Source organism: Schistocerca cancellata, chromosome 4 (assembly GCF_023864275.1).
Source record: "Schistocerca cancellata isolate TAMUIC-IGC-003103 chromosome 4, iqSchCanc2.1, whole genome shotgun sequence".
In the NCBI taxonomy this organism is placed as follows: Eukaryota; Metazoa; Arthropoda; class Insecta; order Orthoptera; family Acrididae; genus Schistocerca; species Schistocerca cancellata.
Genome location: NC_064629.1, coordinates 19,564,537 through 19,636,625, shown reverse-complemented (window position 1 = coordinate 19,636,625; position 72,089 = coordinate 19,564,537). Strand labels below are relative to the sequence as shown.

The following is a 72,089-nucleotide window of genomic DNA, read 5'->3' as shown; positions in this document are numbered from 1 at the left end:
TGTTTTTGTTGTATGATAATGAGAGAAGGGAGAGGGTGAAACGCAGTGGAAACACATAGTCTACAATTCTGTAATAACACCAATGGGCCTCCGGGCTTAACGTCCACGTCCGACGATAGGATCACCATCAAGAGAATAACATGCATTGCGGAGAGGTTTGGAAGTTAATCCAGGACATTGACGCAAAGTCTGCAGCTTCACGCTATCGCCCATTTTCCTGTTTCTGGCCAAATAAAGATGATGAAAATATCTTTCATCACCACGATTCGATTCGGCTACCTCAGACTCGAACGCCACTGCACACACATGCGTTGGCGACCTCAGCTTCGAAGGCAGGCGAAGATTAAAAAAAAGTTTTCCCCCCTTCTAACCAACCTCCAGTTGGCACAGAAATGCTGTTAAAGCTGCACGAGACTGTCGGCGAGGGCTTCTTTTGGAATCGGTCAAAGTACTGAGGTGTGACATATTTGAACATCAGTCAAAACGTGTTGCAGACGCCTATTCAGCGGCTCTGACGATTTACGACGGTACTCTGAATCCAACTGGTAGTAACAGTCAGATTACATGTACCCATACTTTGCAGAAAACGGGCTTCTCGGCCACACGATTTTTCTATTCCTGTTGCCTTTCTAATCGTCAGTCAATTTCTGCGGCACAAATTGTAAACAGTCTTCCCACTTATCGACTTTTTGGTGAATGGCGATTTTAACATGCCCTTGCCAATCCGTAATTATACAGATATCAATCTCAGGAACAGTTTCCCATTTTACGCCAGCATCTATCAAACTTGCTTGATGATCTCTATAGTTATATTTTTTGACGGCCAGTCCAGACGCTTCGATAGTGACGACGCTGGTCTTTGGTTTTTGGATGTAAGACCGGTGGGAGTCAAGTGCTAGTAAATTATTTTCGTTAAAAGCATCCTTTGCAGTCGTGTCATTTGGTCCCTTTCTCTGGATTCCCATGTGACCCGGTACTTAGAGGAATAACAGTTTCTTCCTTTGGTGCGGATGATGTTTTGTATGTTCTGTGCCATTTTGCCTGCTGCGCAGATCAGACGAATGTTAGACGGGCTCTTAGGGAACCACAGCAATTTTATAATTTTCCGTGGAACACATCTTCTCTTGGCGCATCGTCGTTTTCTTTTACTTTCCGTACTTACAGCTCACAACTTATCTACTCACAGCTTCTGCTTCACAAAATTGTACCAACATCTCAGGTGTATCTGTAGCCACTTTGCACAGTTTGCTACCAAATTTGATATTTCTGCACTGCGCCAACTGACTATAACATGAGTCTTCACTCGCAGTACGTTCGACTGCCGGCAACAACAAATTATGCTTCATCATATGCAGGGGCCGCACGAGTGGAATGTTTCCGCGACGGAAGAAATACTGCGGTGAGACGCAGAGACCTGTAGCCATTTGGCCAGCTACGGAACAGAATCCGGGGAGGCAAATATCCAGTTATCTGCTATGTATCTTTAAAGAAAAAAATATGCAAATGAAGTACTTCTACATCCATTTCTTGTAGTTAATTTCTCAAAACTTTTACTTTTCATGTAAGAAACTAAATACCACTCGTTTGAAATTCGTGGATGTTCTCTGTTTTTCTCATTCGATATCCAGGACGCTGGCCAGTAAAAAAAATTGATATTTTTGCACCTTACAGTCTCGCATCACGGAAATGAAAAAACAGTCGATGCAGGAAACTTATTTCTTTCTTCGAAATTATGTAACCCACTGCATAGATTTCAAAATATTTACACTTAAAAAAGAAGTTGATGCCCAGTTTACGATTGATACATTTTAGGTCATATACTGCTGTGTAGGAAATATAGTTAAAGTATAGAAATTGTAGAGCTGAAGGGAGATCTATACTTCCTTCCAGTCTCCAGTAAATGGGTGATATACGTTGACAGCATAATAAGAAATACAAGCAATGGCGACCTTGTAACAATTTACCTTGTGACTAAATGACAACAGAAATTGCAAGAAAAGTGAGATATTTACGCTGTACTGTTGAGAAGTGACGAAACATTTGGGCTCACAGAACACATACTACGACCTGGAGATAAAACGTTGTCACATGACAACAGCATTTTCAACTACCATATACAGTATCTAGGAGTTGTAGGTACGTTGAATGTTCCAAACGTATATTGTCGAACAAATGGGATTTGTTCCGGCTAGCAATGAATTTGAAATCGGATTTTGTTGTTGATACAGCTAAAGTATGCTGTGGTCAGCATAATTACGTATGGGAGATGAAGGAAGATTAGGGTTTACCGTCACGTCGACATCGAGGTCTCATTATAAACGGTGCACGCAAGAGGAATGGTCAACAACTGGAAACATATTTACTGTGAATGGATATGAGTTTGGCACAAACCTGGATGAAAAAAAAACAGAAAAGTGTCAGTAATAAATGACAAAGATGGGACTGCTAACTATTTTATAAGTGGTGCTAGTAGTAAAGTGTCTTGCCAGCACAGAAAAATCTGAGCTGTTACATACGGCAGAATATGAGCTGCCATGAGCATTTCCCTTTAAATGTACAGTTTCCTTAATCTGAATGTTCTATCTTGTTGAAAGAAATAAGTTTCCTGCATTGGCTACTTTTTATTTTCATTTAAATTTTATTTTTATTTTGTGTACTAAGACGCTTCAGCTGTGTCGTCATTCTCAAGCAAATGTTTAACTTGTAAATTTCGCATATTTTGGGTTATAATCATACAATTTCACACAGTTCGTGGTTGGCCAAGCTTGGGAGCTGCATGCCTTTGAATGCTTCCACACGATAGTAAATGGCTTTACTGAGTGCTTCTGTTCATGCTGAACGGAATATCATGGCTACAGCTCTAAAAGCCTGGCCAACCACAGACTGATCATAAAATTATAAGACTGTAACCCAGAGCATACATAGTTAATACGTTAAAGTCACACTTGAGAATGGCTAAATAGCCGAAACCTTGTAGTACACAAAACAAAAATAAAATGGAAATGAAAATGAAAAACACCTGATGCTGGAAACTTATTTCTTTCACGACGTAATCATGAATGGCTGAGAGACCTGTTGCAACTAAAGTGTTGTAGCTTGATTATTATTTTCTGTAGTTTTACCTGTAAATTCGTCTGAAACATAATAGAACAAAAGTAATCCGCTACTGCAGACTCTTTCTCACACTATCCACTAATCAGGTTTAGAACAGCGCTTCCTGAACGTCATATTTTTATTGATATATATATCAGACTTTTCAGTAATATAACGAAGACTTCTTAAGTAATAAAACGCAGAATGTCGTTCATCAGAGACAAGGAAGTGTGATCGGATCGCTGTTATTTACTACATACATAAATAATATAAGGGACACAGTGGGCAGCAACCTGCGACTGTTTGCTGATGATGATGTGGTGTACGGGAAGGTGTCGAAGTCGAGTGACTGTCCGAAGATACAAGATGACTTGGACAAAATTTCTAGTTGGTGTCATTAATGGCAGCTAGCTCTAAATGAAGAAAAATATAAGTTAATGAGGATGAATAGGAAAAACAAACCCGTAATATGCGGACACAGCATTAGTAGTGACCTGCTTGACACATTAACGTCATTTACCTATCTGGGCGTAACGTTTCAAAGCGATATGAAATGGAACGAGGATGTTGGGACCGTGGTAGTGAAGGCGAATGCCCCACTTCGGTTTATTGTGAGATTTCTGGGAAAGTGTGCTTCACGTAAAAAGGAGACCGCATATAGAACACTAATGTGACCCATTCTCGAGTACTGCTCGAGTGTATGGGACCCAGACCAGGTCGTAATGTAGGAAGCCATCGAAGCAATACAGAATTGGGCTGCTAGACTTCTTATCGGCAGGTTCGAACAACACGCATGTGTTACGGAGATGCTTCGGGAACTCAAATGCGACTCCCTGGAAGGAAGACGAAGTTCTTTTCGAGGAACACTATTGAGGTAGAGATCGGCATCTGAAGCTGACTCCAGAACGTTTCTATTGCGCCAAACACATTTCGTGTAAGGATCACGAATATAAGATACTAGAAATTAGGGCTCATACAGAGACGTATTTATGGTGTACATCAAATGAATAGTGACAACCATCTGCTGTAGAATGGAATGACGACAAATGAAAATTTGTGCCGGACCGGGACTCGAACCCAGTTTTCCCGAAGCACTTCGTGTTAGCGCACGACGATCTCTGTCAATTAGATTTGACTTGCGCCCACTATTATGTTTACACGATGATGTCTTTCCATGATTTGTGTAGGCTGTCACGACTGTTGCTCTTGAAACATTCAATATGTTGGCTGTCTTGGTTAGTCCGCAGCTCGTGGTCGTGCGGTAGCGTTCTCGCTTCCCGCGCCCGGGTTCCCGGGTTCGATTCCCGGTGGGGTCACGGATTTTCTCTGCCTCGTGATGACTGGGTGTTGTGTGATGTCCTTAGGTTAGTTAGGTTTAAGTAGTTCTAAGTTCTAGGGGACTGATGACCACAGATGTTAAGTCCCATAGTGCTCAGAGTCAGCCAGTTGCCTTGGCTAATGATGCTCCAGTTAATCGGGCCCCCTGAATCTGCCCTCTTTGGAACTCTGTTATGTCTTTCATTGCACTCAGCCTCTGAATGCAAATACGAAGTGTGCACTACTCGTAAACAACCCGCACTGACGCCTAATCCGTACTGAACACGCACAGTCCAGTGCGACACATGCCTTACCTGCATTGTTGACTGTCAAACACAACCATCCCATTACTGCCACGGCTCACATTATTTTGCCTATCCCCTGTATACACAAATGGACTTCAATTGTGAGTCAAAATGATGTCTCAATATTCTGTACTGAAGAGAGCTGGCATAAATAGCGTTCTTCCATCACATTGGTCTGCGTTCAAACGCACGTTCGGAATATCTTAAACGCCAGATATTGCCCTGCACGTTCGGAACGACTCCCAACGTACTTTTTTCACGCTATGACGTCAGAAACGCGGAACGCTCAATGCTCGAAAGCTCGGTCCGTGTGCCGACGGCTGAAGTGTAGTCAACGGTAAGTTGCGTTCCTCGAAATATCATTCACTGCGTAAGCACCCATTTAAAGGACACCTTCCGCTTTAGATTCGACCCATTTATCGAGGTTTTAAATACCGATTGTAAAACAATGCTGAGTTTTGACGAAGACTAGTCCAGTTTGAAAAGCACGTACAGTGCCCACGGCAGCTATTTGCACTCTGTTTGACTATGGCGAAAGTGGAAACGTGTAACTTCCTTCCCGCTCTTCTTGTCGCCCAGTAACGAAAGAAAAGTTCGCTATCGCCACCCAGACACACTTAACATATTGTGACGCGTGCGGGTTCTTTGCGGTCGCTGTAGATCATTAACCGGAGGACCAGGACCAACATCCTACACTCGCATCCTTGTGAAATAGTTTTGGTAAGGGTGTCCAGTCTCACTTAAAGCCGCAATGCAAAGAGAAGTGTTACCACTCTTAAAACATTGATAATACGCTGGTGCGACAAAAGTCATGGGATAGCAATATGCACAGATACAGGCAGCGGGAGCATTACACACAAAAGGTATAAAAGGGCAGTGCATTAGCGGAGCTGTCATTTATACTCAGATGATACGAGTGAAAAGGCTTTGATTGCGGCCGCACGACGGGAATCAGTACATTCTGAACACGAAATGCTAATTGGAGCTAGACGCGTTGGACGTTCCATTTCGGATATCGTTTGTGAATTCAATATTCTGAGATCCACAGTGTCACGGGTGCGTCGACAATAAAGAATTTCAGGCATTACCTCTCACCACGGACAGCGCTGTGGCCGATGGCCTTCACTTAATGACCAAGAGCAGCGGCGTTTGCGCAGAGTTATCAGTGCTAACAGACAAGCAACACTGCCTGAAATAACAGGAAAAATCAACGTGGGACGTACAAAAAACGTATCCTTTAGGATAGCGCGGCGAAATTTGGCGTTAATAGGCTACGGTAGCAGACGACCGACGAAAGTGCCTTTGCTAACAGCACGACATCGCTGCAGCGCTTCTCCTGGGCTCGTGACCATATCGGTCGGACCCTAGACGAATGGAAAACCGTGATCCGGTCAGATGAGTCCCGATTTCAGTTGGTAAGAGCTGATGGTAGGGTTCGAGTGTGGCGTAAACTCCACGAAGCCGTGGACCCAACTTGTCAACAAGGCAATGTGCAAGCTGTTGGTGGCTCCATAATTGTGTGGGCTATATTTACAAGGAATGGACTGGTTCCTCTGCTCCAACCGAATCAGACATTGACTGGAAATGGTTATGTTCGGCTACCTGGAGACCATTCGCAACAACTCGTGGTTTTCATTTTCCCAAACAACGATGTCATGTCACCTGGTCACAATTGTTCGTGCTTTGTTTGAAGAACATTCTGGACAGTTCGAGCGAATGATTTGGCCATCCAGATCGCCCGACATGAATCCCCTCGAACATTTATGGGTCGGGTCGTGCACAAAATCCTGCGCCGGCAACACTTTCGCACTTACGGACAGTGCAGCATGGCTGAATATTTCTGCAGGCGTCTTTCAACGACTTGTTAAGTCCATGCCACGTCGGGTTACTGCACTACGCCGGGTAAAATGAGGTCTGAAACGTTATTGGGAGGACTTTTCTCACCTCAGTCTATAACAATGCCGACCGCTTAAGAAGAAGCGGTATAAGGCAAAGGAAGACGAAGTTTTTTCATGGACATAAAGTGCGGTGCGAGATAATGCAGCTCGGGATGTGACCTTGGTTTTCATTGAAACGAAAGCGTATTTTCTGTAAATTTTCTCGAGCACGTACTGGTATGTTCCATTTTATTGGTATATAACTTTGCGGCGGCTGGACTTTCGTAACGTGATGATAGGTGGCTTTCGAGAAGTTTCGCAATGCACGCTGAATGCTGTTACCGGTGCTAGTGGACAGGGAAAAGTGTCGTGCCAGGGAAGTATCTTATGCTCCGATTAATGGTTCAAATGGCTCTGAACACTACGGGACTTAACTTCTGAGGTCATCAGTCCCCTAGAACTTAGAACTACTTAAACCTAACTAACCTAAGGACATCACACACATCCATGCCCGAGGCAGTATTCAAACCTGCGACCGTATCGATCGCGCGGCTCCAGACTGTAGCGGCTAGAACCGCTCGGTCACTCCGGCCGGCTGCTTCGATTAAACTAGCTTTGTGGCTGACTTGTCAGGGAGTCGCAGTTCTTCCTCGAGCTGTCCGTGCCCGCCGTGTTGCTTGCTGCAGACAAGCGACACCACCCTCCCGCCACTGCCGTCTCAAGTCACGTCGGACCTCGTTAAACTGACGGTGAGTATAAATGATGCAAGAGGTCCTGTCACGATAAAGAGGGTTACATTCGTGTGCAAGTAGCGCTGCATGGAGCATAGTAAATGGGAATGGTTGTGGTTGAAGCAAATGCACTCTGGCTGGTTAAAAGGTCAGAAGTTATCATGAGCTACTTGCAATTCGAAAAACGGTTTTTGAAAGTAACATAGTTGATCTTGTGCACCGTTCCTTGTGACTGTGTCGACGAGACGTTGACCCCTAATCTTCCATTTTTAGAAAAATCGGAATCGGTCACAGACGCTCGAAAAGTGCAAACGCCAGGTTCTGGGGTCCTAAGGGATGCTAATAGTAATTTTCAGTAATTTATCAGTTCAAGAGACGAGAAATCTGATGTGTTGAGGTCGGAAGAGTAACGTATTACGTTCTGGAGATCAGCGTCAAATTGCGGTTACATTCAATTTTGCAGACCCGAAGTTTTATCGGTAATTCAGATATTCCACAGCGACTGTTATAATTCTGTGTAGGAGCTCGTGAATATTGGGCGGCAGCCTTGTGCTAGATTGTGGGGTTAATAGGTACCAGTGTTTCTCGTGTATCTGAGTTCTTATGACGGGAATTTACTTTCCAAAGACATCTAGATCGTTGCAAGGAGCCAATATGCACGTGAAATTGAGATAGTCCGTGGTGTATCGTTTCCAGTCTAATAATTTCAATTAGTAATTTAAATGCAATCAGGCTGCTGCAGGAGTATACTGAGTTGACAAAAGCCATGGGATACCTCCTTTTACCTGTCGTAGTGCAGTAACCCGACATGGCATAGACTCGACAAGTCGTTGAATGTCGCCTGGAGAAATATTCAGCCTTGCTGCCTCTATAGCCGTCCATAAGTGCGAAAGTGAAGCAGATTCAGGAGTTGGTGCACGAACTGACCTCACGATTATGTCCCATAAATGTTCGATGGGATTCAAGTCGGCCTATCTGGGTGGCCAAAGCATTCGCTCTAAATGTTCAGAATGTTCTTCAACCCAATCGCAAACAATATTAGACCGGTGTCGTCCATAAAAATTCCATCGTTGTTTGGGAACATGAAGTCCACAAATGGCTGCAGATTGTCTCCATGTAGCCGAACATAACCACTTCCAGCCAACGATTGGCTCAGTCGCATCTAGCTCCAACTACCATTCTGCGTTCAAAGTCTGTTAATTCGCGTCGTGCTGCCATGATCACGCTGGAAGCCTTTTCACATGAACCACGTGAGTACATATGACTCCTCCCCCAGTGCGCTGCCCTTTTACACGTTGTTTATGCGATATTACCGCCATCTGTATTGTGCATATCGCTATCCCATGACTATTGTCACCAGGCTGTATGAGTTGACGCAATATTAGTTGCAGCTGGTAGCCAGACGCCTTTCCTGATGACACCATTCTCCGCGTGACGGTATCTGTGCACGACATCTGTCTACGTATAGAGTAAATCTATGTCCAGGTGTGAGAAAGTTCTATGTGAATGTTTGCGTAGGGCGTATCTGAGGAGAGATATTGGTACCAACGAGGTATTTACGTAGTTGGGTGTGGGAAACCCAGAAGTGGCTCTTTAACGTGCTCGGCTATGCGGGCGAGCGTTCGTGAAGTAAATGTCTGAATTGAAGTATGGACTGTATAAGCTGTTGCCACGACGGCCCGTGCGGTGTGTTAGCAAACTAACGTGTTACGCCAACAAAATCAGAAATCAGCCTCGAACGTTGTAAAAATTGGGGCACGGGGAGGACACAAAAATATTACGAGAATTGCCACTGAATTGTAGAGAAGCACGGATTTACTAAGCATTGCTCGTGCGAGACCCAGCTTGCCCTTTTGTCGCACGATATTCTGCGATCGGCGATGAAGGGCAACAGACAAATTCATATTACTCAATGTACAGAAAGCGTCTGGCACAGTTCCCCACTGTACGCTGTAAACGAAGGCTCAAGTATAAAAATGGCTCTGAGCACTATGGGATTTAACATCTGAGGTCATCAGTCCCCTAGAACTTAGAGCTACTTAAACCTAACTAACCTAAGGACATCACACACATCCATGCCCGAGGCAGGATTCGAACCTGCGACCGTAGCGGTCGCGCGGTTCCAGACTGACGCACCTAGAACCGCTCGGCCACATCGGCCGGCGCTCAAGTGTACGGAGTATGTTCCCAGATATGAGGGTGGCTGAAAGAGTTATTATGTAACAGAAGGCAGTATGTTATCGTGGACGGCCAGTGTTCATCAAAGAGAGGCGTTTCGTCGGGAGTGTCCCGGGGAAATGTGACAGGACCGCTTATATTCTCAAAATACAGAAACAATCCGACGGACCTAATACAGATGAGCAGGAAAATCAATCCTGTAATTTTCAAATACAGTATTACTGGTATGCTGTGTGATAGTCACGTCGATTAAATAACTACGCGTATCGTTGAAAAGCAATATGAAATGGAACGGGCACTTACGGTCGGTAGTAAAGAAGGCGAATATTCGATTTCGGTTTACTGAGCGAATTCTAGGAAACTGTAGCTCATATATAAAGAAGCTTACTTTATAAAACACTAGAGCGACTCATTTTTTATTTCTGTTGGATGTTTGGGATCCCCATTAGGTCCGATGAAAGGAAGGAAGGAAGAAAAGTAAGATAGGAATTTAACGTCTTGTCGACGGATCCTGAGTTCGGATTACGAAAGGATTGGAAGGAAATCAGTCGAGCCCTTTTCAAACAGACGGTCCCGCGAGAAACCTAGATCTGGATGGTCGGACGGGGATTTAAACTATCGTCCTCCAGAATGCGAATCCAGTGTGCGTCGAGTAAGGAGGACACTGAAGCAACTGAGAGATGTTCTTCTAGGTTTGTTGTCGGCAGGGTCGATCAGCTCGCAAGTACTTGGAAATGCTCCGTGAACTCAAACTGCAATCTTTGGTTGGAGGAGGACGTTCTTTTCGCGAAACGCTGTTGAGAAAACTTACAGAACTCACATCTCTATTTGACTGGAGAACGATTCTGCTACCGCCGACGTATATTTCGCACAAGGACCGCAAAGACAAGATATGAGATTAGAGCTCGTATAGAAGCATACAGACAGTCGTTTCTCCGTCGCTTCACTTGCGAGTCTAACGGGAAAGAGAATGACTTGTAGTGGTTCAAGGTACCCTCCACTTTCGGAGTATATATGTAGATGTAGACTTAATTGAGTGCAAATAGGAACAGCCTCGGTAAGTGGTGTCCAGCCCACGAAGCGGCGACTCCGCGGCAGCCTGTGATTCGGCCGGCGTCCCGTTAGAGCGTCGTCGCAAAAAGAGCAAGACGCTGACCCGGTTCTAGCGCTGGCGGCTGGACAAAGTGGCGCCGCGTGTGTATTCATCGCTCATCAACCGGTCTCCCTGCTCCTGCCGTAACAGCACTCGCGGGGGACATAACTGCGCGGGGACTGGCATCGCGCAACGGCTCTCTTCATAATTAAAGGGTCTCCTATTAGCATGCCCTTACCAGAGACTAATAGCCATCCCTGTGGGGAAGGACGGCGATTCAACTCCCCTTGCGACTACCCAGACTTAGGTTTCGGTGGTTTTCCTGAAAACGCCGCGATGGTTCCTTCCCTAATCCGACCCCGTGTTCCGTCTCTAATGACCTCGGCGTCGACAGGGCGTTAAACACAAATCTTCCTTTCAGTAGGAAAAGATCCGTCGATATTCATTTGCGCCACCAACTTCCGCCCGTATGATTATAAGCTGGGAAGTTAGAAGGGTCGCATCTGATCCCTACGTCGCCAATGGAGTTAATGGCTGCAGTTACGCTGCATCTTCAGTGAGTACTGTCTGTTCTGGAGAGAACGCTCTCGTGTTCTCTTGGCTACATATCTAAGCCTAGCTCGCACTACGACACGATAGACAAACTATCTCTACTGTGCAATAATTTTGCGAAAAATACAAAAGCAGCAACCTAAATCTGCACTTGGGAAAACTCGGTTTCGCACTAGATAGCCCAGCCTACGAGCTTCGGCAACAAGATATGCCTCCGCGGCACGAATTACAGTTATTTAAAGACGGCTACGGCTGGTTTCCGGTATAGAGTGGCTAAAAGGCTCTATCCAGCCTGGAGATGACGGGACGGACTTTCCATAATCGTAGTGATCAGGGTCTACTAGGGCGCCTAAAGGACTAGTGACTTTTGGATGATGCCAGATTCTTTCCAGATACTGCTGTGGACGCCAGACTTGATTTCCGGTATCCAGTGGCTGTGGGCCTTTGTCCAGATTGGATGCACGTTCCATAATCGTATGTGATTCTGGCCTACTAGGCTGCTTTAACGACTAGTGACTTTTGCACGGAGGCAGACGCTTTTCAGCACAAGTTGGAAAGAAACGTTTGAAAAGTAACAGCAGAAAGCAGCATTTTGCAGAAGAACGCTATCAGTCGGAGCAGGAAATGGGCAACATTCTGCTCCAGAGGCTGACTATCTGTAAGATCTGGATGATGGAGAAATTGCGTGTAGTGCTCTGAAGCGTGTGTCAGCTGTGAGTCTGGTGGCAGTCGCCGGAGGGGTAGGAGGCGCGTGGAGGGCCCAGTGGGGGAGGATGTGATGTTTTGACAGTACTGTGTACATCACGTCGTGAGTGAGTGATCCTTCATGATCCGTAGTTATATTTTCAATACGGCCAGCTCAAAAGAGTTCACAAGTGCATTCCCGTGTGAGGAGTAGAGCCCTGATTGATAATTTTCTGGTTAAGTAGTTGAGTGTGCACCGCCTTCACGTAAAATCACGGTACCAATAACTAACTAGCGGTTGTGTTTGATCATCAAGGTGGATTTCATGAGGTCCAAGTGAAGACAATAAATCACATATGTTGCTGTGGACAAAAACCGTAATGTTTTTGTAAGACTTTTTTCCTACTGACTTTGAACTGCTTTGTGTGAAGACTATCGGAGGAAGTTGCCATAGTTAAGTCGCATATTAAAAAAAAAAAAAAAAATTGGCATACGCCAGCTAGAGGTGGTGTATCAACTGTCAGCAGTGTAAATTTTCCAGTCTAGCAGCTTCATCTCGGAATCTTGCTGCAAATATATAGATGCAGGGCTTTAATTGTTGCCTCTAGAGCAGTGATCAGTTTAACCCCGTTTCGCGAGTCAAATTGAGGCTGGCGACCCTTATTTACATTGGTTTTAATATCGCAGCGGTGCGGAGAGCTAATCCAGACCCGCTAATAAACGTTGCCGACTAGACCTGCGGAGCAGTACGTCACGTAATTTGTCCCTGCGCGCTCATCGCCGAGGGTAAGTGGATTCTGGATGTCGCACTACGACATGGCAGCTCTGCGGATGTAATAATCCAGTAGCACGTGTAGAGAAACGTCTCAAAAATAACACTCCGTCTTGCTAGATGAGACTGGTACGTTGCTATGGTCATGTCAGCGGGCTTGGTAAGTAGCGAAAATAAACGTCCGGGCGCAACACTGTATGGAAGCGGTCGTACGTATCTCTGGTCCCAATACAACGCAGAGAATTTGTGTGTTTTATTAGTCTTGTGGTTATAAGATCAAGCGAATCCGTTAATTAAAATCGTACATCAACGAAGCTGTGCTATACAGTACACATTTAAACATGTTTAATGTGTTATTATTTGAATCGCGAAGGCGGTTACCAATCAGTGTCGCCGTAAATCGCCTTCTCGCCACATGTGGATAACTATAGTGCCATATTTAGAAGCTTTGTATGGATGTCCGATGCATGAAACTTTGTAAATATGCAATAAGCTGCTAACTGCATCACACATTTAGCGGTGTTGATTGTAATTAACAATAGTCACATTCCTAGTGGTTTACCTGCAACGTATAGCTTACATTAATGAGTCTACAGTTTCACAGCTGGTATAGAACACTGTTCCAGTAATTACGTCACTAAGTATTTTCTATTGATAAGTGTATCCATCTGATGTGGCTAAGAGGCAATGAACGCTTTGGAAAATACTGTTCCACATGAGGCGAGCACCGTACATTCCATATATTTAATTTTTTCAATCATTTTAACTTAGAATATGTTCTATATTTAATTTTCTTTTATTTCTATGCCACTGGTGCTCTTAATCAGATTAACTTCCATTCTACAGCTGATGGTTGTCCATATTCACAGTTGCGAATATATTTAATGTACAGGGTGTATCACTAAAGAATCATCCAGTTTGGCACGTATATATTTCTGAAACTAATAAATATATTCATTGAATTTTGTTTTTTTGATGAAGGGAACTGAAAAAGTTTTTTCATATCTTTTCAGAATAGGTGTTCAATATACCCCTCTTGACAAATACGCCGGCCGAAGTGGCCGTGCGGTTAAAGGCGCTGCAGTCTGGAACCGCAAGACCGCTACGGTCGCAGGTTCGAATCCTGCCTCGGGCATGGATGTTTGTGATGTCCTTAGGTTAGTTAGGTTTAACTAGTTCTAAGTTCTAGGGGACTAATGACCTCAGCAGTTGAGTCCCATAGTGCTCAGAGCCATTTGAACCATTTTTTTGACAAATACGGAATATGTCGATGCAGTATTCAAATTGTTCCCACACTGCAGCGAGCATGTCTTGAGTTACAGCTTCCACAGTTGCTGTTACGCGATGTCTTAGTTCATTCATTGTTGTTGGTAACGCAGGCACATAAAAAGAGTTTTTTATAAACTCACTTAAGAAATAATCACATACAGTCAGATCCGGTGACCTTGGAGACCAGTAATATAAAAATGAATCATTTCGACCAGTGCGACCGATCCACTGCTCAGTAGTTCTTTAAAAATTCCGGCCCTTACAGATGCCAGTGTGGTGGTGCCCCATCCTATTGGTAAAAGAACTCGCTCGAATCAGTTTACAACTGTGGGAAAAGAAAGTTCTCGAGCACATGGAGATATGTGCTTCCTGTAACAGTGTTCTCGGCAAAGAAAAATTGACCACCTTTTCCCGTGAAACTGCACAAAACGCATTAAATTTTGGAGAGTCCCTCTCATGTTGTACAACTTTATGTGGTTGTTCCGTATCCCATATTCTCGCATTATGACGGTTCACCTTTCCACTTAAATGGAATGTTGCCTCGTCACTAAACGGCTAATCACGGAAGAAAACTGTGATCCTCCACCTTGCCAAGAACGAAATTACAGAACTCCATTCGTTGTTGTTTGTCACCCTCACGAAGAGCTTGCAGTAGCTGAATTTTGTATGGTTCCATGTGTAAAAGTTGACGCAATACACGCCAGACGGAAATCGGGGGCATGTTGAGCAGTCGAGCTGCACGGCGAACGGATTTCTGCAGACTATTTGTGAAAATATGGCGGATGCGTTCGACGTCTATGTCAAGACACTCGGGGACGGCCCGGCGATTTTCCTTTGCACAAACAACCTGTTTCTCAAAATTATTCATGTCATCGTCCAATGATCTGTGCTGTAGCCATCCACACCATACCTAGTACGAAAGTCACGCTGAACAGTTATTACTGACCTGCACTGCGCAAAACGTAGAACACTAAACGCTTTCTGTTGTCTCGACACCATTTTCACCACTGCAACTGAAGTGGACGCACACTGCTGCTATCTAGCGGGAACCATGTATAACTCGAGAGTTTGCTCTTTCCAACAGTACGTTGATTACGCACATAACACAAGTAACATAATAGTCATGATTTTTTAATCGGATACAGTATGTATTTCATGAAGACTGTAGTCACCGCTGTGCCTGTTCCTCTGGACATGCGCGCATGTCCAAAGGAACTTAGCATCGTTAATTCGGAATAACACAGCACAGCAATATCGTAAGAAACTTACCATTATATGGTTCTACAGATTCCGATTACATTTATAAATTTTGTCTATGAGGAAATGTATAACCAAATCATAATATTACTCAAAATTAAAAATGTTATACAGTATTTTAAGCAGCACAAGTGGACTATCTCCAACATACATTAACTCATTAAAAGTACGTGGACACCTATCAGTAGACATTATTAAGGGATACGTCCACCCTTCGCCTTTATGACGACTTCAACTCTTCTGGAAACACTTTCAATGAGATGTCTGAATACTTACGAAGAAGTGGCAGCTCATTCTTCCTTAAGAACCGAAATCAGAGAGGGTCGTGATGTCAAACTCGTCCAAAAGGTCTTCCATTGTGTTTATATCGGCATTCCTGGCAAGGTAGTCCATTTCAGCAATGATATTTTCCACAAGCTATTGCTTCACAGATGTTCTTTATGGAAGAGTGTATTTTCAAGTTAATACGAACAATCATCGTCTCCAAACCGTGTTTTCCTAAGTGCAATATGGGGCCACATCCTAAAAACGGAAGACATCCATATGCCGAACAGCATCTCTTCTGTGCATCACGGTTACCACTAAACTAAGGTTCTGCAGGCATTCCCCAAACCCAAACCCTTCCACTGGATTGTCACAGGGTGTCGCGTGAATCATCACTCGTTTCCATTTATCATTCATGCGATGTTTCAGAACAACACTCCTCAACGCTCGACGGTCCCTGTCGATCAGTATATGAGGTCGGGCTGGTCTCGGTTTAGCTGTGCTTGTTCCTTCACAGTCACGTCTTACGCAGCTTTATGATGGTTGAAATGCCCGTGATGGGTTTGTGACAGTGTCTAGTCCACGTTCGAAACTCACTGACCTCTCCTGACTGACACATTCTGCCGTTACTGCTCCTCTGCTTATCTCTCGTGAAATCTCGTGCTCAGTCCGCATTACCTACAATTTAACACTGACTCCTAACCACGCCGCAACAACACGTATTTTTTTCAATCAGCTAATACTCCAGCCTTTCTTTTAAAAACTAAAATTATTTCGAAACTTCCTGGCAGTTTACGTGTAGGACGAGGACTCTAGGCAGGAGCCTTGCTTTTCGCAGGCAATGTTATCCATTGAGGTCCCTAGTGGTGACGGATGACCAGCCTTCGCCATTTTGTTTCTGCCAGCCAGCCAAGTTCGCTCTCCTACTTTGCAACTCTACAGCAGTTTTCCTGCGCGACCTTTTTGAACTAGTAGTCCTGTAGGCTACGATATCAGGAATAATGCCTTTCCCGTAGCCTAGTGGTTGTTTCCAGAATTAATTTTTACTCTATATAGAGGTCTTCCCGGTTTTCTCGCTAAAGGCAAGGGTCTGTGATCGACTACTCTCCCGACACCCTGTTTTGTTCTTCCAAGAAGTTTCAGAACGGCGTACTCCCTGCTGCAGCGTAAAGGAATGGATCTAAAACTAATTTCGTTCGGCTGGACGAATGATACGCGTCAGTCAGCCAACTGCGACTCAGTCTCAATATTTAGCGACTGCAGTCTCAGTGGGTGTTAACCGTTCGTGAACGTCATGTCGCTTGCGACTTTCCGCAGAAAATACAGTAGGCAGCTCGGAAGAATGCCTGCGGACGGAAAGGCGGGGAACGGCAAACAGGTCTCCTCGCTGCCTTCCGCCCACGGTCTGTCTTATTGTCAGTCCAAAAAATATTGCCATATTGCCTTACCATTCGGCTTTATTGTTAGCATTGTTCTGTTTCGTTGTTCGCCGTTTATGGTTTTCCATTTCTTTTATTTACCAGGTATAAAAGTATGAAACCGGAATTTTTGTTGCAATAATTACACGTCTGTTGTTAGAAGCACATAAATAATATTTTATTCAAAATAATCTCCATTGCTATTTATACATTTCTCCCACCTCTCCGGCAGGTTGTGAATGCCACGACAAAAAAAAAAAAAAAAAAAAAAAAAAAACTGTTCTTCTTTTGAAGTGAACCAGTCAGCAAGCCATTTTCGTACGTTTTTCAGCAAGAGCATGTCCCAGTTTTGCAAACAGACAATAATCGGACGGAGCCAAGTCTGGAGAATAAGCCGCATGCCCTAGTATTTTCCAACTGAACACCTCGATCGTTTCCCTGACCCGTTTTGCTGTGTGTAATGGGGCATTACCATGGAGCAATATGACTGTGTTGCCTTTTTCCATATTCCGGTCGTTTTTCACGTAATGATAGATTTAAATCGATCATTTGCTATTGGTAGCGATCAGTGTTAACGGTTTCACCATGTTTTAGCTGCTCATAGTAGATGACACCCTTCTGATCCCACCGAACACTTTCTTTCCAAAGCGATTTGGTCTTGCAATGAACGTCGATAGTTTGGCTGGATTCACCCACGATTTACGACGTTAGGGGTTCTCAAAATACATCCATTTTTCATCACCTGTCACTATTCGATGGAGAAACGACTTTCTTTTGTATCTGGCGAGCAGAATTTCACAAGAAGTCTTTCGATTTGCTTTCTGTCTGTCATTCTGTTCATGCGGAACCCATTTTACCACCTTCTGCACCTTTCCCATAGCTTTCAACCGAAGAGAAACGGCTTTCCACGTCACATTCAATTGTTTCACGACTTCCTATTGAGTTTGAGTATCATATTCATCCAATAAAGCCTGCAATTCGTTGTCTTCGAACTTTTTCGGTGGTTCCTCTAATCGTTGTTTCTCACGTCAAAATCACCACTTTTTAATTTTTTGAACCATTCGAAACACTGTGATTTCCCAAGAGCATGTCCGCCGAAAGCTTCGACAAGCATTCTACGCGATTCTGCAGCTATTTTCTTCAAATGATAACAGAAAACCAATGCTGCCCGCAAATCGTAGTTCGTAGGCACATGTTTACGGGTTTGAAACAGACAGCCGGCCGGAGTGGCCGAACGGTTCTAGGCGCTACAGTCTGGAACCGCGCGACCGCTACGGTCGCAGGTTCGAATCCTGCCTCGGGCATGGATGTGTGTGATGTCCTTAGGTTAGTTAGGTTTAAGTAGTTCTACGTTCTAGGGGACTGATGACCTCAGAAGTTAAGTCCCATAGTGCTCAGAGCCCTTTGAACCACTTTGAAACAGATACCGATGTATGGAACGTGGGTTAGTGTGTGTTGACATTCGTCGTCAGCCGTTACAGGAAGCAGAAGGCTCTGCAGACGCGGTCTCACGGGCTAGCACAATCTATAGGGAAATTCTGGTTTAATACATCTACACCTCGTATTTCACATAGCACCAATGCCAAAGTGAAAGATTATAGTGAAACTTGTATGCATACAACACATCCAATTCTAAGAAAGATGTTTTAATAAAAGAAGACGAAACGTGTGCTGTGACGAAAAAACAAAATGCCAGTAGTTCCTGCTGATACCGAGTATACACAGGGCAAGAATTTGGCCGACGTAATTCCATTCATTAAGATACTTCTAGAATGTTGTGTATTACTCTGGTACGTCACAATACATACCGGACACGCTGCCACATTCCTGTCGTGCGCATTCTTTCCAACGGGCAATACATGGTTTTTGTTTGGTTAGGCAATTTGCTGGTCCTTGTGGATATAATAATCTTGTGGTGCGGGACGTGCATTACCAGTCACCCTGTGCCTACTCCTTGTTGCCTGATATTTTCAGTACATACCATATCTATTTGGCACGTATAAAATATGGGTTCGATTCCCGGTGTTCCTTAAAAAGCTCCCTTGCTGAGAAGGATTGAACAGAGTCATCTTAACCTCCTGGGTGTATATGAAGAATTACAGGACAGGTAAGTAAAAACTCAGATTTCGAAGGCCATGTTTAATAGGTGGGAGAGCAATGCGCTGACAACATGCAGGTCGTAGTCGGCTTGGGCAGAGGACAAAACGGCGGTCGATTGAGTATCATGTACGACCAGAGCGCCACGGTGTTTGCGGTAGTTCTGTGTGGTTAATGTTAACAGACCGCAACGATTTACCAATCGTTCTAAAGCTTTTTGAAGCAAACAGTCTCCCGTACCGATCATTTGGAAAAATTGGAAATTTGTGGTAAGTTCTGTGGGACCAAACTGCTGAGGTCATCGGTCCCTAGTTTACACACTAATTAATCTAACTTAAACTAACTTACGCTAAGGACAACACACACACCCGCGCCCAAGGAAGGACTCGAGCCTCAGAGGGGGCGAGCCGCGCGAACCGTGGCAAAGCGTCTGAGACCGGACGGTTAACCCGCGCGGCGCGTACCGGTCATTCGGCAACAACTTCGGTTATGAAGCCACCAACCATCGGCATGTGCTGGACTCAATCAAGATTTAACTATTAAAAAAAATTAAAAATACGCGTACGCTATACTGGTTTACATCTTCAAGTTAGCAGGAGCAAACCGTTGCCGAAAGCTGCACCAGTGATGCCATAATCGACCTGTCTTTCCATTGCAACGGCATTTCTGCATTTGGTTCCATGGAACAGAACTAATGAAACATTACTTTGACCAATTTCATACCGGACACATTACTAAGGATGAAGAAGTTTCCCAGTCTCCACGTCTTTCGACGTACCACTACGAAGAGCAGATAACAGTTATGTCATTCGTTACGCTGTAGGCTTGTGTCCCAATACATGTCTGTTTTGTTTAAGGTATTCAGTTTCCTATCAAACGGCGACGCAAGCTACATACACAGAGCCGTGGTAAGGCACTAGACTTCTTATTTAGAGGACGACGGAGCAAATTCTCTTCCAGACATCCAGATTTATATTTTCCGTGATTTCACTAAATTGCTTAAAGCGAATTCCACGATGGTTGCTTCCAAAGGTCACAGCGCTCTTTCTTCCCCGACCTTTCGCAATGTGAGCTAGTTTCCCGTCTCTAATAAACTCTTCGTTGATAGGCCTTTAAAACCTAATCTTCTTCCGTTCTAGCTAAACACAACTGTGCGAATAACTGAAGCTCTATCTTTCCAATCCGTGCAGTCGTAGAGTTGTTTCTTTCTTCAGAAGGCCTCTGTCTAGCTTAATAAACGGAACTCGAAGTCTGTGTTTGAGTGACGACAGATTCAAGCTGCACTGCACACAACAGCAGGAGCCTAAGACATCAGTTAACAAGTTTCCTTCCCAGTCATCGTGTCTCTTTCCATTTCCGGTAATTTCCTGTAGCGAGCGATAACAGCCAAATGAGTGCTGCATGTGTCCCATAGGAGAGAGATGTACTGATTAAGGCATAAGTTTAGTATTCCGTAGAAGTGGTATTCAAATTTCAAGTCAGCAATACTAATTTAAAGTTTTCTGTAGCTTTCCTTTTCCATTTCAGGTTGTAATGTCGCGTCCCGTTCCTTCTCCTATACGCTTCCAATTGAGCAAATGCCTCGCACCTAATGAACTCGCGTACACATTATACTCACGAACTGCGTTCCGAGTAAGCTACTCAAGTGTTCCGCGGAGATGGAATAATCTTCACCCTAAATAAAAATCTTGCCACTGACATCGCTGGTATTCTCTGCCAAGAGAAAAAGGTGCTCCAAGGCGCAGAACGGTGCTTGCCAAACAAGGAATAGCAAGCTGCGTGCTTCTGCCTATCTGTTAGCCACACGTCTGGAATTCTTTGATTTGCTTAACAAATTAGAATGCCAATTGTGTGTGCCACTTGCAGAAAATGCTCTCTCGACGAATGATCACAGAGATCACGAAGGCCAGATTTGGTAGCTCCGCACGCAGAGGAATGTCATCGTCGCTCATCTTGCAGCTCAGGTACGCAGTTGGAAGCGCTTCGTTTCTACATCTAGACTATGCGACTCACTGAAATGCGTCGCAGAGAGAACTTTTTATTATACCGTATATTCACGATCCTTCCCGTTCTATTTACCGATGGAGAATGAGAAGACTGATTGCTTGTAAGCCTGCGTGTGAGTTATTAATTGCATAAATGAGTCTCCACGATACAATATGGGATTTTCCAGTCTGCCTTGATCCGACAACTTAATTACCCCACAGTAGTTTCAGAGATAACTCGCCATCAGCACTAGGTTTTTAATTCTTTACTTTCAACATTCTTTACATGTCGCTTCTTTGATAACCTGTTGTGCCTTCCTCAAACAGCATTTAATGTATTGGCTTCGATTAACTGGACCTGCCTCGAGAACACAAAATGTCAGCGACCTTCTCAGGGACAGAAAGCCGACCAAAAGACATGGTGGCCAAGCTAAGTGTTACCATAACTCACAACTACAGATGACTGTTTATCTGCATTTATATGCATAAACATGTTTTCACAGCAGGAATCTAGTAAATCAAGACCAATATATGACTTTTGTACGAGGAATCCACGACAGGTTATGAAAGTAGCAACGTGTAAGGAACGTAAGAAGGTAAATAATAAAAGCCCATGATGATGGTGCGTTATCGCCGAAACTTGTTTCGGGTGAGTGAACGAAGTATTTGCCTCGAGGCAGACGCACAAACACTATAGTGTTTTTCTGCAGACACACATCAAGGAGAAGTGTACAACTATTACCTAAGGGATACATTCGTGTGCAACTGAAAAATATTCATGGTTTCTGCCACGAAATATGGTTCTACAAGTTCTTAAACAGGTTCTCGCGAGATGAACGGCGTATTTCTTCCATTATTTGATACTCAATGTTTTTAACATTTCTGCCCCATAACCAGTTTATTGTAGATATTTCCCTATTATGCTTACCTTTTGGTTGCTACGGAAACTTGTAAATAAGAAGGGAGGTGCGTAAAGCAGCGTCGCCAGCCAGTGTGCTCTGTCTCACGCCACACGCTTCAGGCATTTCCTACCTTGCTGCCTGCCCATGCTGGCGTACGCGCCACGTTGGGTCACGGTTTCTGCTTCTGAACGTCTGCAGAACAATTTATATCCTCGGAAAACAATCGCTGTCGCTTCCTAACGTAGTTCTCGTCATGTCTGCGTTGATGAACACTATAGTGGTTAAATCCGTTGACGATGTCTACAGACAGACGGTGCAGGCTGGAGTATCACGTGTTACTCTGAGCAGTGGCCCGCTACCCACCTTCGTATGCAGCAGCGTTATTATACGTCGATATATTTACAATTGAGCATCTACGAGGTCCAACGTGTTGAGAAAGTCATAATACTTGTGCCGAGCGTCAACATGTGTGCTGCTACTGTCACTGCCACGGAAGGGCTCCAGACGCCGAACTTTGTCCGCCACGCTAGCATTAAGACACGCGATCCCCTGCGCGCAGACGTTGCCCCTCAGTCCTAAATTAGCTCCCCGCAGGTGTGACAAGCCTACTCTGGTCACGCAAGGCCGTGTCGTTCACGTCAATGAAGCATTACGTTGTTCAGATGTAAATCGCGTTATACATCTTCGGGACTTGCTCAGCAGTCACGAGAACATCAGTATTCTCCGAACGACGGATTTGAACCGCGTTACGTCGCACCTTCCACTATCTAGGTCGCGGTGTTGTGTTTCAGATCGCATCATTGTATGCGTTCTGCTTCAAGCATATCGACTTAGCGCAGCTCTTATGTTGCAAATGTCGCATCGAAACATAACAGTACTTAGATGCTTCCCTAGACACTAGTACGAAGCTCACTATAATGATACAAGTGGAGGGCATGCGAGTGTTTGATCTTTATCGCACAAAAAAATGGCTCTGAACACTATGGGACTTAACTTATAATGTCACCAGTCCCCTAGAACTTAGAACTACTTAAACCTAACTAACCTAAGGACATCACACACATCCATGCCCGAGGCAGGATTCGAACCTGCGACCGTAGCGGTCGCGCGGTTCCACACTGTAGCGCCTAGAACCGCTCGGCCACCCCGGCTGGCTTATCGCATACGTAATGTTGAATACAAGACGATTGTGTGCAAAATACACACACACAGCTATAAAATATTTTTTTGTTATAGCAACATGTGTATTAAAATAAGGAAATTTCAGTAAACCAACTGTAAAAATAATAAGTCGAATTTGAGTTGGTAGCTGATCACTTACAAATAACTCATGTCCCGTTCAGACCGTCCGTACGTTAACATTGCTTCCCAGTCAATTTCATTACTTACGAAACCAGACAAGCTAAACCATTTGCGCACGGGTTACTTTGTAGCCTAAAGTGTAAGCCAGGTCTCTATCTTCGTCAACGACTGTCCTCCTGTCAGGGTACAAAATAGACGCACTAATACTGGCACGCGAGACGCACCGCAAATTTGTGTGGTCTCCTGACCGAAGAGGTTCTCAGTAATTACACTATTGTTCTGAAGCGTTTCATGCCCTTGATCGCAATGATGTTCTTTTTTAATTTACACATGTTCACGCAGAAATACATATACAGGTATGGAGAGGGGTGGGGAGGTGACTTGCGATAATGCTAGCAGCTATGTGATCTCGGACTGCCTATTACTGCCTCAGAAAGTGCTCTGTGTTAACTGAGGTTTTGCGTTCGCTAGTTCTGCACTGAAAGTATTGCTGCACTTTTTAAATTTTCGTCCTACTGTGCGTGTGTGCATTTACTGCCATGTTGAAAACTCATGACTTAACCCCTAAAAAGAAAAAGTGCATCAAGGTTTTACACAACGAAGACCTAAACAACATTGAAATTGTGAATAGATTAACTCGTTCGAGGCCAGTTGTAAATCGAAATCTGCAGAAGCTGGCGGCTAAAGAAAATATGGAAAATTTACCACAAATAGGGCGTTCACGCACTTTATCGTCCCAGGAGGACAGAATACTTCGTCTACTAAGACGGAAAAACAGGAGTGCTATTTTAGTTTAGCATGGCAAGAGGCAATGGGAGTTGATACCAGCTCTACAATGTTTGGAAAAAGACTGTGTTTAACGGGAATAAAGGCTAGAGTTGCCAAGAGGAAGCCATTTTTAACTGTTGCTACGAGGAAAATGTGTCTGGCATGGGCCACACTACACGTCAAGTGGACAAAAGAGCAGTGGAGAATTGTGGTATCTTTCAGATGAAAGCCGATTTTTCGTGATAAGTGACACACCACAGATCGTCAGGTGTGAAACAAATCACAGTATGGATCCTAACTGCCTTGTGCGAACCATGAAACATACTCCATCGGTAATGGTACGAGGAGCAATGACTTATCAGGATGTTAGAAAGCTGTACTTTGTTCAGTGAACTGTGGCCAGTATCAAGTTGCCATTCGACGTCCTCTGATGTTCAGTGCACATAACTCTTTCCTGGATGTGCAGTGGGTTTTCCGACAGGATCTGGCTCCATGCCACAGATAAAAAGGTGACATTTGTTTTTTTTTAGTTTTTGTAATACAATTTCCGATATTACTACTGTTACACATCATCCAAATCCATCATTTCAATTGTGTATTAGATAACTTCTGTGTCCAGGAAATTCGCCAGACTATAATCCAGTTGAGAAAAAAAAATGGTTCAAATGTCTCTGAGCACTATGGGACTTATCATCTGACGTCATCAGTCCCCTAGAACTTAAAATACTTAAACCTAACTAACCTAAGGACATCACACACATCCAAGCCCGAGGCAGGATTCGAACCTGCGACCGTAGCGGTCGCGCGGTTCCGGACTGAAGCGCCCAGAACCGTTCGGCCACACCGGCCGGCCCCAGTTGAGAATTTGTGGCTACTGGTTGGGAAAGGGGTTCAGAAAAAGAAGTCTCTAACAAAACAGGAGCTGTTGGAGGTGACTGTAAAGCGTGGCACCACGAAATTGACGTCAGTACCATTAGAAAGCCGGCCACGGTGGTCTAGCGGTTCAGGCGCTCAGTCCGGAACCGCGCGACTGCTACGGTCGCAGGTTCGAATCCTGCCTCGGGGATGGATGTGTGTGATGTCCTTAGGTTAGTTAGGTTCAAGTAGTTCTAAGTTCTAGGGGACTGATGACCACAGAAGTTAAGTACCATAGTGCTCAGAGCCATTTGAACCATTTTTGAACCATTAGAAAACGGATCGACTCCATGTCTGACAGAGTGACGGCTGTTGTAATGGCCAAGGGGGGGGGGGGGGGGGCAATAAAATACTTAGATCATTTAAAGTATGACTACTGAATAATTCATTTGTGATACACTGTATTTTACACTATGACCAAATTAAATTGAAATATCATCAAATATTTAATATTTACTTTCAAAATCATCAGTATCGTGGCATGTCATTGTGCAGATATGTACGTATTGTTGACATATTTCCTCGAATTAAAATATTAGAAAAATCTTCCCCTTTATTATAATGTTCCTTATCACTTGTAGAATATCCTTCTTTAATAAATATTTGAAATTTCGAAGACTTTATAGAAGTTCTGTACCAAAAGTCTCAAAATTCTATAGGAATGTTCAGTACCTTAGAACAGTGATGTATATGTCAATTTCTCATCGTGTTGGAGCTTGAGAATCCGACAGTGATTCTGATTCCGCACATATCCGAGTATGGACAGGGAGTACACGTCAGAGATAATGGGGCTCCAGGTGACAGCCGCGGCTTGCGCCCGCGCGAGGTGCAGCAGCCGCGGTAAGCACTAGAGAGCCTGTATAGGGAGAGAGTCGCCACCGGACGATACGGCGGCCATTTTTCTGCCAAACTGCGGGCGGGACTTTAGTGGAGTACACACTCACCGAATCAGAAGCACAAGACAATATGGCGAAATCATTCGTTAAATGCCTTTGTTTATAAGAATAATGTGTTATAATAACTTTCACACAGCCGATTTACAGGTCTGTTTTCAAAATTAACTATGTATATTGCAATTTGTTTTATATGTAGTAAAAAGCAAGAACGACTTACTTCGCATAGATAAGAGTACTTGGTCGGTTTACACAAGGCTCCTGTTTGATTATGTCAGCCCTGTTGACTGCGACTGCCCACTGCTTTCGTCTTTCTTCATTGCGTGAAAACGCCAACATGCGAAATCGACCTTCGCCTCTATTGGGAACAACCAAATGCAGCACAAGCTGGCATCGTTTACTTACGTCTGCAGAACGAATTACAGATGTCAAGAACAATACTTTACAATTACTAACGTGTTTACTTAAAACATGTAGGCCTACCGACTTCATCACAAAACGCTTCATTATTTCAACTCGCAAACGCTAATTACGTATTAAAAACGATATACAACTAAATCGAACATCCATGCACAACGCATAAGTCTCTCAATAATTCAAATACCTTTTAATCGTTTTCAAAAGTCCTCTGAACTTCAACTCAAAAGCACGGCGAACATAGGAAGCGCGAGAGACGTTTGGCGGCATTTTTCTGCCAAAGCTAATCAACCAATCACCGGCATCTTTACCTATGGCCACTCTCTCCCTATACAGGCTCTCTATGTAAGGAAGGGGTGGCGCCGCCCTCTGACGAGTGTTTACCGCTGATTACCAGAGCCCGTCTACTGCTAAACAGTCTCTCGATAGTCGATGAAGCCTTCCATTGTGCGTCATTGTCTAGTAGAGTTTTGACCTTGCCTGATTTACGTTCGTGGTTTGTATTGCTCGCAGAGTTGTTGTATATGTTTACGGGGACTTTGCGGCTCTCTGGACTTTGTTTGATTATTCGTTCACTACGTAACCTCCACTGTCATTTATCTCCAGAACCACCTGCTTCGTACCACCGGTCTCTACGTTGCTACCCGTGCGAGTTATCATAAACTGAGTTCAAGAGGACCCAGCATTTTTTTACGTTTGATTGGCGGTAAGGTCGTTCGCCAAAGTAAAACAGATGGTTAGACCCGCTGTAGTTTGCTATTCTGTACCTCTAGCTGCTCATATATCCATAACACATTACCTTTCTCCCAAATAAAGGGATATAATCGCGCTAAAAGGTGGTGCATGGGTGTACCCGTGTAACTTGTTGATGACCTGTATTGGGTCATGCTACTCCGTTTCCATAGTGTTGGTGTGTTTCATTGGTGACATAAATGTTGAGAACCCTTACGGGAAGACACGATTACACTTATATTTCAGTCTTGGGTGTTCACGATTCCTGTTATCACTGCAGTACTTGCTTTCACTATTTCACAAAAATGCTACATATTTACATTCAGTTATAGCTGATCGTGAAAAACATTTTCTTGGGTTTTCACGAGACACATCGAAATACTGGGGTAGGACCCACTTAATTCCTCGACATTCTGTGTCCAGAGAGTGTTGTAGAAATCCCATCTGAGCTCCCACCACTCGTGAGAGCAGAGTGGTTCAGCTCTCGATGGCGGGTTGGTTTTCCTGAAATAGTGTAAGACAGGCATTTTCAAAATTGAAAACTATAACTGCAGTGATAAGGGTTTAGAGCCATTTTCATTGAATTATCCATGTGCCTGCAACAGAAAGCCGCAAATTGTACAACTCAGCTTGCAGGGGTTTCCACTTTCTCTTCATTTTGGTTCCCTTCATCTTTTGGATCTGCAGCTCCTGTCTTTCTTTCCGTGTTTGCAGTTAAGTTATTGGATATAGGTTCCGCCTTTTATGTAAAAACACTGTTTTTTCTTGTTGCCCAAACGTGTTTCGGAACATCTGTGCCATCATCAGTGGATTTTGTTTATTGATAACTGTAAAAAGTGAACATATTTTAGGTTGTAACTGATCTCACAAAGTGAGGCCTAAAGAAAGTTTTTGTTCGTTTTCTTCTTACCGTGAGTTTACATTATATGGTTTTCCAGGACGATCTGTATGGTGTCCAGTGCTGATAGTTTGCCATCTGAAAGCCAAACGATATAATATGAATGTCATCGGCGAGTTAACACATCCTTTGATTTTTAAAAACCGTGATTTTGGTGTGGAAAAATGTTTTACATATATATTCGTTATTACTCACTTTTTTTGTGACTGATCCTTCTTCTTTTGCGTTCTGAGGGCACTGCACATACATATTTATGTACTTGGTGTAATTTCGTTTTTACTTGAATTTATCTGTGGGTGTCTCATGTGTTCTGAGTTATCACTGTGTTGTGTTGTCTGTCCTGTATCCTATTTAAAATTCCTGTTTCTTCAATATGTTGAGCCGGCCGATGTGGCGAGCGGTTCTAGGCGCTTCAGTCTGGAACCGCGCCACCGCTCCGGTCGCAGGTTCGAATTCTGCCTCGGGCATGGATGTTTGTGATGTCATTAGGTTAGCTAGATTTAAGTAGTTCTAAGTTATATGGGACTGATGACCTCAGATGTTAAGTCCCATACTGCTCAGAGCCATTTGAACTATTTTCAATATGTTGCCTATTCTGTGGACAATTTTGTCATTGTAGCTGAGTATGTACCATTTAGCCCTCAAAGAACATGACTTCCAGAAAACGTTTGACCAGTGGCAGAAGCGCTGGGACCGGTGTGTACGTGCGGATGCGAACTACTTCGTGAGTGATGGCGGCCATTAGTCCAAAAGTAAAGTTTTCAACAGATGGCAGCACCAGTCCCGAAAATTTTGGATAGCACCTCGTATCCTGTTACTTTCGTCTCCTCAGAGTATACGTACAATATGTAAAATTTTGTCTTGCTGGTGTTACAGCTTTAATGGGCAGCACAAAGTTTTAGGAAGGAGGGGGTGGTGTGCAGCGCTGAGCGACAGGAGGCAGGAGGTAGAGACGTAGGTGAGCGGACAGGCTGCGAGATGAGGTCAGTTCATAATGAGCAATATCCCCTGCCTGGCGCGCTGCGGCACACGTCCCACCACCGGTCTTTACTTTCTCACCAGCTCCCGCCGAGCTACTCTAAACGTTTATTTTCGTTTGTCCACATCGTTAGATGAAATTCACGATATTGCTCTCTCTGCGAGAAAAAGGAACTTAGCATATTCGTCTCGGCCGGAGACCTCAAAGCGTCGATCTATGAAACTGACGGCCAACGGTTTTCTCTACAAATTTACCTTTCTGTCTTCAGTTTATGATCGTCGCAAGTCGATTGCTTACCCCTGGCGTCACGTTCGAGGGATATTCTATCAGCTATCAGCTATACTTACTATGAAATGAAACAAACGCAGTACAGAAATATTACTCCTAACAATAGAGGAACCACTTCTCGGTATGACGACGTTACAGTACGTTAGGTGCAGAATAAAGGGGTAGTGCGTTGTAAAGGAAAGGAGGTGGTTGCTGAGCAGCAGGCAGCGAGTTATACAAGACCCGACGGAGGCCGGACAGAGAGGTCATTGCTCTCTCCAGAAGCGCTCATTGTGTGGTCGCTTCCATGGCAATTACGGAAAATTCCTCCTTTTGTGTCAAACGAATGCGATTCTGGCGCGCATCTAAGGAGAGTCTAATGGCTAAACGACAAAATTTGGCAGCGGCGCCACTTGAAAGCGGGGGTAACGAGCCTAGCGTGTGGTAGGCCCTGACATGCCCTATTACGGGAACAGGCGCCACTCGTTACGTGGAACGCCGCCAGCACTAGCGACCCCTACCTCACTGCCACACACATTTTCCACTATTCCTGCGCATACTTCACGACAAATTTCTGTTGTAAATATAAAGAGTGGCGACCGTTCGGCTACAGCGTCATTTATCGTGACTACATCACCTCCCGTACTCATCCACTTCAGGATTCTAACCGATATTCTCATCGCAAAACCTGTTATCTGGATGTTGAAAACTGGAAAACGAGTTGTTGATGACTCTGAGCACTATAGGACTTAACATCTGAGGTCATCAGTTCCCTAGAACTTAGAACTACTTAAACCTAACTAACCTAAGGACATCACACACATCCATGCCCGAGGCAGGATTCGAACCTGCGACCGTAGCGGTCGCGCGGTTCCAGACTGTAGCGCCTAGAACCGCTCGGCCACTCCAGCCGGCAAAACGAGTTATTCGGTAGAATCTTCTGTCGAATATTTCTTTCTATTTACCTACTTAAACTTTATAATAGGATGTATAAGTATTTTGGCCATGATGTTGCTTCTTACACTCGGCTCACACGATCTTCGAAACTTGTCCAAAACTGCTCTTACCGCCGGTACATTAACTAAGTAACTACGCAACTCGCACAAAGCCTGTGGTTCTCTCTTGGCTATTCCTCACAACCCGTCAGTGAGCCATTAATGTACGAGTGTAGCAACGTTGAGCTGAAGAGCACTATTAAACTTTTATTACAAAACTTAAAAAAAGTAAATTGTATCTTAAATATTCTGACAGGAGAATGACAAAGGAGTGTTAAAAGAAAAGAAAGTATATAATAATGAGCTTCAGTTGCAAGTACAGTAATTCAAATATTTCTAACTTATCAAAAACATTTAAACTTTGTACGAAACATACATCAAAAAATGCAATATGTTCATTTCAATACACACAGTTCTACTGTGGATGAACACTTACTTACGCTTTCTTCACAATTTTTAATACGGAACAGTTTTTGGTATGGAACCAGACCTGACACTATTTAGCTGAATGTAAATGTTTTATCAAGTTACTCATAAAAATGTAAATGCTAAGGTGAGCCCGTTCAAAGAAAACAGAAACACTCTCACACACTTGTCATTCATGATAATCTGCATTGTTGGTAACATAGAGACCGACGGAACGAAACAGGCGTTCCTTCACTTTTGCCAATTGCGCAATTCGTGTCCACCCTAATTCAAATACAATCAGCGGCAAATAAACTGATGAGCCAAACAATTATGGCTACCTGCTTAACGATGTATTGGCAAACCTTTGGGGCGCAATACAGTAGTGTTGCTACAAGAGTTCAGGTGGCGTCTGCACCACTGTCACATTTCCCTCTCCCCTCTAGGGTGTTTTGCACTGCTGCTGGTTTCCCCCCTCCTCCCCACATTCCTCTGATATAGGCCAACTGCCCTATGAATAAAATCGCAGGAAATTTGAAATTAGCCTGATTTTCCAATGAAGCCCAGTTCTCCTACATGTAAATTACCAAGAAACTCTAGATGGTGCAATGTCCTATTGGTTGAAGATATTAGATGACTGACCAAGGAATACTGGCACAGCTCTATGACATCAGAATAAAAGATGGCTGAACGGGGAATACTGGCAAAGAATCGAAGAGAGTGACCTGGTGGTACGAGAACAGTCTATATGACATCAAAATCCGAGATGGCGACCTGGAGATATGAGGTTGCCAGGTCACTTAATTCCAAACTGGTGGACCTAGGGAAAAAGAGTACAGCCTGCAGGGTTGTCAGATCACTAATGCTGAGTTTACAATGGTGGGAAATTCAAAAATCATTGGTGTTCCCCCACTCCTATGACGTTACGGTTCACTTGCAATATGTATAAACAATTTCCCCCACTCCTACGATGTCACCGTTTAAATAATTATCACTGAACATTTGACTCACAACAACTGACTTTTCCTAATTTTAAAACTGTATAACACGTATGGTTGTCAAGTACTAGTCACTGTCATGTGTAGAAGGTTAGGACTGAGAAAGATATGCACTTGCATCTTTATTATTTCAACAAACACCATGCCAGGGAGAGCAACCTTCTGTAATCACGAAGTTTTGTCAGCTGTGTAAGGTCACACACCATGCCAGAGTGCTGCGCCATTCATAGCTTGGCAGTATCCCTCTCTCCGCCCGATCGGTTAGCCGTGCGGTCTAACGCACGGCTTTCCAGATTGGGAAGGAGCGCCTGGTCCCCGGCACGAATCCACCCGGCAGACTTGTGTCGAGGTCCGGTGAGCCGCCAAGTCTGTGGATGGTTTTTAGGCGGTTTTCCATCTGCCTCGGCGAATGCGGGCTATTCCCCTTATTCCACCTCAGCTACACTATGTCGGCGATTGCTGCGCAAACAAGTTCTCCACGTACGCTTACACCGCCATTACTCTACCACATAGGGGTTACACTCATCTGGTGTGAGACGTTCCCTGGCGGGGGGCGTCTACCAGAGGCCGAACACCACAATAACCCTGAAAGAGTGGTTCGGTGTGGGGCGGTGGAGGGGTGAAGTGGGCTGCGGTAGTCGTCGTGGGGTTGTGGACCACTGCGGCTGCGGCGGGGATGGAGGCTCTTCGTCGTTTCTGGGCCACCAGTTAACATACAATACAATTCAATACAATCCCTCTCTCCACAGACGAATTGTGTGGTTCAACTATTCACATTCTACACACTTTTTGTCTCTTCTAATAATTAACTATGTCCAACAACAGATGAAAAATGCATCAATTGAACTGTTAAGTTTCATCTCACGTAAAATGTGTGAAGTTCTATCATCATAACAAAAATTTAGACAGAAAAGTTCCACTGTAGGTGTAGTTTTATGCTTTTGCATCTATTATGCAGTGGATGTCTGATATAGGTAGTTCGCAGAGTTTTTTCCATAAAGCCAAAAAAGGTGTTTCATTTTTGACAGTTTCTTATTCATTCGCCTACCCCGAAACAGATGCCCACTTCCTGACTGCTCTTGCCTCCTCCATGTACAATTTGACAACCATACATGTTGCACAGTTGTAAAGTTAGGAAAATCAGCTATTGAGTTTCAAGCTTGTGGTGACAACAGTTTAAAGTGCGACAATGGAGGGGTAGGGATAGGCAGGGCGGAAATTGTTTCAACATAGTACAAGTGACCTTAAGCTTATGGCAAACGAACTGCAACGTCATAGGACGAGGGAACACCAATGATTTTTGAATTTCCCATCACTTTAAACTTATAATAAGTGATCTGACAACCATGCAGGCTCTCCTCATGTACCTACATCCACCATCTTAGGTTTAAGTGACATGGCTACCATGTAGACCGTCCTCATATCTCGAGGTGCCATCTTGGATTGCCCTCCTCGATTCAGACATCATTCAGACTCTCTTCGTGTATACAAGTCGCCATCTTTCATTCTGACTTCAGGGAGCTGCAGAGCCCCAAGTTGAACAATGTTATTTGAATTGTGTGCTCTGAAACACTAGTGCTTCCACCAGCATTGTATTCTACCATCGGATCTGTCACAGAACATCACCAATCCTGTTTTACAGAGACGGCAAGCCTCCAATCTCCACATTCTACGATGAGGCGTTGTTGTCGAACATGCCATCACAATGGCATCAGACAGCATTCAGTCTCACGATGGTCAGTGATAATAACGTTTTGGCTCAGGACTGTATATTCTCAAAGAAGTTTATATACCATTTTTTATGTCTAAAATCGTTGGAAAACTGAGGCAATTACATCTACTTTTCTAAGAACTTCTTACTGCCCAGTATTTGTTAAGATTTATGCAACATTTTCCGAATAAAGTTATCTGGATATTCAGATATGAAAGTAGATTCCTGGTTTGAGTAGTACCATAATAACTGTGAACTTTTAGTCATTATTAAGTTAGTAATAGCGTGAGATGCCGACTGTATTATAAAGCGACAGGATTTCCCTGGACAGTCACTTTGGATCGCCATATTGTATTATGAGACCACAGAATTGTGCCGGTATTTCTGGTCAGCCATCTTGTATTTTCAACCAATGGAATAATACACCATCTTAGGTTCCCTACCAATTTACACTTAGAAGAACTGAGATAGGTGTGCCATCTTGGATTGCATTATTTTATACGCAAGGCGATTGTGCTATTTTTAATTACTAGGAATTTTATTTCTAATTTCTCACCAATTTTTGAATTTTCCATCATTTTATACATAGGGAAATTGGCCTTTGTCATAGGGGTTTGGTGAGGAGGGGCAGAAACTGGCAACAGCACATAATGTCACAGTGGAGACAGGGAGGGGAAAATCTGGCAACAATGCAGGCTTCATTGTAACTCTTCTAGCTACACTACTCAATACAGCAGTAATTCTGCATGGCACGAATTCTACAAATTCTTGGAATATATGTGGTACCAGATGTCTATGCACTGATCATGCAATTTCTGTGAACTTCGGCCGACGGTTAGTGGGCATAGAACTGACACTTCATGGCGTCCCAGATGTTTTCTGTCAGGTTCAGATCAGGTGAATTTGGTGGCTTAGACATCAACATAAGTTCACTATCATGATGGATAAACCTGTGTAACATGATTATGGTCATGCCATCGCCATTGGTTAAGTCAGAGCATAAAAGTATGCAGATGTTCCACAATAATATCATCGTAGACCACAGCTATCTTAGTGCCTTCAAATACTGCGACACGTCCTACGAACGCCCAGTTTAATGTCCTCCATAGTATAACAATGCCCTCAGTAGCATGCCTCTGTGGCTTGGTGCATGTTTTGGGCAGAAGTCTGTGCGGATGATGGCATATCTGCACATATCCATATACCTGTCGTAACAAGAAACGTGTTTCATCTATGACATGACATGTTTCGACTACCCTACGGTTCAATCTCGATGCCCACATCATTGGGAATACATAGGGATCGTCTTCTGCAGAGCCCCAAGTTGAGCAATGTCAGTTGATTGGTGTGCTCCGAAACACTAGTGCTTCAACTGGCAGTGTATTCTCCCGTACGATCTGCCACACAGTGTCACCAATCCTGCTTTATAGAGAGGCCAAGCCTACAACCTCCAGATTCTACGATGACGCGTTGTCACGACTGCACCAGACAGCATTCAGTCTAGGGATGGCCAGTCGTAATAATGTTTGGGCACTGGTTTCACTAGTGCCATACTAACTGAGAACTTTTAATCACTTTCATGTTAGTAATAGCGTGATATGCCGACTCTATTATAAAATGACAACTTAGTGGGTAGCAAGTGTAACGTTCCATGTTACAGATGATGTGGAACTGTTCAGTTTGATATGAAGAGTCTTATAACTTTGAAACATCCTATGTGGTTTTGTGAAGATGTCCTATATAACAGATTTGAACAGTGTGGTGTTTATTATTATTTCACATCTCCGTCTAGTTTTACACACCAAAAACCACAATTCGTGTCCAGTGGGGATTCATAGTAAGTAGTATTAGTCGCCCATCTGTTCTGTTTATGAAAGATGCTATACTGTACAAACGAGACATTTTACGACTTTACTATGGTATTAAAAATCCGATACCACCTTCACTGGCGTCTCACAGTTTGCAGTCTAAATGCACGTTCCGACAGACGCCGATAGGGGCCGTGTGAAATCCTGGTGGATCCAATAGCCTTCAGAGACTCCGACTACGGGCGCCCTCTGTTGCCGCGATGTACACTGATGGAAAAAGTCACAACACGGAGGAGGAGTTGTGAGGCATGAACTAAAGTTGGTAAGTGTGTTTCTACATCTGAAAGATGACGTCTATTCCGCTTCCTCGCCACTTGTAAGAGAGTGGCACTAGTAGCGCCTCTATGAGGATGCAAATCAGATTTGTTTGAAACACACGCCGTAACGGTCGTGAGCGTTAGTTACCTTTGAGACTGAACGTGGTGAGTTGTGGTTAGTCAAGAATGCCTTTACGGTGACTAAGACACCTTTATCAACACCTCGCTGGCTTTGAACGAGGTCGTGTAATAGGTCTACAACAAGCCAGATGTTCCTTCCGCGATACTGCAGAAAGACCAGGTAGGAATGTAGCCACTGTACGTGATTGCTGGCAGCGGTGGCCACGAGAATGTAAAATCGCAAGAAGACTAGGCTCCAGACAGCCACGTGGCACTACCGACAAGGAAGAGCATCCCCTTCGGCGTATGGCTCTGACACATCGTACTGCATCTGCACCGGCAATCTGAGCAGCAGCTGGCACCGCAGTGAGACAAGCAACTGTTACAAATTCGTTACTTCAAGGACAACTCCGGGCCAGACGGCCTGTAGCGTGCATTCCACTGATTCCAAACCACCGCCATTGCGACTTCATTGGTGTCGAGGAAGAGCTCATTGGAGGGCAGGGTGGAGGTGTGTTGTGTTTTCTGGTGAAAGCTGGTTCCGCCTCCGTGGCAGTGATAGCCGTGTGTTGACGTGAAGGAGGCCAGATGCGGGCCTGCAACCAACCTGTCTGCGTGCTAGGCACTCTGGACCAACAACTGGAGTTATGGTCCGGGGTGCGATCTCGTATGACAGCAGGAGCATCACGTGGTTATCCCACGCACCCTGACTGCAAATTTGTACGTCAGTCTCGTGATTCGACCTGTTGTGCAGCCATTTGTGAACAGCATTTCAAGGGTGTTTTCCAACAGGATAACGCTCGCCCACGTACCGCTGTTGTAACCGAACATGCTCTATAGAGTGTCGACATGTTACCCTGACACCCTCGATCACCAGATCTGTCTCCAATAGAACAAATATGGGACATCATCGGACGACAATTCCAGCGTCAGCCACAACCAGCATTAACCGTCCCTGAATTGTCCGACCAAGTGCAACAGGCACGGAACTCCATCACACAAACTGACATCCGGCAGCTGTACAACACAATACACGCACGTTTGCATGCTTGCATTCAACGTTCTGGCTGTTACACCGGTTATTAATGTACCAGCATTTCACATTTGCAATGGCTTATCTCGCGCTTAGGATAACCTGTGATTTAGCAATGTCAACCACTTGAATATGTTACCTAGAAAAATTTATTCTCGAAATTTCGTTACTCTACATCAATTATTTTTTTGGTGTTGCGATTTTTTCCGACAGTGTAGGATGGCCAGCGGCAGCTACACAGCCCAGTCTGAGTCGTTGTCTTCGGACGTAGTCAACCTTCGACAGTTCGCTCGTGCAATAGCTGCGGGAACCTCACACAGCACGACGCTTCTAGTTTTCTTCTTGTAATAATGGACTTTATTGCTGTTTGTTCTTCCGTGAAATTTGTTCGCAACGCTTGGAGAAAGCTATAAGTTAAGTAAAACTTGCGTTTACTGCATTTACGTGTTAGCTTATCATTTCTGCTCCCCTACGACGACAGCTGGTGCACCACTCTGCAGCCCACCTCTCCTTACCGTTGTGTACGATGTAGTACACAACATTTTCTGTCGTGTTTATTAATCGAAATGTATGTGGGAGGTATTAATCTATTTCTCGAGTATTGCTAGAAGATGGTTTTTTAAAAATTTTAAGATCAGTTCTCTTGGTTGTGCACAAATTATATGCTTTTGTCCTCCGCTTCCAATCACTTTGACTTTCCTGAGGATATCTGTGATGCTGTGAGAGTACGGTTTTTAGAAAACACATCAGTGTCCACTTGTGCAATTATTTTGTAAAACTTCTGAGACTAGAGTTTAATTTCTGTCTAAGTAGAGCACATTAGAGATAGAGAGAGAAAAAAAAGCTCGTTTCACAGCTTCCTTTAGATAACCATTCAAAAAATTCACCTTAAGTAACTTGCAGGAAACAATGGAAAATCTTAGTTCGGATGGCTGGACGTGACACTGAACACCTCTCATCTTCTTATACGGACAGTACTAAAAATGAGTGATTAGCTATGAGGAAAGAGTGGAAGCTACCATAATCTACATCCCTATAACCTTCTTCTCCTCTCTGTCCTTACTTCTCGTGTGTAGACAGTCTATAGCGATGTACTGTTACCATATAACCATGCCGAGGTACTCGAATGCGGCCGTATAGACAGCGTAACATACGTCTGTGCTTCAAATACTCTACCTATAGCGTGTAACCACCCACTCTTATTTCTCTTTCATAGGGGCCATGCAGAGAACATACGAAACATTTTGAGTGCTTATTCAAAACATTAAACAGAGCGAGGTGTCGCAGTCGTTAGGACTCTGGACTCTAGAGTAGCGGCATTCAAACCCTTGTCTGGCCATCGGGTTTAAGTTGATCTCAGCTTATCTACAGTGATAAGGGTTAATGTCAAAATGATTTCTCTGTAAAGGACACGGTTGACATCCTCTCCCTGGTCGAGCTTATGCTCCGTCTCTGACGAGCGTGACGTTTCTTCCGTTTGATTTCAAACACAAGTATTCCCTTTCTGGTGTTAACAGGTGTTCCAAACGGATCTGCAGATCAAGATCAGCTTGGGTACCTGGACGTATCCACGATCCTTCGTGGCACCTCATTCGTGTTCTATGCGACCCAGTTTACCTAGGCGGTCCCGACGTGAGATGAGTCTTTCCAGAGCATTTTCGAGCAGCGCGCCATTAATTCGAGGCTGTTACAGCACTAATTAAGCGAATCGTGATGAGAGAGCACCGGTCAGTGGTTTGTTCCCGGCGCGGCCTAAGAGGCGGGATCCAGGTGAAGTCAGCCTTGACTGCGAATTAGAGGCTAGCCCGTCTGCAGTTGTGCACGCCCCACTACCTCACGTAATGGACGCGGCGCTCTCGCCGCCCTATTGTCTCGGGACGCAGCTGCAGGCGGCGAAATTTTGTGCTCCTACAACTTTGGGCTGACACAGGCCGAGCGACTTGCTCTATGAGAACACGATGGCATGTCACACACACAAGCGACAGGACTGTTCAACGATCACAAGTTCTGCTAAATAATTGAAGAAATGTTGGAAAGAGAGAAAATTTTAGTTACTGGGAAATAATCTCGAAGGTAAGCCGGCTGAGTTCAGTTTTGGGTCTACTCCTATTCATTAAATACTGACGAACGAAAGCAAGTTTCGCATAATGTACCACTGCCAAGTAACATAGCTCTATGGAACCTGCACTGTGAATAAAAAAAACTGCTACATTACAGAAGGCTACTGAAAGAAATACGCTATGAGGCGTTCCATTTCTCCAGCAGCGCTGTTTACAATTGGTGGATGGTCGTGCAATACGTCTCCCCAACGGCTTCCACACACGTTCCCTGGAATTCAAGTCGGAGGAACTGTTAAATATCCTCCGTTCCAAGAGCTCCTCCGCCTGCGCTATTCGATGCAGTCGTGCCTTGTCATCGAAGTGGTATCACATTTCCACAGCCTTTGAGACACGGCAGAACTGCAGAAATTAAACAGTAGCAATGTTAGGAATGCTATAGCATATATCCAAACAGTGGCCGAAGTGCTGCAGTGTTCAAGTCTGTAGATCCATATTTGGAAGAAGTGGGGCAAAATACTCATCTGGTCAGTAAGATTCGGTTTTAGATGACATCGCTAAATCAATTCAGGTGACTGCTAATGCGAAGGTATAGAAGAAGTGAAAACTGCAGAGCCAGACAGAAATTACAATATGCTGAACAGGTTCTCGACGATGTTGAACGTAGTAAACGTGAGACTTTTTACAGCTGTACTATTCAGAACGTAAATTTTCACTGACAAATAAATGGGCAACATTTTCATCGTTATCAATTAAATCCTCTAAGGATCACGCAGAGCCGGACTACGCTCGACTTACAATCGCGCAGACAGTAACTAGTGGGTACTAATACTGTGTATCTCGTAAGACTGACCGAGAGATGCCTCTTAGTGGTAAGAACGCTGGGAGGAGCGGGGTTCAACTGACTCCCCTTCTGATTTCGTCTCTGTATGTTCGTAAATTAGGAAACTTGGGGTGACTGTTGAAAGTACAGCTTCGCGCCAGTTGCAAGTTGGCTGCTGATGTGGTCTGTGTCCCTGGAGCAGCTCGCTCCTTCATTAACTGTTCTCAATTCGCGTCGATTCGAGATGGCGATAATACAGCAACAAACGGCGTTTACCTTCTCTGTTTAAACAGGTGCAGTTCAGTTGCCACTTTGTAGCCCGACTACGACACAGCACCTCATATAGCTGCAAACATTTCACGTTGGCACCAGCAAGTTCAGGACACTCGTCGTTTATGTAATGGAAATACCGCCTGCTCGTTCCAGATGCACAACGCATTCAACAGTGTTCTGCGTGCAACCCAGAAAAATCAACTGTTCGTGACAGAGGAGACTTAGCCATTTCTCATGAATCTGTCTGGTGTGTTTTTCGGCAACATTTCTGTTCTAAACCGTACAGGGTGTGCAGAATTCGTTCGCTAAAAGCGCTTCACGATCGTAACAAACAATAGGACGTAGCGTTTCGTGAATTTAATCTGAGACATGGAAGGTAAATATTTACATCCACGTTCAGTGTGTAGATTACGTTCCATTTAATGTGAAAGTGAACCACCATAACGAAGGAATGTGGGGAAAACAAAAATCATCACAGTCGAGCACGAGAGGGACTTTCCAAATTCTAGGATTATTAAAAGATTATTAGAAATTAGGTATTACATATCATTAGATAGCGTAGGTTAAGATTTTCTGTACGTCAGGGAAAGCTCTGTTGGACAATGCGGTTAACTGGAGCAATTCAGCTGTGACTGCTCTGGACGTAACCCTTTGAGTTTGGCGACACCAGGACGCATTACACATAAGAAGTATAATTACAAACTCGACGTAGTTTTAACTTTGTTTCATATAAATAATTTATAATGCTTCTCTTGAAGTAAATCAGTAACAGATTATTCCGGAGTTTATGTAACTACAGGGACGGTATTATATAACTACGGTATACTAGCTGCATTGCCCGGCGTTGGCCGGGATGTGCAATACCTGCCACACAAAGTGATTGGCCCTGTGCCTTGCTGATGCTCATTTCGAATGCATACCACATGGGAAACTGCAATCGCTTTAAATGGAAGGGCATATTTAAATCACTCGGTATTAACGGAATGCGAGGAATGAATGCTTCTTCACCTGCGGCATACCCCTTGATGATGGTGACCTGTGTTACGTTCGGCAACAGGTTGTTCACGGCCAGCCTTTTTCTAATACATATGTAACAACGACAACTAATCAACAAATAAGTGTTTTAAATTACGTTTCTGCCAGATTCTCGAGACTTCAATCGTCTCGCGATTAAGTGACATGTGATGGTACTATCTCCCAAGAGGAGTATTGCCAGTGTAATATATTCTCGCGATAGGAATTACAGTCAGTTTACCACGATATATTTAGTTTGTTAGGCACTTTGCTTTTCATTAATTTTGTTCATTGTTTCATCAGAATGCAGAAATTTGAAGTAAATCGGCCAAGAACTTTAAATCGGTCAAGTACTTTTCGAGAAGTTTGGTAACAACATTTCTCCTTTAGGTATTATATATATATATATATATATATATATATATATATATATATATATGTGTGTGTGTGTGTGTGTGTGTGTCCGCCAAAATGTCCATTAGGGGAACGTGTAGAAATATGAAGTAAATCGGCCAACAACTTTTAGAGATGTTTGTAACAACTTTTCCCCTTTATATATCACATACACATGGAAAAACTGGTAGAAGCCGACCTCGGGGAAGATCAGTTTGGGTTCCGTAGAAATGTTGGAACACGCGAGGCAATACTGATCCTACGACTTACTTAGAAGATAGGTTAAGGAAAGGCAAACCTACGTTTCTAGCATTTGTAGACTTAAAGAAAGCTTTTGACAATGTTGACTGGAATACTCTCTTTCAAATTGTGAAGGTAGTAGGTTTAAAATACAAGGAGCGAAAGATCATTTACAATTTGTACAGAAACCAGATGGCAGTTATAAGAGTCGAGTGGCAAGAAAGGGAAGCAGTGGTTGAGAAGAGAGTGCGACATGGTTGTAGCCCATCCCGTGTTATTCCGTCTTATACTCAGCAAGCAGTAAAAGAAACAAAAGAAAAATTGGAGTAGGAATTAAAATACAGGGACAAGAAATAAAAGCTTGAGGTTTTCCGATGACATTGCAATTCGGTCAGAGACAGCAAAGGACCTGGAAAAGCAGCTGAACGGAATAGACAGTGTCTTGAATGGAGGATATAAGATGAACGTCAACAAAAGCAAAACGAGGATAATGGAATATAGTCGAATTACGTCAGGTAATGCTGAGGGAATTAGATTAGGAAATGAGACACTTAAAGTAGTAAATTAGTTTTACTATTTGGGGACCAAAATAACTGGTGACGGTGGAAGTAGAGAGGATATAAAATGTAGACTGGCTACGGCAAGGAAAGCTTTTCTGAAGAACAGAAATTTGTTAACATTTAAATGTTAGGAAGTCTTTTCTGAAACTATTTGTATGGAGTGTAGCCATGTATGGAAGTGAAACATGGACGATAGACAGAGTAGACAAGAAGAGAGTAGAAGCTTTCGAAATGTGGTGCTACAGAAGAATGCTGAAGATTAGATGGGTAGACCGCGTAACTAATGAGGAGGTACTAAACAGAATTCGGGAGAAGAGGAGTTTGGGGGACAACTTGACTAGAAGAAGGGATCGGTTCGTAGGACACGTTCTGAAGCGTCAAGGGATCACCGATTTAGTATTGGAGGCAAGCGTGGAAGGTAAAAATTGTAGAGGGAGACCAAGAGACGAATACACTAAGCAGATTCACAAGGATGTAGGCTGCAGCAGTTATTCGGAGATGATGACGCTTGCCCAGGGCAGAGTAGGATGGAGAGTTGCATCAAACCAGTTTCTGGACTGAAGACCACAACAACAACAACAATATATCACATTTTTTCAAGTCAGGTTACGAAATTACTTAGAAACTCTATTCGCAACGTTGTATTCCTCCGACATATCGAACAGGGGAGTACTCGACGCGCCACAGTGACCGTGGCTAAAGCCGAAAGCTGCTCCACTTTTCCTTTTACAGTAAGCGTTCAAACGTAATACCGCCAACTTCAATACACTTAGTTATCCGCTTTTCAAATGAATGTATACAGGACAGGCGTTTCTGACGCGGTCGATCGTATATGATATGCCTACAGAAAGAAATCCGGCGACGTCAAATCCAGGGACCTAGCGGGTCAATTAACAGGGCGACCTTGGTCGATCCAGCGACCAGTGTAAACCCGGTCCGCTACCTCCCGTGCTTCAATCGCATAATGCACTGAACAACGGTCATGCTGAAACACATACGTTGTCGAACGTCCAGGGCAACATCCTGCAGTAGTAACGTTAGTTCCTGTTCCAAAAACGTTCGATATTTGCGTCCATTCAACGTGCTATCGATAATATACGGACCAATTAGTTGGTTCCCTATGATGCCACACCCGACGTTAACCAAACGAGGACTTTGATGGTCAACTTGCCGTAACCAGTGGGGAATGTCTACACTCCAGTAATCAGTGCTAACGCTACCTTGGTGTGTGAATGTAGACTCATCGGAAAATAGTACCTCGGCAAAGAACGTGGGGGCCGTTGGCATTTGCTGACGTGCCCATTCACAAAACACTACACGGTTGATGCAGTGACACGCAGTATTGATGATACTTATGACAATAGAGTATTGTGACATTACTACCAACGGACATACCGGAATCGCGGTGTAATTGCCGGTCGCTCATCCGTGGGTTGTGGTACACTGCTGCAACTTAATTTCCTTTTGCTGGTCTGTAGGCTGTCATTTGACATAAAGGCGTTCACAGCCTTGTAAAAGAACGAACGCGAGTTTTCTCTGGAAAACACTCGGCATACAAGGCAACAGCAACCTCAACACTTCTCCTACATTCTCAGTAAATCAGAATCATCTCAATTTTTTCTTCTGTGGTTGCGGCATTCATCGTACACTTGTACGTCTGTTCCTCAATTGGTAGGTAGCTGTGCAGGCAATAAACACAGCGCAAGTATTGTAACGTTTAGAGCCGCTATTAGTTCTACGTCTGCATGATGAGCTCTGGTCACAGTGTACTACCTGCTACGATACGTCGTAGTTCGCTACACGGCCCCGGTGGCGCAATGAATAGTCCCCTGTTCGATATGTCGGAAGAAGAGAAGTTGTAAAATGCTGGCTTGTCCTACCGTCACTGTATGGGAGTGGGGTCCCACGTGCTATTGGATATTCGAGGCCACTGAGAAGCATGTCGTAAATTACTTTTGTGTACCCATTTCTATTCCTCCAATTACAGCGCCGTCTGAGGCGAAACGAAGAAAACGCTTCAGACAAAACGTATATAGATTTTCCCGTAGAATCGTAATCTGCAATAAAAAAAAACTGGCGTTCTAACAGAAGATTTCAAAGTTGTCCCCCGCCAGCCACGGGCGGAGTGGGATGGCGGGTTGAGCGTGGTATTATTGGATATCGCCCTCAGAGACAAACAAATTAGAATTCTTATTTTTGATCCGATTTGTAGTTTTAGAGATAGTTAAAATGAACTCCCTTTACATATACTGTAGCTATAGCACGGTTTAATATCGTCACTACAAGGCTAACGTTAAACAAATAATCTATAACAAATAAATAAATAAAATTCGCGAAAGTTTAATGTGTTTTGTGCCCATTCTCGAGAAGATATTTACGGTCCGTTCTCATTTGCGTAAAAGGAGATTACGTGAATCACATATCTGGAGATTTTGAAGATCTGGCTTCCTTCGCTACTGCGAGCACACGCCGAAAATTTCATTTCTCGATTGGACGGTGCCCAACCGCTATAGCATCTGCATCTTAAACTACGACCTGCCTCACCGATGGATCGGCCGTACAGATCTCGTATTGGATTACTGGCATCCAACGCCGGTTCATATCACGGTATGATGGGGCTTCTGAAAGAAAGATTCCTATGTGCCTCTTTCAATAGACTTTGGGAGGACTAGGACGCCGCATAGCAACAGCAGCAACTCCCCGGACGTGATGTAGAAGTATGGGTGGAGCTCGTTTATCGTCTGCATGTTTGTCGTGCGCCCACTGGAGGATACACTGAATATTTGTGAATGCTATATGAAAACTACGGTTCTAAATGTAAGTATCCCTTGTTGTACGTGCATGAATGTTATAGAGACACCCTTGTAAAATCGTACTGATCTTCTGAAAATGAAAACTTCGTATTCTTATACGTAAGTTAAATTTTAGGCCAGATTTCTATCCTTATTCTTGTAGAGGCTGTAGAATTCGGACGAATCTTGATATAACCCACGTACTGATAACCACGTGCAGTGAAAAGGTTCGGCACACGCTTAGTTATTGAACTCGATGCCGAGATACACGTGTGATATCGGGCACGCAGCAGAGCACGGGATGAGCACGGGGAAAGGCAATGGCCGGCAGCTATTTCTGCACGGCGCCAGCCCCTGCCGCCAACACTCTTCCGCTCCTATTTACCCCTTTCCGCCCCTTCCTCCCTTCGAAATTTGATTATGTCACCCTTAGTTTGTGACGGCGACGTCCGCTAAAAGAGCCAGATGCAGAAGTTCCGGAAGCACGAATTTTAGCTGGAAAGCAGAAGCAGAAATTGATTTACGATGGGGCTCTCGTAAGTCGAGTGTTTCATCAAATTATATCGCTTCGTGGAATTTCGGGTTCATTTTTAAGCTCTTGCGCATTTCGTATATCGTGTCTCTAAATAGAGTAGGAGTATCATACAGAACTTATATTTTCGCCACAGAGGATACAATGTCTAATTCGTCAGCAAAGGCGAAGAATTCTAAATTATTGAAGTACTGGACGCGAAATATTTAACAGTATAACACTAACAAAAAAAGGAAAAAAGCTCCGCTTTGAGCGACTGCCAACGTAGAGGTCATTAGAGACGGGGCATAATCTAGACTAGACAAGAATCGGAAAGAAATTCGGCTGTGTTCGTTTCACAGGAACCACGCCGGCACATTCCGTAGACGATTAATGGAAACAGCAGAGAACTTATACCTCGATGACCGGACAGAATTTTGAACTCCCGTGCTCTCTGCAAGCGGTTTCAGAGTCTTAACATCCGTGCTACGTCGCTCATTAACAGCGAACTTTAATTACAAAGGTTGAACAGCAATTTAGAAAGGTTTTGTTCCAAAAATGTGTCCAACATGCGACTGCTTCGCCATCCGACTATTTTAATGCTTCCGTGCGCGGACTTATAAACGTGTCTACACTTACAGTTCGGCCAAGGGCATGTACCCGGCGATACAGCGAAGCACTGTACGCTCTTGCACTGCGCTCTGTTGATGTGAAAGATTGAAAGCTAGTGGAGAATTCACCAAATATGAAAAATGCAGAAGTCGGAATTGTTGTCCGTCACGGAGAATGAATAAAGTTGTATAAGTAACGTTCTTCGATTGATGACACAGCCCTCGACCTATACCCCACCCCCATATTCCTGCCCATGACTCCTTCCATCCAGTTGTTTATCCAGAGATGATAATTATGCCCCACATAGACCACCTCCAGCAGAGCTACATCATCTCCAACATAAACATCTTCAGTGACTTACAGGGAGGTTATAATTAAAATTTCGCTACTTGGGAGCCTTCATGAAAGACGAGTGATCGTTGGACATTGAAACTTTGGAGAGACATTTCTAAGATCATGCGGAAGAGAAATAATGAATAAACCACTGAAGAAAAGACATTTTAATTTCCACCTAAGAGGGCTACAAACGTTGCTCTGTGTGACAGCCAACTGCATCCACGACAGCATGGAACCTCAATGGACCACTAGTGATCCCACTTCACCATCGTTAGCAGCACTTCTCGAACGGTGGACCATGTAATGTTCAGCTGTCGTGACACAGCACGTGCACTGCTTGAAGAACGCCCATCTCCAGCACTGTACACTATGGCAACAGCAACTTCTTCAACAATTTGTGTCGCAATTGGTCGTCGGCCTCTCGCAAGAGCATTTCCCATTCGCCAGTTAATTCGAATAAATGAATAAATTCACTCAAAAGTAGAATCTCACATGGAATTGATGGAATTTCCAACAGAGTACTAAAAGCTTCTTCTCAACAGACGAGTAAGATTCTCAGCCACATATGTAGTAGCTCACTGAAACAGGGCAGTTTTCCAGATAGACTGAAATATGTTGTTGTTAAACCATTGCATAAAGAAGGGGATAAGTCTGATGCTAGCAACTACCGCTCTCTTCTGACACCTTTATCCAAAATTCTTGAAAAAGTAATCAAGTCAAGAGTAGCATCACATATTTCTAAACATGAAGTACTAACAAAATATCAGTTTGGTTTCCAGAAATGCTTTACAACAGACAATGCTATATATGCTTCCCCTGATCAAATATTAAATGCTATGAATAGGTGAAGATCACCCACTGGGATTCTTTGTGATCTCTCAAAGGTTTCTGAAAGTGTGAATCATGAAATTCTTCTAGATAAGCTTAAGTATTGTAGTATGAGTAGGACAGAGCACAAATGGTTTAATTCATATTTCAGTGGAAGAATGCAGGAAGTTGAAATTAACAGATAGTCTGCAAAAAACAGCAGAGTCCTCCAACTGGAGAGATATTCAGAATGGAGTCCTACAGGGTTCAGTCTTGGGACCCTTATTATTCGTATTATATATTAATGACTCTATAGTCATGAAGATGCATAGGTAGTTCTTTTTGAGCCGGCCGGTGTGGCCAAGCGGTTCTAGGCGCTTGTCTGGAACCGCGCGACCGCTGCGGTCGCAGGTTCGAATCCTGCCTCGGGCATGGATGTGTGTGAGGTCCTTAGGTTTAAGTAGTTCTAAGTTCTCGGGGGCTGATGACCTCAAATGTTGAGTCCCATAGTGCTCTGAGCCATTTGAACCATCTAGTTCTTTTTGCTGATGCTACAAGTAACAAACAAGAATCGGCTAAGGAAATTGTAAATAATGCTTTTCAGAAAATTATTATGTGGTGCTCTGAAAATGGACTATCACTAAATTCTGAGAAAACACAGTATATACAATCCTGTACAGTAAATGGCATAACACCATTGATAAATATAGACTAAATGAAAGTCTGTGGTTAAGGCAGAATATTCAAAATTTCTGGGAGTTTGCACTGATGAGAAATTGAATTGGAAGAGACACATTGATGATCTGCAGAAATGGTTAGGTTCAGTTACTTGTGCTATTAGGGTCATTGTAAATTTTCGTGATAAACATATCAGTATATTGGTCTACTATACCTCTTTTCATTCACTGCTTTCAAATGGCTTCATATTTTGGGTAATTCATCATTAAGAGAAAAAGCATTCATTGCGCAAAAGCGTGTAATCAAGATAACAGCTAGAGCCCACCCACGATCACCCTTGCAGACATTTATTTAAGGAACTCGGGACATTCACAGTACCTTCACAATACATATATTCACTTATGAAATTTATTATTAATAACCAACCCTAATTCAAAAATAATAGTGTAGTGCATAGCTACAACACTAGAAATAAGAATGACCTTCACTATTCTGAGTCAAATCTGACTTTGGCACAGAAAGAGGTGAATCATGCTGCCACAAAAATCTTTACGTCATTTGTCAAATAGCATTAAAAGTCTGACAGATAGCCAAATAACAGTTAAAAAAAATTAAAAGAATTTTTGAATGGCAACTCCTATGCAATATATGAATTTTTAGATTTGAAGTAGTAACTGTAAAAAAAGTTGTTAATTTAAATGTATAAAGAAAACTTATGTTAAACTGACATGTTCCACATCATAACGAAATGTATTCATGACCTAGGCAACAAGTATTAATGTAATGTAATTTAACTACTGCACAATAGTTCTCCATATCAACGGGCCCTGCCATTTTGATTTGGTCCTTCTAGTGGCGCGCTACGGTGTCGCACGGCGGCAGTGTCAACCTGTACGAGAGTTACAGCCACGTACATGCAAGCAAACCGAATGTTAACACATCAACTGTCAGTGCGTGAAATTTTCCGTAGGTCCTCATCCCATCAGTTGATGAAGTACAATTTCTCCAGCGTTTAAATATGAAACCACCCATGTTGAGAGCGCGATATGTTTCCATTGTGTTTCTACAGAAATTTAGTTTGTAGAACAGGTCACGGCTGATCTGTCCGATCAGAGGATTTCCTACGTTGCTTCTGAGCAAGGAATAATTAAATGGAAGAAAGTTGCATTTCGTTGTTTCCTTTTATGTGTCTGGTGAATAAATACATCTCTGCGAGAAAGTATAAAATAAGGAGATAGCAGCGTCTAAATTCACAAGGTATTTGGTGCCGAATTAATAACACGCGGAGACACTCGCAGATCGAGTTCTGCTGGGAGCCAGCTGAGCAGGAAACCATTCCCTGGAAAAATCTCGATAACGTAAAACAAGTATCCAGAAGCTTTCGAAATTATTCTTGGCCAAAGGTAAAAAGAAAACACGAAAAGCTGCAAGAAAAGACACTGAATACCAATGCCACACGTGAAAATCACCATGTGGAAAGAACCGTGTTTCAGAATACGTCAGACAAATAATATACTATGGGTAAATTAATGTGTAATATTTCTAGTTAAAGTTTCAGGATGTTAATTTTCAGTTATTGAAAGTAGAACGGTAGATTGTTAGAACTGCAGTGGTTATCAAAAATGTTTTTGACATTTGCAAACTTTCATAGATTTTGCAAAACCTAAATTCCTTAAAAATATAAGGAAAAAAACTAAACAATCAAAGAAGCTTGTAATATGTAATCCTGGAAAAGACATTTCATGCTCTCACGAAAGGTATCACAGTTAAATGATGGCTACTTTTTACATAAAAAATATTGAAAATCCAAATAAATGTTAGCATTCGAAGATTCAAATGGATCAAATGGCTCTGAGCACTATGGGACTTAACATCTGTGGTCATCAGTCCCCTAGAACTTAGAACTACTTAAACCTAACCAACCTAAGGACATCACACACATCCATGCCCGCAGGATTCGATCCTGCGAACGTAGCAGTCACGCGGTTCCGGACTGAGTGCCTAGAACCGCGAGACCACCGCGGCCGGCAGCATTCAAAGAAAGCGTACGGTTTATACGGCTGGCAGCCAAAGTGTTCATTACGTAACTTCATTTTTACCGAGGTGATGATTAAAGCTTTATAACGAAACTAGCTGTTAGCCACGTCTGCGCTCACATGTCAGTAGTTTTGTTACGGTGAGCAAGTAAGGTGTTGTGCGCGCAATAACGTCAGCTACCGTCACGCGCCTGCCTGTTCCGGTACGCACAGCTAGCGAAGTATGCTCCCCCTCACCATCTCGCCCACCTCTCCCCACCAGTCAGTGAGCACGAGCGCGCCTCTACACATTGTAACTATACGTCATACAACGCGCACATTATGCGACAAATTTAATAATTTTTAACAGAGTTTATGCTTACTGATGTAGAAAATGATGTTCCAACCCCTACTTCACACTCCTAGTCTTTTTTCCTATGTTCTTCTTCAGGGTACAAGCTATTTCCGTAACAAGTTTCAGCGAAATCGGTTCGGCAGTTTAGTAGTGAAAACTTAACAGACGGAGTTATTTTCGCATTTGCGAGGACTATTCGGAAAGTAAGGTCCGATCGTTCGCGAAATGGAAATCACAGTGAAAATCGAAGATGTTTTATTTCCAACAGTTAGCTACACCTTCCTGCTACATCTCTACATAGCCGCCGCGCCGACTGAGGTATTTGTCGTAGCATTGTGCCAACTTTACGTTACCCTGATCTACAGCTTTTTGTTTGTGCCAAGACGTTGTCTTGGTAGAGAACAGAGATGGAAATCAGACAGAGCCGAGTCCGGCCTGTACGGTGAGTGATTAAACACTTCCCATCGAAAACGCTGCAGGAGCGTCCTCATTGCCGCTGTAGCGGGCGACCGAGAATTGTCACGAAGAAGGAAATTCGTGACAGTGTGAGCTGCATGAAATCAGGAGAAGTCTCTGACAGGCACTCGTACTTGGCGGGAGACACTATTCTCTCGGCATCTTTACGTGCTCACTGCGCGCTCAGAACTGATAACAGCGAGGTGATGCGACCGACGGGTATACTACAGACACCGTCCAACACACCTACAGGGTGTTACAAGAAGATACGGCCAAACTTTCAGGAAACATTCCTCACACACAAATAAAGAAAAGACATGTGTCCGGAAACGCTTTATTTCCATGTTAGAGCTCATTTCAGTTTCGTCACCTACGCTTTCACCTACGCTCAATGGAGCACGTTATCATGATTTCATACGGGATACTCTACCTGTGCTGCTAGAACATGTCCCTTTACAAGTACGACACAACATGTGGTTCATGCACGATGTAGCTCCTGCACATGTTAGTCGAAGTGTTCGTACGCATCTCAACAACAGATTCGGTGACCGATGGATTGGTAGAGGCGGACCAATTCCATGGCCTCCACGCTCTCCTGACCTCAACCCTCTTGACTTTCATTTATGGGGGCATTTGAAAGCTCTTGTCTACGCAACCCCGGTACCAAATGTAGAGACTCTTCGTGCTCGTATTGTGGACGGCTGTGATACAATACGCCATTCTCCAGTGCTGCATCAGCGCATCAGGGATTCTAAGCGACGGAGGGTGGATGCATGTATCCTCGATAACGGAGGACATTTTGAACACTTCCTGTACCAAAGTGTTTGAAGTCACGCTGGTACGTTCTGTTGCTGTGTGTTTCCATTCCATGACTAATGTGATTTGAAGAGAAGTAATAAAATGAGCTCTAACATGGAAAGTAAGCGTTTCCGGACACGTGTCCACATAACGTATTTTCTTTCTTTGTGTGTGAGAAATGTTTCCTGAAAGTTTGGCGCCGGCCGCGGTGGTCTAGCGGTTCTGGCGCTGCAGTCCGGAACCGCGGGAGTGCTACGGTCGCAGGTTCGAATCCTGCCTCGGGCATTGGTGTGTGTGGTGTCCTTAGGTTAGTTAGGTTTAAGTAGTTCTAAGTTCTAGGGGACTTATGACCTAAGATGTTGAGTCCCATAGTGCTCAGAGCCATTTTTTTGAAAGTTTGGCCGTACCTTTTTGTAACACCCTGTATACAAAGTTTCATGGGATTTTCACTTTGGTTTCCACTTCGCGACCGATCGGATCTTACTTTCTGAATAGCCCTCGTAATATTAGTATGGGAGCATGAATTATATTGATTGAGGACTCTATGAGCATTGTATTCATTACTTCAAACCTTATTGACTGGAACATATCAATCAATAAAAGCATTTTCACAAATATGATACACTGCAAAACTCCGCCATAGCCGGTCCCAAGCCCGGTTGAAAAAGAAGGAGGGGGAGGAGTAACACCTCGTAAAAAAAACTTTGGTTCACCTGGTCCGGGTGATAGTACCTCGTGATGGCCCCTTGCCAGGGATACGGTGAAGACGCCAACAGCAGTGAAGACGAAGATGAAGATCATCAGTATGGCGGAACTTGCGGAAGAGGCAACCTTGCTATTTGGGATACTATAAAAGCTATCGTCCAAGGTTATTTGGATAAAGGGCACGACGGTTCCACAAGATAGTGGCGGCACCCAAACAGTGTCTGTTCCACATGTTAGTGGCGGCTGATCTATAACACTCAGAAGTGGAACTCTGAGCTCAACCACACTGAAATCTCAGTTTCAGTCACAAACCCAGTCCAAATAAATCAACATGGATACAGCACCTTCAAAGACAAATTACCCCCGTGGGTCAAATCCCACGGTTGAAAAACCGCAAGTGGTCTATTCGGATTCTGGAGAGACCACAGAAGTGTATATGGAGGTAAATCGGAGTGCTTCAAAACCCCGTAGTAACAAAATCAAACCAAAATCGAGAATTCGGCTAAGGACATTTAATGCAAATTCTCTCTTAAAAATGGGAAAACTAAAAAACGTCCTGGACAAATCCAGAGAACGTAAAATCAAAATTATCGCATTTCAGGAATCACGATATACAGATGAAAATCCTTTGGATTCAGAAGGATACAGGATATACAAAGGAAAACCTGGAAAACGAGCAATGGCAAATTGTCCACAATTTGGAACTGGATTTACAGTAAATACATCAATACTTGATTCAGTCACGACTCTCAAATCTTACTCGGGTCGGCTCTCCACGATGACAACAAAATCAGCTAATAAGATATACACTCTAATCAACGGACATGCACCAACTAACATCACTAACAAAAACAAAGTAGAAGAAGCAGAAGAATTCTGGAACCAATTAGATAATATTCTCCAAAAAATTCCAAATAACCAAGTCAAAATTCTTATGGGCGATTTCAATAGACAAAATGGTAGAGAAAAGAAATATCGATATTGGATAGGTAAATGGTCAGAACATACACAGACCAACCGGAATGCGACTCATTGAAATCTGCAAAAAACACGACCTATTTTTCAAATCGACATTTTTCAAGAAAAGAGCCTTGAAAACCAAAACTTGGATCTCACCTAATTGATTTGTAGGTGAATATCAGTTGGATCACGTAATTATCTCTAGCATTAATTCAGTAGAAATAATGAATCTTAAAGTCCTTAACGGACTAGACATAGATTCAGACCATTACCGAACAAAATTCTCCCTAGATGTCATCCCAGAAAAAAGAAAATTCAGTAAGAAATCTCCACACCGTAAATATGATGTACAAAATATAAATGGTAATGAACAATTTACAAAAGAAACACAGAATTTAAAACCACAAAATTGACAACAATTGCAATCAGGACTTTTAAAATCAGCTGAAACTGTAGCACCGAAAACAAGAACACGTAAACACCCATGGTGGACAGATGAATGTGACCAATTGATAAATCTCAGACAACAGGCGTGGCAAAATTGGTTGAAGACCGTGTAAGATCTCACAGCGCCGGCCAGCGTGGCCGAGCGGTTCTAGGCGCTTCAGTCTGGAACCGCGCAACCGCTACGGTCGCAGGTTCGAATCCTGCTTCGGGCATGGATGTGTGTGATGTCGTTAGGTTAGTTAGGTTTAAGTAGTTCTAAGTTCTAGGGGACTTATGACCTCAGATGTTAAGTCCCATAGTGCTCAGAGCCATTGGAGCCAAGATCTCACAGATACCAGGAAAACAGTCACAAAAGCAATACGAACAATCTGTAAACAACACGAAGGCAAAAAATTGCAAGACATGGAACATGATTTCAAGAAAAACAATTTCCGAAATTTCTACAGAGTATTCAACCAAAAATTAACAAAGTACTCTCCCCCATCACTCCAATCCAAAAATGAACATGGGGAAATTGCATATACCAACACCGAAAACTGTGAAACTCTTGCAAAATACTTTTCTAAATTACTGAATTGTGGAAAGACTGCAGAAAAGTTCCGCCATACACAACGAAACCCGGAGTCAAAGCCACCAAGTTTACAGGAGATTAAAGAGATAATTCAGTCACTGAAAAATAACAAAGCGTCAGGAGAAGACCAAATCATAGCAGAAGTATGGAAAAACGCAGAAGAAAATCGTATTGCAAAACTCAAAGAAATTATAGATGAAATCTGGAAAACTGAAAAAATCCCCACAGATTGGAAGTCTGCAATCATACGTCCTCTGTACAAAAAAGGAAGTAAAACAGACCCCAACAACTATCGCGGTATCTCTTTATTATCAATAACATAGTCTACACAATTCTGTCTAAAGGCCTACTAAACCGAGCAGAACCTCAGCTGGATTCAAAACTAGGCGAATACCGAGGTAGATTCAGAAAAAGTCGATCATGCGTAGAACAAATCCTTAACTTGAAAAAATCGATGAAATATTTGCATAATAGTTGAAAACAAAATCCATGTCATCACGCTTGTCGACTTTAAATAAGTATATGACAGTATAGACCGAGAATCCCTTTTTGAAGTGTTAGCAGAATTTGGACTATATCAAGAGACAAAAAACATCATAAAAGAAACACTCACGGAGACCAAATCTAAACAAAAATTTATGGGAAAATTGAACACAGAATTTGAAATAGACACAGGAGTACGACAAGGGGATGGACTGTCCCCAGTGCTCTTCAATTGTGCTCTTGAAAAAGTTGTTCGAGAATGGGGAAAAGCAGGTGCACCAACACAAAGACTGGGACTAAAACGTAAGGGCATAGAATTAGACTGTTAAGCATTTGCTGACGACGTGGCACTGATCGCCCAAGACATTACCGATCCACAGAAACAGCTAGAATTATTACAAGAGCAGGCAGCAAAAATAGGATTAGAAATTTCATTTGAAAAAACAAAATGTATGACTGACATCAAAGATGCACCTTCTGATCTCAAAATTGGTAATAACTACATCTCTCGAGTAAAAGAATTTAAATATTTAGGTGAATGGATTGCAGAAAATTGTAATGAAAAGAAATCTGTCAGATGAAGAGTCCAAAAGATGGAGACGGCGTTTCAGTTAGCAAAAAATGTTTAATACAAAAAAAAGGTCTCCCGTGGAACTGCAAAATACGACACTACACAACAGTAATTAAACCCGAAGCTCTCTACGCATCTGAGACACTAAATCTTCAACACGGAACACTAAAAGGGGAATTAGAAGCGAAAGAACGTAAAATAATGAGGAAAATCCTAGGACCAAGAACTAAACATGGTGTGCATGATCCAAAACCCAATGCAGAAATATATAAAAATATCTTTAAAACAACAGACACAATGCGCATGAGAAGAATCCAATTCATGGGGCATTTAGAAAGAATGGACTCAAACAGGTTAACGCACAAAATCCATACATTTTTAAAGAACAAAACTACAAGACCGAAATGGTACAAACAGACGGAAAAAGACATGAGAGAATTAGGGTCTTCAAATCTACATGACAGAACTGAAATCAGAAAAATCACAAACACACGGGGTTTTGAGGAAGAAGAGAGGGATACTACCCGACATCGTGGTCTGCCCAACGAAAACTAGCCCATTCGTTGCGTGTGAAGGAGTACTGGGCGAAAAGGAAGGCAAACAAATGTTGATTACGTGTGGTCCTAAGTGATCCATCCGCGAAGACAAAAGAAGAAAATACAGTGCAAACGTGAAAAAGTAAACATCTATTTCAAAGAATAAAGACGTTGCCCGATGTCACGTTAAGACTTTAAATTACGATATATTTCTTTTTTCGTGATCAGATTTTGGTGAAGTAAAACCCATACGTCGCCTCGAGGCCTATGAAAACCCCACGACAATTCGTGTAGTAGTTTTGGAGATTATCGGTTTTACAATTTTATTATCAGTATACTGAAAGAGACTGAAATCATGCGGAGACTTAAGCTATACCGGCAGCACACCCTTAACAAGCAGGTGGAGCTAAGACAGTACCATACATTGTCGATCTCCGATTTCCTTTCATGGTCATAACGGAAGATTTGTTCGACTGCTCGGTTGCTGATCCTGGACTTGTTATATGCTCTCTCTTCTGGTGTAGTTGGTTTTAACAATTTTTACGCAGAAGTATTTTATAGTTTATACGGTTGTTATGTGTGACGTGAGCCTCAGTCATTTCCAAGAAAAAGTTTGAAAGTTTCCCAAGTACGTGTATGGTGGCGCTAGTGCCCTCTGTGACATACACGATAACATTGACTAGCAGTGTGGTCCTGCACGGCTAGGCAGTTGTAGCGTTGCTGTCCGCCGCTTCCTTGCACGAAGTGAGTTTTCTTAATCACGGGCTTTCAGTGCTGCTAGCTGGGGCTTTTTGCCTTTTCTAGTTTTCTTATTTTGCTCATTCCATTATAGATGAACGCACTTTTGACACGTCAGTTTTCCAACTGATCAATTTGAACTACGACGCCCTGCTCGTTGGGGGTAAAAGTACGAGGGCTATCCACAAAGTACATTACGTTTTGGAATTAAAAATAAATAAAGTATTGGAATTTTTTTAAATTATATACAGATGAAAGCCACACTTAAATACTACTTTTCTGCATAGTTGCCATTTAAATTAAGGCGCTTATCGTAGCGATGGACGAGCTTGGAAATTCCTTCGTCGTAAAATTCGGCCACCTGCGCCTTAACCACGTGGTTACCTCTTCTTGAAGCTGTGCGTCGTCGTCAAAACGCTGTATAGCCAACCACTTCTTCATTGCTGGGAATAAGTGGAAGTCGCTTGGTGCCAGGTCGGGACTGTACGGCGGATGAGGAAACAACTCCCACTTAAAAGATTCGAGAACTTCACGAGTGGCATTTGCCGTGTGGGCCCGGGCGTTGTCGTGAATCAGCAAGATCTTTGAGCCCAACTTTCCCCTGCGCTTGTTTTGTATTGCTCTTCTGAGGTTGTGCAGAGTTTGGCAATACCTTTGAGAGTTTATTGTAGTGCCTCTTTCCAGGAAATCCACAAAAATCACACCTTTTCTGTCCCAAAAGGAGAGGTAACCACGTGGTTGAAGGCGCAGGCGGCCGAATTTTACGACGAAGGAAATTCCAAGCACGTCCATCGCTACGATAAGTGCCTTAATTTAAATGGCCACTATGTAGAAAAGTAGTATTTAAGTGTGGCTTTCATCTGTATATAATAAAAAAATTTCCAATACTTTATTTATTTTTAATTCCAAAACGTAATGTACTTTGTGGATAGCCCTCGTATTTCATTCTGAGAAGGTAGAGTCGGCCTCCTTCCCCTATCAGGGCTTAAATGTTTTGCTGACATGTGAAATCAAACAGTGGAAACTCCAGGTAGGAATATCAGCAATGCAGCAAAAGATAGATTGCTACTTACCGTAAAGATGACACGTTAAGTTGCAGACACTTACGGAAAGCTTTCGGCCACAGCCTTCGTCAGCAAAAGAGGAACAGACACCACTCGTTCACACAAGCAAGCACACCTCACGCACACACGACCGCCACCTCCAGTAGCTCGCAGCAGAATGCATTTCGTAGTGGTTGTCATAAAGCATAGATTATTAGGATACTTATCCGTTTTTCTTTAAAAAAAATGTCGATTGTGTGTTTCGTCTTGTAGATGCACACGTGAAGATGTGATTTGACACCTGTTTTTGTAAAAGTTGATATACAGCTGAAAGCGGTTTATTTTAGGAACAGGGATTACTTTAGCTGCGGCGCCTTACCACGCCTGGGCTTCTTCTCGGTGAGGATGAAGAGCTGAGAGAAGATGGCGACGCTGGGGCAGCAGTGTGAGCAGCACTGGGTGGGCGCGGCGCGCGGCCGCGGCTGTCCGGGCCCGCACGCAGAGGCCGGCGCCGCCGCCGCCGCCGCCGCAGCCACTGCCGGCCCCGGCGCTCCCTGCGGCGCGGCCACCACCACCGCGGCGGCGGCGCCGGCGCCCGCTTTGGCCGCAGCCGCGGGCTCGAACAGCGCCAGGTCCAGCCCGTCCAGGTCGCTGGAGCACGAGTCGCTGAACGGCTCGAACTCGACGGACGCGCACTCGTCCTCGTCGTCGTCCTCGTCGTCGTCGTCGTCGCCCGCGTCGCCGCGCCACGAGCCGCCGCTCGCCATCGCCTGCCGTCACACGCCACACCTCACACACTCGTCCCGCGCGCTCACGTCTTCCCAAAGGTAGCTGCGTGGCCGTCACTAAAACGCTCTCCCCTAATAGTACTGATTTGTCTAGAATCTAAGACAAGCCTGATCGATCCATTTTTCTTCTCAACAATACGTAATGGATTATTGTATGAGCTTACTGCAGGCTCAATAATGCCCTCGTCAAGCATAGATTGTATTTCTAACACGGTCCCTATAATGTGCCGGAATTACGTATGGTCTAACACAAAATTTAGTATGCTCAAGAACACGAAATTGGTATTGAAATGCCTCGATTGTTCCTGTTTTGCGAGTAAAACTGTGGAATGTACTCGTAAAATCTCAAAAAGGTTCTGCCTATCAGTGCCTTTACAATTCTCAATTGCTCGAATTTTATTCTGAATTAACTCATTAGTATGAAATACGCCGTCGATATCATCCCTCTCAATACTTGCAGAGTGGTTGTTCGTGTCAAGTTCCGTCGAAAATTCCGAACTGTTGTCTAACAGGAGGTAAAGCCGATTAATTTCCTCGTCACGGTTTGAGACCCAATCTTCAAATTTCAAAGCTGTTGACTTACTTTCTTTCTCTACACTTATTTCAGCATCGTGAAAGTTTAAGATTGCTTTGTATTCATTCAAAAAGTCTACTCCCAATGTAATTTCCGTCGACAGTAACGGAACAATAAGAAAGTTCATAGAGAAGCTGTGGCTTTGATAAAGGAATTCTAAGTTGGTTTGTTCACGTACGTCTACAGTCTTTCCAAAAATTGCACCTTGTAATTTAATCTTACGTAAAGGAAGTGTGGCGCGATCGTTCGATTTGTTGCATTTGCTAAAAGCTGTTTCATTAACTACTGAAATGGGACTGCGAGAGTCAAGTACTGCCGTAAATTTTACGTCATTTACTGTAACGTGAATTACAGCATATGCAATGTTATTCTGTTTTACGTCGTGTTCCTGGAGTAAGATGTCCCTAATGTCTTCCATTTTTACGTAATTACTAGCTACGGCAGCTGCGTCGTCAGTTTCATAATTACGTATTGTGGCTGCCAGCGGTGAGAGTCACTGCCTACTGTCTCTTTGTTGGCGCGTCTCGTTATTGGGATTACTTTTCTGTCTGCCCATTTCCATTCGTGTTTCGAAGGTAAACAGATGTGCGTGTAAATACGCGATTTTATCCGCTAGTATTCAAATACAATATTAGCGCAAATCGCTGGGAATGTGTTGACGGAAAAAATCTCAACACCGAGGAGGGTTCAAATGGCTCTGAGCACTATGGTTCTTAACTTCTGAGGTCATCAGTCCCCTAGAACTTAGACCTACTTAAACCTAACTAACTTAAGGACATCACACACATCCGTGCCCGAGGCAGTATTCGAACCTGCGACCGTAGCGGTCGCGCGGTTCCAGACTGTAGCGCCTAGAACCGCTCGGCCACTCCGCCCGGCACCTAGGAGGGGTTATGCGACGTAAACAAAAGTTGGTAGCCTTGTTTCTAAACCTGAAACACGATAGCTATTCAAATTTCGCTCCAGTGGCACGAGAATGACGCTAGTACGCCACTACGAGCAGGCAAGGTTTGCTATAATTACACACTGTAACGGTCGAGAGCGTGAGGTACCTTCGAGACTGGACGTAGTGAGTTGATGTTAGACAAGAATGCTTTAACGCGACAAAGGCGCCATTATCGACACTTAACTGAGTTTCAACGAGGTCTTGTAGAAGTCCTACGAGAAGCTGGATGATCCTTCTGCGATACTGCAGAAAGACTTACCAGGAATGTAGCGCACTGTACACGACTGCTGGCAGCGGTAGTCACGATAACGTACGGACGCGAGAAGGACAGCCACGTGGCGCTCTCGAGAGGGAACAACATCGCGTTGGCATTGGCTCTGGCGTATCATACTGCATCCGCAGCAGCAGTTGGCAGCACAGTGACACAACGAACTGTTACAAATCGATAACTTCGAGGACTGCTCCGAGCCAGACGTCCTGTAGCGTGCATTCCATTGACCCCAAACTACCGCCATTTGGTACTTCAGTGGTGTCAAGCGAGAGATCAATGGAGAGCGGAGTGGAGGTCTGTTGCGTTTTCTGATGAAAGCTGGTTCTCTGTGTCTGATCTAGAGCGCGATTTCCCACGCGCCCTCACTGAAACGTTGTACCTCGATCTGGTGGTTCGATCTGCTCAGGTGATATGCACGAACAGGAGTCCAGGGGCTGTTTTCCAATGGGACAACGCTCGTTTGTATGCTTTCATTCAACAATCTGGCGGCGACACCGTATATTATTTCACCACCGTGTCATACTTGCAAGGGCTTATCTCGCGCTTACATTAACCTATGATCTTACAATGTTAATTACTTAAATATTTTATCTAGACGAATGTATTCCCGTAACTACTTTAAATATTTTTGGTGTCATTTTTTTCTTTTCCGACAGTGAGTACTAAGTGTATAAAAACGCATGAGTAACCACCCGGAGCAACCTCATGTCATGACCACACAAAGAGAACTTAAGGAAAAGCAGATGTCAAGCTGAGGTTCATTGGGATATTCGTAAGGAAATTTAACTAATCCACAAAAGAAGTATCTCACAAAACACATGTTCGACTGTTTTAGTACTGTCCATCATGTGTTTCTCCATGTTTGAAGAGCGCTGCTGCTCCACAACTGTGTACTGAATTTATATGTATCCGTCGTTTTATTCCATAAACCGGTTTTCGAACCTTTTCAGATACATCTTCAGATCGTTTCTGTTCAAATAAAGAAAAGATATTATGTGGACATGTGTCCGGAAACGCTTAATTTCCACGTTAGAGCTCAAAAATGGTTCAAATGGCTCTGAGCACTATGGGACTTAACATCTGAGGTCATCAGTCCCCTAGAACTTAGAACTACTTAAACCTAACTAACCTAAGGACACCACACACATCCATGCCCGAGGCAGGATTCGAACCTGCGACCGTAGAGGTCGCGCGGTTCCAGACTGAAGCGCCTAGAACCGCTCAGCCACACCGGCCGGCGCGTTAGAGCTCATTTTAGTTTCGTCAGTATGTACTGTACTTCCTCGATTCACCGGCAGTTGGCCCAATTGAAGGAAGGTAATGTTGACTTCGGTGCTTGTGTTGACATGCGACTCATTGCTCTACAGTACTAGCATCAAGCACATCAGTACGTAGCATCAACAGGTTAGTGTTCATCACGAACGTGGTTTTGCAGTCAGTGCAATGTTTACAAATGCGGAGTTGGCAGATACCCATTTGATGTATGGATTAGCATGGGGCAATAGTCGAGGCGCGGTACGTTTGTATCGAGACAGATTTCCAGAACGAAGGTGTCCCGACAGGAAGACGTTCGAAGCAATTGATCGGCGTCTTAGGGAGCTCGGAACATTCCAGCCTATGCCTCGCGACTGGGGAAGACCTAGGACGACGAGGACACCTGCAAAGCACGAGGCAACTCTTCGTGCAATTGACGATAACCCTAATGTCCAGCGTCACAGAAATTGCTGCTGTACAAGGTAACGTTGACCACGTCACTGTATGGAGAGTGCTACGGGAGAACCAGTTGTTTCCGTACCATGTACAGCGTGTGCAGGCACTATCAGCAGCTGATTGGCCTCCACGGGTACACTTCTGCGGATGGTTCATCCAACAATCTGTCAATCCTCATTTCAGTGCAAATGTTCTCTTTACGGATGAGGCTTCATTCCAATGTGATCAAATTGTAAATTTTGACAGTCAACATGTGTGGGCGGACGAGAATCCGCACCCAGTTGTGCAATCACGTCATCAACACAGATTTTCTGTGAACGTTTGGGCAGGCATTGTTGGTGATGTCTTGACTGGGCCCCATGTTCTTCCACCTACGCTCAATGGAGCATGTTATCATGATTTCATACGGGATACTCTACCTGTGCTGCTAGAACATGTGCCTTTACAAGTACGACACAACATGTGGTTCATGCACGATGGAGCTCCTGCACATGTCAATCGAAGTGTACGTACGCTTCTCAACAACAGATTCGGTGATTGGTACAGGCGGACCAATTCCATGGCCTCCACGTTCTCCTGACCTCAACCCTCTTGACTTTCATTTATGGGGGCATTTGAAAGCTCTTGTCTACGCAACCCCGGTACCAAATGTAGATACTCTTCGTGCTCGTATTGTGGACGGCTGTGATACAATACGCCATTCTCCAGTGCTGCATCAGCGCATCAGCGCTTCCATGCGACGGAGGGTGGATGCATGTATCCTCGCTAACGGAGGCCATTTTGAACACTTCCTGTAACAAAGTGTTTGAAGTCACCCTGGTACGTTCTGTTGCTGTGTGTTTCCATTCCATGATTAATGCGATTTGAAGAGAAGTAATAAAATGAGCTCTAACATGGAAAGTAAGCGTTTCCGGACACATGTCCACATAACATATTTTCTTTCTTTGCGTGTGAGGAATGTTTCCTGAAAGTTTGGCCGTACCTTTTTGTAACACCCTGTATATCCGCTCCAGCTGCTAAAAGTTCTGTATTTTACTCCACTACTGGTTTAGGCTATTAAATTGAAGCCGTTCTATGGCGGAACCTGGAACTAACATTGGAAATGCTTTCAAATGTTGTACATAATGGTAGTATGAATATTAAATAATTTACGTAACAGCACTGTGGTGGTACTGAGCATAATTTGGGATACAAGAAATTTGTAGCACGACTTCACTAAAAGAAGGGATTGGCTGATAGGACACATTCTCAGACATCGAGGATGTAGGTTGCAGTAGTTGAGGTTTGCACGGGATGGATCATCACGGAGAGATGCATGAAACTAGTCTCCAGACTGAAGAAAACAACAACTCAGCAGCACCATGTAACCCATATTTTTCTTCTTTTGTTTTCCTCTGCTTGTACCGTAAATCTGTAAACTTAGAATGGTTTGATGTCGAAACTCCTACATTACTGTTATGCAAATTATTTAAATATTCGTTATATTATTATGTACAACGTTTAGTTCCATTCAATGTGAGTTTCTGAGTTCCCGGGTTCGATTCCCGGCGGGGTCAGGGATTTTCTCTGCCTCGTGATGACTGGGTGTTGTGTGCTGTCCTTAGGTTAGGTTTAAGTAGTTCTAAGTTCTAGGGGACTGATGACCGTAGATGTTAAGTCCCATAGTGCTCAGAGCCATTTGAACCATTTTTTTTGAGTTTCTGATTCCATTAGAAAATGGTTTCAATAAAAAGCCGAAACCGGTCGCGCAGAAAAATAAAGAACTTTCTAGCAACTGGAGCGGCTATTCATCAATACTGTTCAGCAATCTGAGCACTAATGGAGGAGATCGATAACATCTGACGAAGAGGGGCGCGTTTCGTCACGGGACCGTTTTTCTGACTCTACTACTTCAGTAGCAGACGGTACAGGAGAGTTGTCAGTTACGAAGAAGGTTACTGTTGAAAATTCGAGAGCCTTCGTTCGAAGAACAGTCTGGCAGCATGTTACTTACTCCCACATACGCTTCGCGAAATGATCACGACGAGAAAGCCACACAAATTAGAGCTCATGCGGAACCTTACCGACAGTCCTTTTTCCCACCCACCACTGGTGAATAGAACAGGGAAAGGGACAAAAATTAGTGGTTCCAGAAGTGCACTCCGCCACAGCGTAATGTGGCTTGCGGAGCACGGATGTACATGTCGATGAAAGCGCACACCACAAGTCGACGCTTTAATTTTCATTTCCGGAGGATTTCCCCCAAGTTATACCGAGCGAGGTGGCGCAGAGGTTAGTACACACGACTCGCGTTCGGGAGGACGACGGTTCAAACCGCCTCCGGCCATCCTGATTTAGGTTTTACGCAATTTCCCTAAATCGCTCCAGGCAAATGCCGAGATGTTTCCTTTGAAAGGGCACGACCGATTTCTTTCCCCATCCTTGACACAATTCGAGCTTGTACTCCGTCTCTAGTGACCTCGATGTCGACGGGACGCTAAATCCAATCTTCTTTCCTTCTTCCTTCCCCCAAGCCAGGAGAAACACCTCACTAACAGACCGTCGTTACGAAATTTGACTGACCAGCAGTTTGACATTTTCGAAGAGTTTTCTTCACAGCGCGGAGGAATTCCTCACTGAGAACTGACCACCATTCAGTGCACTGGAAAAGCTAGTGCAGTTTACATCACGGATTTGCCTCATAAATTTTCTGATGTGATTCACTTTACTGAATAAGGCACTAAACGTCACATGAACGACCAACATTACTACCATCTCACTTTTACCAGAGCTGGTTAGGATGTAGACCAATTTGCATCTTGGAAGGAACTGGTTCTTCACCTTTGGTGGGCTGACACCAACGCAAACCACGCAGTTGTATGAGTAATAATAAAGAGTTAAAGCGACGTAACATTGTGATGATGAGGAGACTCGACAGAAGAGGCTGACGAAGACAGTCTGGAACTGTGTGCATAGAGTACCGTGATAGCAGATAAGCTCCCTATGCCAAGCGAACATAAATGAAAGCTGCTAATGGAGAGATTCCACGCGATGAAGAAAGGGACAACAAAAATAGGTCGACGACTAAAGCTACCACTTAAGGAATTACATTCCATCGCTATAGGGCGGAGCCTGCGTGTTTGATGAATTAACACTGCAAATGCCAGCAGTGTAGAATGCTTATTCAATATCACGGTATTATAATCCTGCAACAGAACGAGGGTTAGCTGTCCCTTTACCGCTCGGGCATCCCTGCACCCGGCAAAACCATAAAGATCTTTCGAATCTCACGCACAATGGTTTTAGACACAGTCCTGTAATTTAATTTGTTACATAGTGTTACCCAGTGTATAAAGTGAACACAGAGGACACTTTGAAGTATGTGAGGCTCAAAGTGGAAAAGTCATATACTACCTATGTGCTTTTAGATCTGCCTATGTAGCCTATGTGCTGGATTTAATTTCTAGATTTATTCCGATCGGTTATCCCAGACTTGTTGATTAGACGCAATCGAGAGAGAATCAGAGTGAAAAAATGAAATCCGGCGAGCAGTTTTATGCTTCTATTTCTCGAAGACTAATGGTGGGGCAGTGGTTCGAGAAAATGCCTTGTGTCTTTTGAGAAGACTGTCGGCGTTGATCTACCATTTTCTGATGATTCAGTGAGTTCCAAAGAGTAACATCTGTTCTGCAGACAATCTCTACGCAGAACTTGACTGGCCGCCGCAGCGCGAGAACTAATGGCGCAAGACTTGCGCTTGTGTGAGACCAGACACATGAATATTAGAATCAGCTCACGACTGCAACTCACACCGTTCTGGCTTATTACAAAAAAATGGTTCAAATGGCTCTGAGCACTATGGGACTCAACTGCTGTGGTCATTCGTCCCCTAGAACTTAGAACTACTTAAACCTAACTAACCTAAGGACATCACACACACCCATGCCCGAGGCAGGATTCGAACCTGCGACCGTAGCAGCAGCGCGGCTCCGGACTGGAGCGCCTAGAACCGCACGGCCACCGCGGCCGGCTACAGTACCACAGAAAAGAAAGACTTACATAGCGTAGAGTCAGACACTGAGTGGTATTCTGTGGTGTTAGGCGTAGAGTCTCGCTTGAGTTTTTGGCGGGTAGATCGACGCCACCGTGTCCGTAAACGATCTGGTAAAAAGGTGACAGGAAGCAACGATTTTCGAGACCGATACCTGACAAACTCCTGGAATCGTGGACATGAAGCAATTAGATAAGACCACAGGAATGGTTTGGTAATTGTTGAATGCAGCTAAATGGTAGGCAGTATGTGGCAAGAATAGAAAACCCTGTTGTCAACCCAATCGTGACCAGGGTACAAAAGCGCATTTTACAATAAGATAATGCAAGATCCCACACTGTTGTTCATGTCACAAACGCCTTGAGGAATGAACAGATACTTGACAGGCTTGCCCGGTGCCCTAATTTGTCACCCATAGAGCACGTCTGTGACGTGATGGAAAGACGTATACTTTCATACCATCTCCAGCCACCAGCCAGCAATATCCGTGTACTGTAACATTATAAGTTTTACCCAAAGCGGTAAATTTCTCACGTTGGCATTCGAAGGTTGTTTGCTTCCTTGGTGCAACAGATACAGGACTATATTTGTGACTGTAGAGATCACACCAGGTGCTGTTCCGGGGTATAATACTTTCCATTTCCATTAGTGTAAATAACTTGGTCTCGCAATTTCATAGTCTCGCGATTCTACTCGATGTTGGCGGTGCGTTAGAGGTGGGTCGCAAAGTACAAAAGGACTGAGAACAAAGCCCACGGAAGGGTTTTCTCAGCACAGTCGCTTTGTTGGAGAAACCTGTTTTTATACAATGGAATATGTCTGCAGCCCAGTCATCTTAAGAGACAAGGGGAGAAGTGGAGACTTGAAGCAAACGTGTGGAACATACATGACTCAGGACCTAGGCCTAAGTTACCGATAGCGGGTTGGAAAAACTCAGAAACCGATTAGCTGGCCGTGATTTACTCTGACTACTTTTCCAAGTTCGCGTATGCAAAGAGCTGAGAAATTCAAAAGACTTGGAGATCGCCGTAATAAATGTGTAGCTCATCAGTGAGTTTACTCTTTATTTCCCGTTACCGGATTTTATAAAACTTCGAAAGCTACAACAGATCAGCTCTAGTCTCACTTATTTCAAAGCCGTTGTGAAGACAATAGTATTGAAAATGAGAGGTGTAGCCCAAAGTTGTGCTTGCTACAGAAAACTCGTAGCTTTGATGATCTTATTCAGGGTTCTGCAAGGAATCGTGAATGGATAACGAACTTTTTACATTCCCGTTTCAATAAGGGCTTACGTCGTATTTACTGACCATTCCCTCGACATGAAGTAAAGCGTTAATGCACACGACGTAAACATTTTCTATTTGTAAAGCTGTGTTTCTGTATGTAAAGGCATTTCGCCAGCCTCCATTATGACTTTCAGGATTGCATTGTCGCGCTCTTCTATCAGCCAAGCTTCAATGTCATTAATGAGTCACCACGACGACAATTTTATTAAATTTACGCAAAAAGAAAAGAAGTGGACTATATTAAGAACCCGCATTTTCTTTCCCTGCTAATTTAATTTATCCTGCATTCGAATAAGCCGCCTTCAGGACTTCAGAATGCGGCCTGGGATGTGGTGTAGGTAGCCACGCAGCCAGAGTAGGCGCAGTTGTGCTGCAACGTCGAACGATCGATTCAGGGTGAGCACAACGTTTGAAAGGATACGTTGTGCAGTCGCAGTAGGCGCTAAATTACAAGTTTTGTAGTCTATGTTAAGGTCGATGCAGTTTAGAGAAGTCAACGAATATCGCAGAGAAAGGATTTAGTAATATCAAAATATTTGAGTTAATAGTACGTATGTTACTATTAACTTGTACTGTCAACCGATCACTTACGAACGTTGTATAGACTGCACGAACATCAAACATCAATTTGTAATCGTAACGACTACACTGATTTTGAAGATGAACAGCTCGTTGCTCAGACAGCGCCTTGTACACGATTCCGTGTCGGTCGATCCTAATAGTTAGAATGAACAGTGCAAAGTGGTTACGCATGTAACTTCATCATGGTTTGCGTCGAGTCTCGAACTACTGAAAATGGTATGGGAAATTACCTTATTTTGTGGAATATAAGCAAGAGTACACTAATGAGCCACAACATTATTGTGACCACCTACTTAATAGCTTGTCTGTCCGTCTTTGGAACGAAATACATCAATTATTCTGCGTATCAGGGATGAGAAAGTTTGTTGGTAGGTTTGTGGAAGTATGTCGCATTTGATGTCTACGCACAGGTCGTGTAATTCGCGTAAATAAAGGGCCGTTGATTTGCGTACGTGGAGATGGCGCCCGATAGCGACACAGATGGGTCCAACAGGATTTACATCAAGCGAATCTGGTCGCCGAGACATCAATGTGAGTTCACGATAATGCTTTGTAAGCCACCGTAGCACTGTTCTGGCTCCCAGACACGGACAGTTATACTGCTGAAAGATGACATCGCCGTCGGGGAAGCCCCTCGATTAGTACCACAGGAGCAAGCGCAGGAGAATGTCTCTCACAGCATAATACTGCTCTTGATCGGCGGTCGAATCCCCATGCTCCTGTGCCCACTGAAATCGTAATTAATGGTGTCGTTGGGTCAACATGTGAACACGTAGGGGTGGTCTGCTGCGGAGCTCCATGTTCAACAGTGAACGACGAACAGGGTGCTCCGAAAAACTTGGGCGTGTACCAACCTTATGCTCTTTCGGCAGAGATGCCACAGATCTCCAGCTATCCTACTTTACAGAGCATGCAAGCCTCCGACCCCCACATTCTGTGAAGAGTCGTGGACGTCCAACCATTTAGCGCATAGTGGTAGTTTCACTGTTCTCCTACATCTTTCCGCAGATGCTCGCGACAGTAACACGTGAACATTCGACCAGCATTGCCGTTTTCAAGATACACGTTCACAGCTTCTGTGTAATAGTAATCTGTCCTTTGTCAAAGTCGCTTATCTCAATAGATTTCCCCATTTGCAGCCCGTACCTTCGATAGGGTGATGCCCGCCCGAGTCCGCTCCGCTTGCATACTTTTGCTACCGCGTCACGTGCCCAAATCGCCACCAGGCGGCGTCCAACGTGGCGGCGGGCAGTGGTCATAATGTTTTGACTTATCAGTGTACTTTGCATGTTGCACGCAGATACACATAGGATGCGGTGCAAAATAAATTCGGTGGTTTAAATACTGAGTACGTCACTTGCGTGGTAAACTACCAGTATTCAGTGAAAGCTATCCTTTATTGTATTTGATTAGGTAGCCAGCGAGCCATGGAGAAAGCGCCGAGAGGCAAAAAGAAAGAGACTGTTTGGTGTAGTAATTTCATAAGGGTACGCGTCAAGTTTCTTTCTTAACATCAAGTTACTACTGCGCTGGTAGGTTGCCAAGTATGGTAGTGGATACCTTAAACCAGCTTTAAAAAGGCACACGAAGTCTATCAGAACAAGGTTATGTCATTACAATTGTTTGCGTAGATGGTAAGCATATTAACAAACATTGTAATTTCCATTACCGTTCCAACGGAACGTTATTATAACACTAACGTTATAAAAGGACGAGACCGTTCCAACCACATTGCAACACGTCTTACTTCAGTATCTTTTCAACATAATTGGCGCTTCACTCTTATGTTTTCTGTCGCGTGATAATAAACAATATACTGCGCTTATTTAGTAATATAATTTTCCTGGATACATGAGAAGAATGTAAACAGGTCCTGACAGATAATTATTTAAGAATTTAATGTCACAATAAGAGCTATAGCTTCCATACTCACGTCTGACAAAGTAAGAGCAATAGATAGTACAACAAATCTAACTTTAAGTTGAGATGATGTCGCGAGATCGCAGAATTTGAATAAGGATGATGCGAACTGTAGCCTAGATAATTTACAGGGCTTTACTTCCACTGGTAATATATGGCAAACGAAGATGTAACACAGTAAGCTATCTTAGGAGAGAATGCGTCGCTACTGTGCGTACAGATCCCTGCCAGTATCACACTTTGTACATTACTAAGAAACGTAACTGGAAGGACATTTGTGTGTATTACAAATGGTTGACTGTCTTCACTGTAACGTATTAGACTTTCTGACTGTAATCCAAAATAGAACAATGACTTCTATGAAGCCTACGGCAGGAATCTGGACTGAAATTTGAGCTGTCTAGATGAATGCACGCTGACGCTACATAGCATGATAATAAGATGTTGAAGCTCGGATCTGCTCACTTAGAGGTAAACTATTAGCGTATGTCTCACGCCTCGCCTCACAGCTTTAACCTACAGTTTTCAACTTCATCACGATTCTCTGTTACTAGCAGAACAAATCGCTGGCAGTTTGAATCTGTAAGTTAAAAAAAAATGACAGTGTTTTGGAGGTAACGCGATTCATTTTTTCCCCCGGCACAATTATATGCTAGGCCAGTGTTCATGTTCAAATTAAAAGTATTTTTAATCTGAAGATGAGCACTGTCTGGTCGAAATGCTCTTGTGATTGTCTCGGAAAAAAATATAAAATGGAAAGAACTTTTACGTCGCAGTCCAACGCTGCCCCACGGTTCAACTGCTAGAATAAGATCAGCGGAAAATAAAGACTGCGGGTCGAGTCACAGTCTGACCCGGAATATGAATCTGTTATATGAGCCAACGTTTCAGAACTAGCGGTCGAACCAATTCCGAAGTATCCCTGCGATCACGACAAGCTCCCTAGTCACGCCCTCTCGGTCCTGTTAGCCACAAGAGTTACCTTTTGTGGCGTTAAAGATAAGTTCCCGGTTGGACACAGTCGGACGAACAGGCAACAGTTGCACTTTATTAATTACACTTTAGAGTCATATAAACAATATTTCACCTCGATGACACACGTTGCGTCAATTACATTCACTTGGCGATTTACACTATCTCATCAAAACTGTTCGGACACATATTAGTGGACACGAATACGGGTTATGTCCACCCTTCCCCTTCGTGACGACCTGAACTCAGATGGGGACACTTTCAATCAGGTGTCTGAATGTTTGTGGCTGAACATTCTTCCTCAAGAGCCGAAACCATAAACAGTAGTGATATTGGACACAGTCGTCGACATCTTATCACAAAAGTGTTCAATTGGTTTCATGTCGGAACTTTTGGCAAGCCAGTCCATTGCAAGAATGGTATCGCCCACAAACCTGCTTTATGGCAGACTGCATTGTCATGTTTATATAAACAACCATCGTCTCCGAACTGTTCCTCCACTGTACCAGTGCATAGTGCTGTACAATGTGTTCGTATCCTACAGCATTTTAAACGCAATAAGGGGAGCACACCCTAACCACGACCGAGCGGGGTGGCGCAGTGGTTAGACACTGGACTCGCATTCGGGAGGACGACGGTTCAATCCCGCGTCCGGCCATCCTGATTTGGGTTTTCCGTGATTTCCCTAAATCACTCCAGGCAAATGCCGGGATGGTTCCTCTGAAAGGGCACGGCCGACTTCCTTCCCAATCCTTCCCTAATCCGATGAGACCGATGACCACGCTGTCTGGTCTCCTTCCCCAAACCAACCAACCAACCAACCCTAACCACGAAAATCACTCCCACACCGGAAAACCACCTCCTCCGTACTCGACTGTTGGCACTGCACGTTCTCCAAACCCAGTCCCTTTCATTGGATTGTCACAGCGTATAGTGTGATTCACCAAACTAAATCCTCGTTTACAGTCATCCACTGTCGACTAGCGTCTCTGTTTACGCCACCTCAGGTGTCACTTAGCGCTGACTACAAAAATTAGTGGCTTATAAAGAGCTGCTCGGCAATTTTACCCCATTCTTTTTAACTCCCTACACACTACCTGGACTGCTGTTAGTACTTCGGAACTCAAAAGTGATTTCGTGCGATTTTATACAACCACACTCCGCAATGTCCGCCACTACATGAGGTCTGCTTGATCTCGTTTTAGCCGTGATCGTTCCTTCGCGTTTCCATTTCGTAGTCACATCACCAGCAGCCGACTTGGGCAACTTTAGATGAGGTGAAATGTCCCTGACTCAAGTGACACCCAATGACTACTCCACGTTCAAAATCACTGAGCTTTCCTGACCGACCCATTCCGCTGTTACTGTTCCTACACTGACAACAGTGTACTCCCCGCCTCTTTTTACAACGGCGGGTACGCCTCTCGGAACATATAGTGGTCAATTCCGCATTAAATGAGGGTGACCGGATACCTTCGATTAGATAGTGTATGTTCGTGATGTGCTGCATTCAATTCGCATCACGGTTAGGCGACGACTGCAACATGAGGCGGGGTTAGCAGTGTGTTGTCTCACGTGTGGTCTTCCTGGGAAATCGTAAACAGTTATTACTGGAGATTCAAATTTAGGAAACCAGCCTGCAAATAAAGTTCAAAGGACGAAATTAAAGCTGTTCAGTGGGTGTTATTCACCTACCCTACAAAACGGATCATTTAGATCGATGGCTCTTAAAAAGCAAGTTGCAATGATCCAGTTCACGTACATTTCATTATTCACTGTATTTCTTCTCAATTCATTTTTTAATGTTAGCGTTTATCGTGTCATCCTTCAACTGAAATAATACAGCACCTATTAAGTTTCAAAGAATACTTTATTCCAGTGTAT

The 72,089-nt window shown here is 43.8% G+C and overlaps 1 long non-coding RNA gene across 1 annotated transcript; it reads right to left on the bottom strand.

The window, feature by feature from the left end:
- Positions 1-27,538: 27,538 nt before the first annotated feature.
- LOC126183436 (uncharacterized) lies at positions 27,539-57,586 on the bottom strand. Its single transcript, XR_007536750.1, has 3 exons — positions 57,506-57,586; positions 27,732-27,797; positions 27,539-27,648 (listed from the first exon to the last, which is right to left on the bottom strand). It is a non-coding gene; the product is annotated as an uncharacterized LOC126183436 (long non-coding RNA).
- Between the last annotated feature and the right edge of the window lie 14,503 nt (positions 57,587-72,089).